Below are 72,089 nucleotides of genomic sequence, written 5' to 3'. Positions count from 1 at the left end.
TCAAGTTTAAAAGAGGTATTACAGATATTCAAAATGGCTACACACCAGAAGTTCTTATGGCTTGATATTGTTATGTGGGATGAATACTACATATAATTAATATGTGAGATATGAACACTTTTTATTAGGCCTTAATGGAGGTACCTAACCATTTTTTTAATCTTTAGGGATTCAAAGAATGTGAGATTCAGTACGAAGGTCAGTGACATGCTGAAATATTTGAATTCTCCCATTTCATGAAGCATCAGTTCTTTTCCCCTCTTCAATTCTTTTATGTGACTGACAGTTCCATCCATTTTTTCCTGAGGCTACTATTGAAATTCCTTTGTACCTGTAGAAGCAAGTTTGCTGGTTGAAGAATTTTGTTTTACCTCTGCCTCTAAGACTTGTCAACGGCAAATTAGGACAAGGAATTCTAATTTATGTTTCAAAGGCTTCAATAGTAGTGAGAAGTATTTTTGTTTACATTCCCCCCCAAAAGTGTCAAGTCAAGATGATGAACCACAACACACTACTGTACAATTATTAGAAAATTCCAGGAGGAGTTGTGAAATATGAGAAGTAAGGGCAAGTGGGGAGAATGTGGCTAATTCTATTAAGACTCCTAAAATGTGCAGCACAGCAGCCGAAATTGGACTGGAGGGAAGCAGAATGTGTATCTGACCTTTGTTTGTTCACATTCATTACATATAAACATATACATAACCTTCCCATAAACATATGTATATTTAAAGAGGTTAAAACCATTTCTAATGTTTCTACTACTACATAATAAGCCTAAACTAAATACAAGCTGGTCTTAGCACAAACAGTGGCTTTATCATGCTTGTTTTGTTGACATGCTGTGAATATTTTCAAATATACAGAAAAGTTGAAGCAACTTTGCAGTGAATGTTTATATATCCACTACTTAGAATCCATAATTAACATTTTCTGTATTTGCTTTATCACATATATATCCACTTCTCTCACCTGCTATCCAATCATCTTATTTTTTGAAGCACTCAAAGTAAGCTACAGACCTCAGTAACTCTAAATTTCAGTGTGGTTTTTATTTTCTCTTATCCTGATGCTAATCTAGTCACTGAATGATAACATTGGTGCTTTTAGCTAAGGACTTTTGGTTTTTTAGTAGTTTGTCTTTTTGCTTGTATGAAGGTATTTTACTTGTTAGATCATTCTAATGGCAATATTATGGGGAACATGCAAAGTGGGGACGAAGAGGAATAGATTTCCATCTCAAGCTCCATTCAGCACAGTGCAGAAAATATGATACAATTACATGGTGGTAAATTCAGCTGCCTTCCTGATTATGATTTCCCTCAGACATTTCAGATTTAAGCTCCATGACATTCAAGATTCACCTATCACTCTTCAATTCTAGGGCTGACACTAAGGAACTGAGGCATTGGTGATGGACGTATGTTCTTCACAATCTTGATCAGTATCTCTCCTGTTATGGAATCATATCAGATGTGTTAGGTCCTCTCTGGTCCACGGACACGTCCTCTTCTATGCCAGCACTGGTTGAAGTGTAACTAGAGTATCATTCACTCCTTAGAGGGTTGTTCCACTCTGTAGTCTTCAATGTGGCATTCCCTGCAAGGACAAAACTTCTACATGCCCATTGACATGTTTCATAGCTCATTTTCCTTCACACAGAGCAAGGGGCAGGGAATGAGGCACAAGAAATTTTGCATGTTCTCCAGTCCCTCTTTGTGGCTGCAGGAAACATGACAGTTTTTCTTTGGTCTTCTTACACCTAGACAGACCGCAACGGCATTTCCATTCTCTGGTGCCCATCCCAGGGTTGCTTGGGAGTTCTCTGCTTTTTATGGCTTCGCCCACAGGGAGAGGAAGACTGCTTTCTAATCTCAGATCCTCAAGCCTAAAAAAAATTCTATTCTGCCCCTCTCATCATACACACAGAACTTTCACACCTCATCTAATACTCTTACCTCCTTTCTAAAATCTCTAGCCTGTCTCTTCTAGCCTAGAAGGTTTTATATTCACTCACTGTGCCAGGTAAAACAGGATAGCTATGTATTCTTCCAAGTTTATTGTTTAATCTAGGCTCTAGATCTTGGGAGATCAGAAGCTGAGCATTACCTTATTTTGTTTTTCTTTGCATTTCAGCTGTGACTTCAATTTCCTTGGCACATAGAGTCCAAACATAGTTTGAACAGAGGAAAGGTGGTGGAATAACAGATTTTTTTAGAAAAGCAAAAAGCATCACAATACTACTTAGCTCATCTCTTCATATCTGCACTGTATGGGTTCATATGTTGCCTAGAATAGTAGTTCTCAACTGGGGGCAATTTTGACCCCCCCACCCACACACAGGGGACATTCAGCAGTATCTGGAGACGTTTTTGTTTTTTCACAATTAGAAGAGGTGGGTGCTACTGACATTTTTGTTTTTCACAATTAGAAGAGGCGAGTGCTACTTGCATTAGAGAGACATGTGATGTTGCTAATCAAACTACAATGCACAGGATAGTCCCCACAACAAAGAACTTTCCAGCTTTCCAGCCAAAAACAGCAAGAGTGTCAAAGTTGAGAAACTGTCATCCAAACCAATCCTTCTAAAACTATGTTTGAGGGAGCCCAAGGATTCTATGAAAGGGTTATCTCAGGAGCTGTGGGGAAGATCAGTAGCCTCCCTCATCTTGCTCCAACCAGAGAAATTTTACTTTGCACATAAGTTTCCATATAAAATTTCATTTTGTGGGAAAAATGGAGGGGTTATTCATTACATTTTTTAAATCACTATAATAGATTATCCCTAGTGAAATGTTTTCCTAATTTGTTTACAGATCATAATTTTTTAATATAGGGGGACTAAAATGATATTTTGCCAATTAATGACATTAATAACATTTTAAAAGACTCTCATTCATTTTTACTATTATTTACCATTGTCTCATAAAAGAAATAATCCTCTCCCAGCAAAAAGACAAGAAATTTATAATTTCAGAACAAAGAACAGCAATTCGAATTGAAATATTTTAGCCTCATGGAAAACTTACAGTTGTTATTTGTGCTTTTCTCATTTGCAGCAAGCCAGTACAAATTTTGTTACAGCCCAGCCTCTGTTGAGAGACTGATAAGAACCTCTGCTACAGAATCCTTCAACTCAGGGATTCAATAAAATCTTTCTGATTTTTCCCCAAAGTTCTATCTCATTAATTCAGTGGCTCTTGCAAAGGTTTCTGCCCAAAACTGTAATAGTAAAGAGGCCTACATTGACAAATACTTCTCAAATAAGCCACAGCAGTTAGAGTTCTGAATGTGGAAGCTTGTCCAATTAAGCCTAGGTTTTACAGATTCTAATACAGGGTAAGAGAAAAATACATTATAAGAAATCACAGTAATGTTTTTATTCATAATGAATAGTTGCCTCTATTTAGTTCTCCCTCCCTTCATCTCCAGTCCAAATTCCCAGGAATCAGCACCATAACAATTACCAGCAGGACTAGACTCACTAACACAGGGTACAAGATTGACAATCAAGAGTCAGTTAAAGAATGAACAAGAGTGAAGGTAGATGACATTATATCTGAATTTGTGACTGCTGACCAAATGATTTGAGTGAAAACTTACCATGTTTATATTCATAAGCCATGAAAACAAAGACAAAGATATTCTCAAGCATTGTTCTAAGCCATGAAAACATACACATTGACATTTTCAAGCATTTTTTTTTCTATCATGAGGAATACAACAAATTCCTGTCAGTAATGGTTGCCCAGGGCTCACAACCTGTGCAGGTAGTGGGATCTCCAATTGATTCTGTTCCATGTACACCCAGAATGAGAAGACAGGAAGGAAGCGTTAGATTTTATTTATTTTTTTTAGATGTATTAACTGGTAAAATCTACTTCTCTAGAGAGATCTCATTTGTAAATACTTAGACCATTTTATTCTCCCCCATTAGCCCTCAGCTCCATCCTCCCCCTCCCACCAGCTAACATTCACATAATGAAAATAATTTGTCAATGAATAGCTCTTAGAAGAGATAAAGTCATAAAACAAAAACAATTTCTTCTACATAAATTTCAGTGATGTCATTGTATTTTACACTGCTAAGAGAACTGACATCATTATTAGTCAATATTAATGAAACTTCAAACAAATGACAATGTAGACTACAAAAATATCACAAAATAGAAGATATGCTTTTAATTCCTAAGGGTTCAAAGTCTAAGAAAAATTCAATATAATCATGCATAACATAACCAGATCTTATCTGGCCCCTAGAACTCACAGGGTGAATCACACATAAGGCACACACACAGCGTTTTCCAATTCTATTGTGGGCTTTGATATATTATTGTTACTTTTCTTCATCTCGTTTTGTTTTGCATGGACATAATAATAGAGAAAAGGTGACTAAAAATGGAAGTGAAGCAATAAAAGAAAACAACTAAAATATATTGAACTTATATTCTGGGTCAGATGTTACGTGTAACTGTTTTATTTATTCTAAAGTAGTTCTAACAGTCCTTTGAGATTAGAAAAATAATCTATGTGTGATGAAATTGGAGTTTAGAGAGGTTAAGGACCCTTTGCAAGTCCATACCTTTAACCCCAAATAAGACCACCTTCAAAGTCCCTTATCTTACCACTCCATCATGCTGAAAGAGGGTGCATTGAGCAGGCTTTTATAGTGTGCCTATCATATGGTAGATGCTTAATTATGGAGTCATGGAACAGGAACTTGGAAAAAGAGGAACTTTTAAAAAAATTCATTCATTTCACAAATATTTATTGAGTACTTACCCTGTGCCAGACAGAAGAGAGGCTCCTACCTGGAAATGTTGACAAGGAATAAAAGATAAATATTAGTCAATTGCTGATAATTACTGAATCTCACCCAATCCCATTGGTCAGCTTTCCAAATAGCTTCTGCACTCCGGTTGGTAACATCACATTATTGGGGGCATGTGATTCCCAGCAGATCTGCCTCTCCCCAGAAGCCTGCTTTCTAGGCTCACTCTGATTTCCCTGACTTTTTTCAATCACATTTTGCATACAATCTGCAAATTACTAATTTTTGCAAGCTCAAATAATTTAGTCATTAAAAAATAAGCCTTTTTCTTTATCTTTTGTAACAGTTATATAGTGCCTAGTTCACAGAAGGTAGCCACAGAGGCCTTTTGTTTTTCTTCCTAGAAAGAAACAGAGAGCCTTAGCCCAGCCTCCTGATTTTACTGATAAAGAAACTAAAGCACAAGGAAAGGACTTGAATTTTTATACTTACAGGACTACTTCCTAACAAAACTAAGACAAAAACTCAAGTCTCCTAACTCCTGGGCTAGTACTATTTGCAATTCTATGACCATTCCCCCTGCCATTTGGAATTGAGTCAATTCCCCAAATAGAGAAATCTTTCCAATTTATAGCTTTAATTATGGGTATGAGAGTCACCAAATTTTCTGCCTATTCCCATGCCCATTTTCTAATTAAACAAGTGATAAAAGATGTGACTGACGTAATGAACATCAAAAAAGAAGAAATAATGAAATAAACATTATGAGGTTATGAGTTGGCCTGAGATCAATTCACTGGTCTTCATTATACTTATTCATACAAGCTTGGGTTTTATCCAGATGAGCTCCAACTCTGTATTCTAATTCAGCACTGTGGTAGCTTCACATATTTTATGTATTTAAAAAATAGTAAGACATCAAATCCAATCAAGAATATTTAAGATCCTATATGCATAAAACATTATCATAGGCAATACAGAAAAATAAACCTGTTTCAAAGATAGAGTCCCTGATATAAACAAGTTTTACAATTTTTTTTGCAAAAAAAATCAGCAGAATTTCTTTCAGGAGAGACGTGTCATTCATTCATTCATTCTCTAGTGAAATTGAGCATCTGTTATATACAAGCACTTTATTAGGGAGACCGTCAGTGAAAAGGATCCAACAAAAGAAGCACAGGTATAGATGTATTCATTATTCATTATACATTGTTGCATAACTAACTACCCCAAAACCTAGTGGTTTAAAACAACAAAATTGTATTATTCCATAGTTTCAATTGGTTTGGAATTGAGTCATGACTCAGCAGGTGCCTCTGGCTCAAATCCCTCATGAGTGGAAGTTATGCTGCAGGCCAGAGCTGCTATTTTATCTGAAAGCTCAACTGCACAGGAAGGGGGCTAGAAAAGGATCTGCTTCCTATTTCACTCACACGGTTATCGGCATACTTTAGTCCCTTACCATGTAGGCTTCTCCACAGGGCTGCCTTGGGACACAACTGACTTCCCAGTGTTCTCAGGGAGAACACTTCAAGAGAGAACACCCAAAACAGAAGCCATTGTCTTTTTATAGCCTAACCTCAGAAGTGACATCCCACCATCCCATCACATCTGCACTATTCTGTTCAGTAGAAGTCGGTCAATAGGTCTAGCCCACATTAAAAGGGAGAGAATTATAACATGGAAGGAGTCATCACTGGGGCCATGTGAGGGACTGTGTATCACCACAGACCTTGCCCTTAGGAAGCTTAAAGCCTTTTATATTATAATTTTTTTTACTATGTTGTTCCATGGGTATAAAATATAACTGGCCAATGGTAGGTTCTCAATAGACATTTGTAGAATACTAGGTGATAAATAAAAAAGGCAGACTGGGGCTAAATTGAGAAAGTCCTAGAATGCCTAGGTGAGTATTTTATAATTAATTTAGTGGACAAGGTAGAACCACTCATAGTTGGACCACTAAGGAGCATAATAGTTGGGGAGAACTTTTCTTCAATCTAATAATGTCATTTGCCACCAATTCTTCTGTTCTTTCACAAGTGATGAGAAGATGGCTTCCATCCTTGTTTCTACTTTAAGGTTATCACCTATCCCAGTTTGCCAAGACTATGGGAGTTTGCAGGACATGGCACTTCAGTGCTAAAACAAGGAAAGTTCTGGGAAACCTGGGATGAGCTGGTCGTCCTACTCTACCCCCATAACTCATTTTTCCCTTCAGGAGGAACAATGGCCAAACTGATTGGTTCACATGTCCATGGGTTACCTCAAAAACTAATAGTCTCTCTCTCACCATCCTGGGCCAGCTATGCTTAGCCATGGTGGGGGTCTCATCTCATACTTCCACTGCCTACTCAAGAAGGCTCAACCAATTTCTCTTATCTGGGTTTGCCAACAATGAAACAGATGGTGTACACTGTTTCATTGTTTCTATTTCTCAACTCAACGGAAATCAGAGGGAAAAGAACCAATTAAGATCTTCCATATATGTAACAATGATTGAAGCTGTATTTTCAGAGTATTTAGTGAGTAGTTATAAAGTGCTAACTATGTGCCACACAAAGTATTAGAGAAAGAGAAATAAGGCAATCCTTACCCTTATGACACTCACAGCTGAATGGGAGGACAGACGTATAAACCAATTTTTAAATACAGCACATTAAGTCATAGTCAATGTCTGTCAGAAGGGTAATAAAAGTTTTGAGTGTTTCTTCAGGAGGTGATGTTTGAATCGAATCATAAGAAATGAATACAAGTTTGTGAGGCAAATACGTTAGAAAGGGCATTCTAATAAATTGAACAGCATACAAAGACATCGAAGTATAGAAACATGAGGGTAATAACAGAAAATAATTTAAAATGTCTCCATCAGTAGGAGAATGCAGAGGCATTGCAAAAAAAATAAAGGTAAAGTTTATCTGGGTACTGGACATTCTGGAATACCAGATTACGACTAAAGACTAAGAAACTTAAGTTACAGATTGGAAGGTGGGAAGAACAGCTATTAACTCTGAAAATGGTTGGGGGCCATGTAAAAACTGGAAATAAAATGTGTATTCATTAGGGTTCTCTAGAGGAACAGAACTAATAGGATATATATATATATATGATATTATATTTTATATATATATATGATATTATATTTTATATATATAATATGATATTATATTTTACATATATAGGAGTTTATTAGTATTAACTCACAGGATCACAAGGTCCCACAATAGGCCATCTGCAAGCTGAGGAGCAAGGACAGCCAGTCTGAGTCCCAAAAGTGAAGAACTTGGAGTCTGATGTCTGAAGGCAGGAAGCATCTAGCACAGGAGAAAGATGTAGACTGGGAGGCTAGGCCAGTCTAGTGGTTTCACATTTTTCTGCCTGCTTTATATTCACTGGCAGCTGATTAACTGGTGCCCATCCAGATTAAGGGTGGGTCTGCCTTTCTCAGCCCACTGACCCAAATGTTAATCTCCTTTGGCAACATCCTCACAGACATACCCAGGATCAATACTTTGCATCCTTCAATCCAATCAAGTTGATATTCAATGTTAACCATCACAAGTCCACCTCTTGTCAACTTGAACCCATACACATCTCCTGAGATCATAAGTAATCTTCAAACAGAGACAATAATAAGGTCATAATTACACTAACATAATACAACTATCTTTTTTTTACAACCGGAACACACCAATCCTCAACCCAAATACTATTACATAAAGTTAACTATCGCAAGGACAAAAAACCAAACACCACATGTTCTCACTCATAGGTGGGAATTGAACAAGGAGAACACATGGACACAGGAAGGGGAACATCACACTCTGGGGACTGTTGTGTGGTGGGGGGAGGGGGAAGGGATAGCTTTAGGAGATACACCTAATGCTAAATGACGAGTTAATGGGTGCAGCACACCAGCATGGCACATGTATACATATATAACTAACCTGCACATTGTGCACATGTACCCTAAAACTTAAAGTATAAAAAAAAAAAAATCGTATGTGCTAGGAAAAAAAAAAAAGAGTCCTAATAGTATTTTGTATTTGTTCATTTCTTTTAGCAATTTTTTTCTATATTTAATATATATTTTGAAGCAATATTAGGTACTTGAAAGTCATTAGTATCATTTTCATTTTCAATGGATTTTTAAAAATTTTGTCAATATGAAATATCTTTATCTTTAACATTTTTGTCCTTAAAATTTTTAACTACATAAATATTTTTTGCATTTAAAAAAATACTTAAATGCTGATATCAAGTCAATAAATCTTATGTTACATGATAAAGGAAAAGGAAATAAATGAAGATACTTTGTTAGTACAAGTGTATACATGTACAAACGCGTTTTTAACACAAGAAGGAGGAAATACTCATGACCGTTACAGTACTCGTTTCTGCAGCTGGTCATGTGGTTGCAGTTGGTATTGATGACTACCTTCTTCTACTACCCATTCTATATTCCCTTTGCCTTCAGCAAGCACCTCAGCAGGTAGTGGTTTTTTTTTATAGTGGAGTGACCAAACCTTCATTTATGAAGGGTCTGGGCCATTTGTACTCCTGCCTGAATTGGGCTGTTGTAGTTTCCCATTACCTTAATCACAAGGCATGGTAATACTAAGAGATGCCCTAATGAATCTCTTGTCTTCCATGCATTCTCTTCCTTACCTCTCCTGTGGAGCAGTAGACTGATTTTGTCTTGATAGTCTGGGTCAATCACCCCAGCAAACACTGTAACTTCCTTCTTAGCCTGTTGACTTAAAAGTAGGAGGAATCCAAAGTGTCCAGGTGGCAATCTTAACTTTTAGTTTAATGGAATCATTGTTGTCTCCTGGTGGCAGAATTTCTCCCTCTGGATCTAAGACCTCTAGGCCAGCAGAACATAATGTCGTGGGAACCGGAAGCAAACACTTTGCTAGTGGATCACTAGGGGTGATGGTGAGTAGTTCCACTTCCACTTTCCCCACCTTGATTCCTGGACCATGAATCCTGGCTATGGGAGAAACAGTATCATATATTGGATGCTGATTCAGAGCATACACGGCCTTCTGGCCAGCCCTGCAAAGTACTGTCATTGTAATTGTGACTTCAAATGACCATTCCACAGTTCTACCAATCCAGCTGCTTCAGGATGAGGAACATGGTAAGACCAGTGAATTCTATGAGCATGAGCCCACTGTGACACATATTTAGCTGAAAAAGTGAGTGCCTTGGTCAGAGGCAATGTAGAATACCATGACAGTGCATAAAGCATTAGTCCACGGATGGTAGTCTTGGCAGAAGCATTGCACATAGGATAGGCAAACCCATATCTGGAGTAAGTGTCTATTCCAGTGAGGACAAAACTCTGCCCTTTCCATGTTGGAAGAGGTACAATATAATCAACCTACCATCACGTAGCTGGCTGATGACCCTGAGGAATGGTGCCATATAGAGGGCTCAGTGTTGGTTTCTGCTGCTGACAAATTGAGCACTTAGCAGTGGCCATAGCCAGGTCAGCCTTGGTGAGTGGAAGTCCATGTTGCTGAGCCCATGTGTAACCTCCATCCCTGCCACCATGGCCACTTTGTTCATAGGCCCATCAGATGATGACAGGGGTGACTGGGGAAAGAGGCTGAGTGGTGTCCACAGAACAGGTCATCCTATCCACTTGATTATTAAAATCCTCCTTTGCTGAGGTGACCCGTTGGTGGGTGCTCACATAGGATACAAACATCTTCACAGTTTTTGACCACTCAGAGAGGTCCATCCACATACTTCTTCCCCAAATTTCTTCATCACTGATTTTCCAATCATGCTTCTTCCAAGTACCTGACCATCCAGCCAAACAATTGATGACAGTCCATAAATCAGTATATAATTGCACATCTGGCCATTTCTCCTTCAAGGCAAATACACAACTAGGCACACTGCTCAAAGTTCTGCCCACTGGGAAGATTTCCTGACACTGCTGTCCTTCAGGGATGTCCTAGAAAGGGGCTGTAGTGCTGCAGCCGTCCACTTTCGGGTGGTGCCTGCATATTGTGCAGAACAATCTGTAAACCAGGCCCTAGTCTTCTCTTCCTCTGTCAGCTGTTCATAGGAAATTCCCCCTGAGGCCATCAGTGAAGGCTAGGGGAGAGAAGGCAGGGTGGCAGGAGTGGAGACCATGGGCATTTGAGACACTTCATCATGTAACTTACTTATGCCTTCAGGACCTGCTAGAGCCCAATCACGTATATACCACTTCCATTTGATGATGGAATGCTGCTGTGCATGACCCACTTTATGACTACATGGGTCAGAAAGCACCCAGTTCATGATAGGCAGTTCAGGTCACATGGTGACTTGATGACTCATAGTCTAACATTCACCAAAACTCAGTAAAAGGCCAAGAACTGTTTCTCAAAAGGAGAGTAGTTATCTGCAGAAGATGGCAGGGTCTTGCTCAAAAACCCTAGAGGCCTTCACTGTGATTCACCTATGGGGGCCCGCCAAAGGCTCCAAACAGAATCCCTGTCTGCCACTGACAACTCAACCACCATTGGATCTCTTGGGTCATATGGCCCAAGTGGCACAGTAGCTTGCACAGCAGCCTGGATCTGTTGCAGAGCATTCTCCTGTTCTGGACCCCACTCAAAACTGGCAGCCTTTCAGGTCACTCAATAAATGGGCTGGAGTAACACACCCAAATGAGGAATATGTTGCCTCCAAAATCCAAATAGGTCCAGTAGGCACTGTGCCCCTTTCTTGGTTGTAGGAGGGGCCAAGTGCAACAACTTATCCTTCACCTTAGAAGGAATATCTCGACAGGTCCCACACCACTAGACCTTTAGAAATTTTACTGAGGTAGAAGGTCCCTGAATTTTAATCAGGTTTATTTCCCAAACTCTGGCAAGCAAATGTATCACCAATAGTCCAGTGTGTTTGCTGACTGGATCCAATCAGCATAATGTCATCAATGTAATGGACCAACGTGATATCTTGTGGAAGCAAAAAGCAATCAAGTTATCTCCCAATAAGATTATGACACAAAGCCAGAGAGTCGACATGCCCCTGAGGTAGGACAGTAAATGTATATTGCTGGCCTTGCCAGCTGAAAGTAAATTGCTTCTGGTGGGCCTTATGGACAGGAATGTAGAAAAAGGCATGTGCCAAGTCAATGGGTGCATACCAGGTACCAGGAGATGTGTTAATTTGCTCAAGCAATAAAACCACATCTTGTACAGCAGCTGCAATTGGAGTCACCACTTTGTTAAGCTTACAGTATCATTCTCCAAGATCCATCTGTCTTCTGCACAGGCCAATTAAGAGAGTTGAATGGGAATGTGGTGGGAATCACCACCCCTGCATCTTTCAAGTCCTTGATGGTGGCACTAATCTTCACGATCTCTCCAGGGATGCAACATTGTTTCTGATTTACTATTTTTCTAGGTAGAGGCAGCTCTAATGGCTTCCATTTGGCCTTTTCCACCCTAATATCCCTCACCCTACCAGTCAGGGAGCCAATGTGGGGGTTTTGCCAGCTGCTAAGTATGTCTATGCCAATTATGCATTCTGGCACTGGGGAAATGACCACAGGATGAGTGCGAGGACCCACTGTAAGTCGTACCTGAGCTAAAACTCTACTAATTACCTGACCTTCATAAAACCCTACTTTAACTAGAGGACCACAATGACATTTTGGGTCCCCTGGAATCCATGTCAGCTCAGAGCCAGTGTCCAGTAGTCCCCGAAATGTCTGATCATTTCCCTTTCCCCAGTGAACAGTTACCCTGGTAAAAGGCTGGAGATCTTCTTGGGGGAGGATGGGAGAAAGATTAACAGCATAAATTGTCGATAGTGTAGTAGGATCCCCTTCACAAGGGGACCCAGCCTCCCCTTCATTCAAGGGGTTCTGGGTCTGTAAACTGGCTTAAGTCTAGAAATTGATTGAGGGGCCTTGATTCTGTTTTCATAATTCAAATTAGTCTTTTGTCCATAAAACCTAGAAATTTTTCTGTGTATATAAATTAAGTAGGAATGCAGTAAGCTTCCTCTCAATTTCATGGTGTTCTAGAAACACCCTGATTAATTAGCCAATGCTAGAGCACTATAGGAGTCAGACTATTATAAATGCTGCTTTGCCTCTGCTGTTCATTACAGTAGGTATGCCCACCTTGCCTTTGATGGTTGAGTGCTGCCACTTGGCCCCTGCCACCTCAGGATCCAATTATTCCCATTGTATTTAAATTTTGTAGTTGAGTGACTGCAGTTCCCACTGTTAGATCTGACGTACAGAGAAGAGCAATTACAGTGCTCTTCAAAGACGCAGGTGCTGCCCTCACAAATCTATTTCACAAGGCATTGGTCAAGGGTATATTTTCTGGACCCTCCCAGCTGGGATGAGTAGGTCTAAAGTGACTAATCCACTCCACCCATCCCAATCTCCCTAAGCCTTTGGATCCCTTCCTCTGCATTAAACCAAGGGAGATCAGGCATTTCCAACTCACTCACAGTGGGCCATCTTTTAATGCATATTTCAGCCAACCAGGCAAATAAACTATCAGAATCTTTTTTAATTCCCCAAGCTGCAATATTAAATGCAGAGTTTCTACTTAGTGGGCCCAAATCAATAAATTCAGCCTGATCCAACTTTTATGTTCCTTCCACCGTTATTCCACACCCTTAATATCCATTTCCATGCCTGTTCTCCAAATTTCTGCTTGTATAAATTAGAAAACTCAAGCAATTCTTTTCTAATGTAGCTCACCTACTCATGGGTCACACTCTCAACTTCACCTCTAGGGGCCTTCTGGGAATTTAGTCTAGTTATAGGTCTAGAAGCAAACAGGGGTGTTGGGGGGTGGCTCCTGAAGAGAATCAACATTATCTTGCCTGGCAACTGCCTCAGGGGAGGCCATCACTGTTGCCTCAGGCAGCACAGGGTTTATCTCCTCAGACAAAGGTGGAAAGGCTGATGGCAGCATGGGTCTGGGAGGGGATGTTGCCACTACTGGGGATGGGGAAACTGTTTCTTTGGGCAATAAAGTTTCATCAGAGCTTACAAACCCAGTGTCCCCAGCTTCATCAGGGTCCTCCCACATATCCCATTCTCTTCCAATCAATGTCCTCACTTTAACAGTAGACACCGGGCGAGGCTGTGGATGCATCTTTTGTTGCAGGTCAGCCACTCGCATGATAAGAATTTGTGTCTGTTTTTCCACAATTTCAGCTCTTTCTCTTTAGGAGATAAGACTCTCACTCAGGGTAATCTTAGTAGATTTGAGGCTCTGTATCTGCTTCTGAAGCCATGAATTAGAATCCCTGAGCTTATTTTCTTTTATCACTTTGTCCATTGAACTTAGGAGCAACCAACCAGCTTCATTATGTTCCTTGGTTCTCCACATATGGTCAAAGCCATTATGTATAGAATCACTAAACTCCTTGTCTCTCATGAGCAGTGAATCAGGAGTGTTAAATGCATTTATTTTGCATAACTCTCTAAACAGTTCATGCCAAGGAGCATCAGTCTTCTCCATACTATTAGAATTAGAATCCTTAGCATTTTGGGGTCTAATCATATTAAGCAGCCAACTCCAGAAACCCCAAAACCAAGAAAAGAACTCTGTCCTTAATATACTGTTCCTCTAGAACCACCCCTGGTCCCAAGATCTGTATTAGTCAGGGTTCTGTAGAGGTACAGAACTAATCAGATAGATATATATTTAAAGGGGAGTTTATTAAGTATTAATTCACACTATCACAAGGTCCCACAATAGGCCATCTGCAAGCTGAGGAGGAAGGAAAGCCAGTCCAAGTCTCAAAACTGAAGAACTTGGAGTTTGATGTTCAAGGGCAGGAAGCATCCAGCACAGAAGAAAGATACAGGTTTGGAGGCTAGGCCAGTCTAGTCCTTTCACATTTTTCTGCCTGCTTTATATTCTAGCTGTACTGGCAGCTGATTAAATGGTGCCCATCCAGATTAAGGGTGGGTCTGCCTTTCCTGGTCCACTGACTCAAGTTAATCTCCTTTGGCAACACCCTCACAGATACACCCAGGATCAATATTTTGCATCCTTCAATCCAATCCAGTTGACACTCAGTGTTAACCATCACAAAGTGGTTGTCACTGTATGAAATGAGGAGAACAAATTGGACAGATACAGGTCCCTACCTGTATCTTCAGGTACAGAATCTTCAGGACTCTCCCACCAGAGATGGAGAAATAAAAGCACAAGAATCAAAGGTGACACCAAGGCATTTATCCTGGGATACCAAGAAAGGAGAAGTGCTCTCAACAGAATTAAGAAAATGAGAAAAAGCCAGCCTTCTGAAAACTCATTCAGTAAAATAAATGTTTATGTTGGTCGGGGGTTGGTAGAGCACCTAAGTTGGGATGTGGAACAAGCAATTGAAAATGTAGGCATAGGTCACAGAAGAGACAGCAGGGCAACAGATACAGGTGTGCCTAGAGATGATAGGTGATCAATGATCCCCAAACAAGAGAGATGATATTTTTTAAAAAGGCAGACACTGAATATTTAGAAAAGCCAACATTTTCTAAACAGAAAAAAACACAGCCCTTTGAAATAAGCAGTGAAGAGAAGCAGTTCAGCGGTGTAATTTACAAGAAGGAAGGGAGACTTTCAAGAAAGCAGAGATGGTCAGTAGGACTGAGATATTGAAGATGTTGGGGATTACATGGTGGCTATGAGAGTGTGGCCATTCATGAACAGTCTTGGCAGAGAGGCAAATAAAGGTAGCACATGTGTGATAAATGAGGAGAAACTGGTGGAGTTGCAGGATAGCTAAAACTTATCACAAGTACATTTTTTTTTTTAGCTTAGCAAGATTTATGAAGAAAACTCCTTCAGATTATTTGGCTATCTATGCAAAACATCATTTGTGAACAACATCAAATATTAAACCTAAATTTCATCTAATTATTTGTCTATCTATCCAAATAAGCACAATGCCAGGTATTAGGAATACAAAAACAAGAGTTGATTGGTGATGTTTACCTTCAGGAGGGCCTTCCTCCTGCTAGTCACAGACTGAAATACAAATAAAGATGCCCAAAGTATGGCAGTTACTATAGCAAATCATAGAGGACAAAAGAAGTTCAAAGAACAAACTGGAGTTTCCTTCAGGGCTTAGGGCTTACCAACATTTCCCCCTCAAAAAAAGAAAAAAAAAAAAAAGACCGCAAATGTTGATTCACCCACAGTAGAGTGAAAACCAGAATAGGTTCCAGTGACACAAAGTTGTTAGACCCCCATAAATATGCCAAATAGCAATGAACAATCTCAGACAATAGAAGATAAAGAACTTGAATTTTAAAAGCTGCAGCAACAAGTGACTCAAAAAACTGAGGGACTAAACAAGCAATCTTTTGTTCTTTTCATCAAAAACACTCTTTTTGCTTTTAACTGCAATTGGTGACTACTGACTAATAGAAAATGTGTAGGAATACAGTTTAAGGGTTGTATGTTACTGTAGATAACACTCATAGGATCTTGCTACTTAGAGGTCTTACAAAGGTGTTGTCAAATAGATAAGGTCTGATACAGTTCAAGCATGAAAACCATATGATTTATCTGTATAGCCACAGCACAAGCTAAGAATAGAAGCTGCGATTCTTCCTTCTGCAAAGCAGAAACAAGGCAAGATTGCTAATGTCATCCTGACTCACCAAGTGCAGCCAAGACTGTTCCTTTCAGCAAAATTGCTGAACTGTGTGGTTGAGGCTGGATGATTTTCACACAAAGGGACTCTTCCACACACAGGGCTCTCCAACAGCAGAAGAATCTGTGAGGCTACAACAGATGTGCCCTATTGAAGAATCCCCTCCACATGGGCAGGTGCCAGAGGAACAAGTGGAAGAACAGATCAGCCCAGCAGGGGCCACTTGTGGTGGAAGAAAATGGCAAATGAACTTACAGGCCTCAGCTTAAATCTGCCAGATCTGGTGTTCACAAAGCTGTGAAACAGAAAGGAGAAATATTCAATTATCCATTATCATGTAGACAGTACACCTTTCTCAGCACTCCTCAGGCTTCACGTCATCTGCAATTATTACTGTCATGGCCAATTAGCACTAAAGACAAGTCACAACACACCTGCACTATACTACCCAATAGAGCTTACAGGCACCCAAACCCTGCTAGGCAGTAACTACTGTAGTTTAGAGACAGTTAGGCTGCCCAGGTACCTCCTCTTCCTAGGGTGGGGAGAAGGAAGATAAAAACAAATGAATCACACCTGGGAAGGCCTTCCTCCTTAGGAGAGGGTCTGGGCTTCCCACGTCATCAGCTGAAGAGGGTTTACAGAGGAGACTAGGCAGAAAAATTACCCCATCCCCCCACACCCTTCAAACATGGAGTATGAGCAGGTAAACATATATAGCTAAATGTTTTGTGAGGCTTCAGGTAAAGAACTCTAAGACATTGTCTATGTCCAAGATAAGAAGCACCATTTCGGCAACTACATGAGGCTATGATTCCCATCATGCCCTGGAATCTACAGAATTTTACAGTTGAAAGGGCTTTGTAGGACTTATCTGCTTGAACTTCTTAATTCTATGGGTTAAAAAACTGAGACCCAGAGAAATAATATATTTAATATGACACAGAGATGACTCAAATATCTAAGATGATGTTTACCTAGTTTTATTTACTCTGGACAACAAAAATCTTGGCACTGCTAATTACTAAGCTTATAAAGTCAAGTGGAGGATTTGTGGGAAATGGCTGGCCCCATATTCTTTAATAAGGAGAATATAAACTTCCTAAAGAAATTTAATATAATGGTGTAACAATAAATTCTAATGTCAGTCTCCAGACCCTTCACACCAGGAAGAAGTGATACCTGGATCTAGTTCTTCGGGTCTCCCTCATGTTCCTCATAACCACACCCCATGCGATGGGGCATGAACTGGGATGTCCATTACTTGCTGCAGGGTCTCCAGTACCAGATTCAGGTAATGAGTCATCTTTATATTTTAGCTTCAAAATGGCATTCTAACTTAAGCATAATTTGAGGATTGAAGCTTCTCTGGAGACATATCTTTTGGTGCTGTGGTTATAGGAAGGCTCCTTTGTTAAGCAGAGTAGGCGTAGGTAGTACAGTGACACTTGTCTCTTTTTCTGTAAGAGAGTTTGATGATAACAGTAGCATCTTGTAGAGATGCAAATATTAAATAAAATAATACAGAGAAGAGTGTTTCAAAAACAGTTTGAGCTCTCTAAATGTTAGCTATTTATTTTGTCTTAAAGTGAAAATAACCTGTCTTTATACATATACCTTAAGATAAAATTTCCTGTATCAACATCTCCCAGAAAATGGTACCTTGGGTACTACTTCTTAGTCATTACATGATTGATATAATAGGTGCTCCAAATAATTACTTGGCAAATTGGGAAGAGTCCATACTATCTTCCTTTAATCTAGGTGTTTTTAGGGAGTCATCCTTTCTACAACCGACTCCCAGTTTTGTAAGATGTCAGTTCCAGTGTTCTCTTGCCAAGGGATACAAATCTACATCCACAATCATAACTCCAGGTTTCTCTTTCCTGTTGCCCACAAATATAATGAATTTGGAAGAGCCTAGATTGTAGTTTTCTATGACTGAGTGGGCCTGTATTCCACTTCCACTTTGAGGCCAACTGCCACTTAACTGTGATACAAATCTGTGATTCTGATATTGTTATAAGTGAGGCCCACAGCTTTTGGACAGTAAGTATGTTTTAAATTTTTTTTTTTTTTTTTTTGAGGCAGAGTTTCACTCTGTTGCCCAGGCTGGAGTGCAGTGGTGCAATCTCGGCTTACTGCAACCTCAGCCTCCCAGGTTCCAGCAATTCTCCCGCCTCAACCTCCCGAGTAGCTGGGACTACAGGCACACACTGCCACACCCGGCTAAATTTTTTGTATTTCAGTAGAGACGGGGTTTCACCGTGTTGCACAGGCTGGTGGCAAACTCCTGAGTTCAGGCAATCTGCCCGCCTCGGCCTCCCAGAGTGCTGGGATTACAGGCATGAGCCACGGCAACTGGCCTGTTTTAAATTTTTTAAGTAAGCAAGACAGAGAGGAAGAGAGAGAACCTTACTATATTATCCAAGGGCAGTGATGAGCATGTGGTTATGAAGTGAGCTCAGTGTGCTTGTCCTTGCATCTAGCAAATACTATACATGCTCTATTTCTCCACTAAACTCATGACTAAATGGGGACTGTCAAATAAGTGAGGATATTGGGACAGTACCTGTCACCTACCACAGGACACACTCAGGTCAAAAACTGCATTCAAAGAAACATGTCCAGCCTCTAGCCATTTATTTCAGTCTTTTTGTTCTAACAGATACTTTCTTATATACCATATAAGAAACCAATTTAAAAAGGAAGAGATCAATAAGAAATATGTACTCTCAAAAGCTTACCTAAATTTTCATTTACTAGCTGATTTACACCAGAACACTTCAAGTATTCCACCAACTTGAACACCAAGTTCTATCAAGTTTTTAGTTCAAGTATTTGAAGGATTATTTTTGAAGGCTATTTATTTAGTTGCACTATTCACTAAAGAAACAAACATAATTATTACAACAAGCAACTTTTATATATTCCAAACCAGCTTAGTTTGGTTTACTATAAGCCAACATCTTTGACTTGTTATTGCTTTTATATTTCATTCCAATAGTTTAAAAAATACATAAAATAATCTTTTACATTTTAACATGCCAAAAGTTTATATTCTGAACGTACTTGGCCAGGCACAGTGGCTCATGCCTGTAATCCCAGCTGTTTAGAAGGCTAGTGTGGAAGGCCAGACTCCTGGTGCTTGAGCCCAGGAGTTCAAGACCAGCCTGGGTAATGTGGCAAAACTCCGTCTCTACCCCCACAAAAAAAACAAACAAAAAAAAAACCAGAAGTTGGCCAGGTGTGGTGGTGCTTGCCTGTAGTTCCAGCTACTTGGGAGGCTGAAGTGGGAGGACCACTTGAGCCTGGGAGGTTGAGGTTGCAGTGAACAAACATGGCACCACTGCACCTGGGCAACAGAGTAGACCTTATCTCAAAAAAAAAAAAAAAAAAAAAAACTAAAGAAATTTGAAAAATGCATTTGAATATTAATCTATTGTTTTGTGCATAGTTATATGAATTACAATCACTTATGTAAATTAAGTATATAGATTCATTGCCTTAAATCACACACAGGAAAATATTAACATGTATAGAGTAGCTTTTACAGAACAGTGGAAGTATGACAGATTAATCATATCAGAAAAATTATTCACTGGAGAAATTAAAGACTTTTTTTTCTCTTTTCCTTCCTCTTCTGGACCTAAAGAATATCCATTTCTATATCTCCTTTGTTCTGCCCCCATCCTGTGGCCACAGTTCTCTTATAAATCCAGAACTTCTTGGCATCTTCCTCCCCATGTGAAAAAGGATTCTATGGGCTGGAAGTGATCCCAAAGTGATTTTGCAAAAATGAAGTTGGGCTCAGTAGTGGTAGATCCTGGATCAGCACCTCTCACATTCCTCTCAGTAGTGTATGCCCTGACTTAGATAGGGTAATACTACAATTAATAAAACCTTTGGTCCTTTTGCATTTTCTATCTCTTTGTTTCAAATCGGATTAAAAAAAAGAAATATATAATACAATCAAGAACACTTAAGAAGAAACACTTTCAAGCTATACATATGACAGATCTTAATGGCCCCATTGGTTAGTGATCAGTCACTTTGATGTGAGCAAAGGAAAAGAAGGAAAAGAGAAAACAATCTATAATTGTGAACGTATAGATAAAAATAAGCCTGAGTTTCACTTTTACCATTTTCTCTCCCCTTTAATGACTCCATCATTTTTGCATTAAAATATATATAACATAAAATTTAATATTTTAAATAATTTTAAATGTACAGTTCAGTGGCATTAAGTACATTCACATTGTTGTGCAACCATCCTACCATTCATCTCTAGAACTTTTTTATCTTGCAAAACATAAACTCTGTGCCCTTTAAACAATAACTCCATCTTTTTGTTTTAATTTTCTTAATGGCCAACATGTGTCAGTCAGCCAAACTTTTTAGCATTTGCTGTCTACTTATCTAGTAAGGAAGGAAATTGGAGATGATGTGTCTGCCCCCAGGGAGTTGACATGTTACAACAGAAAGTTGGACAAAAACACCATCTCATAAAGCCAGTCATTGAGCACACACCTGACACTTAGGCAGGTGCTACATTAAGTGAGTTTCAAAGTAGAATAGCTGATAGTTTAGTTTCAAATTTCCCACTCGCAATTCAAAATACATAGCTCTAATTCACAGGAATATGCTGTTTTTAAAAACGATGACTCCTTTCAATAAGAAGGAATGGTGCTGCTATTTTAACCACACTTCTCAGTATGTTATTTTTGAGGGTTAATTGGTCTTTATTTTACAAATCCTGTGGGGTGGTTTTAGGTCAACTGAGACAGGCATTGACAATTCCTGAAAATCCCAAAGCATCTCCACATGTTTCTTAAACTATTGTTGGCTGCTGTGAGCAGAAGTGAGGCTAAGCGGGAATCCCTGTATTCTTGGGCCTATATGTAGGCCACAAGTCATTCTGATTTCTAAATCTGTCATATCAGAATGTGACAAATAGCACTTCAAAATTTCCAGGCCCAGCCTAAGAGGTTAAAATACAATTTGCCCTCATTAATAAACATTGCGTTTGTCTGAAAATTGGCTGTACCACTCAAAAACAAACAAACACCTCTTATTCACCTTTCTGTCTCAGGAGGTCAGCATTGAAAAGCTATAGTTTAATTTCTCTTTTTTAAATGGGAACCAGGTGTTGTATGCGTGTGTGTGTGTTTTTTTTAAAATTATTGTTATTACATGACACCAAACAGAAATGGACATGCTGATATATTCCAAGTTGACTATTTGTGTTCTCTTTGCTAGTGATCATTAATTTCATTTGGACAGTTATTCATGCAAGCAATTTGCCACTATGATGACTGAGAAAAAATACTGAAGCAATAGGTTTTTAAAATGTTAATACATGGAAAGAGATATAAATCTCTTGCAAAACATATTTCTTCAAGTTTTATATTTAGTCTCTGGTGATATAAACCATAAAATTGTGCTAGCTAGTCCAAACTGTTTTTATTGTAATCTTGGTTTGGGAAAACAAGGATTGAATCTCTTAAAAGCTCATTTGGAGTACAAATATTTGAGCTCTAGCTATAGTACATCTATAAAGATATCTAGAATTCAGGAAGATAACACCAATGGAAAAGCAAATTTCTTTGGTTCAATTTTCTCATGGAAAATAACATACATGCTGCTTTAAATAGCCGCTGCTGCTTCTTGAAATTCTTCAAGAAAGGATCTATTTGAAAGGTTTTTGTTCAGCATGCTATACTTCTGCTGGTGCCTCGAGACTGTTACTGAATTTATATGGAAATGAAAGATGGAGACAGCAATGCAAACCTAGTGTTTTACAAACTCACCTTTGTCTGGCCTCACATAAAGCTGTGCAATTGACCTCATTAGATCTGTCACTTGCTGGTTTATTTCTGGGCCTCTCTCTAGTTTAAAATAACATCAGAACTACCCCCAGACACCTTTCTAATAGAAAATATATCACTGGAACAGGATAATCTGGACCCCATGGCATAAAGCAATAGTGCAAAGGAGTTATGGTCACCTAACAGGACCAAAGGGACATCTTCTGATTGGGTTGAACTTACTTAGACATTGCTACCTTTCAACTTCTTCATCTAGTCTAGCTCTCAGGATTTTTGTTAACTGCAATTATCCTGCCTTTGAAAAAATTATGTGTCTCTGCTGGACAAAACATACTGTATTCTTAATGTTGAGAAATGGCTTGGAAAAGAGATCCAGTCCAACATCTTATATTATAAATGAAGAAACTGAGACCTAACATGTTTAATGACATAATGAGCCAAAAACTAGCCCTAGTATGCTGATTATCTGTCTATTATCTTTTCTTATAAGTCATTTACAGAATTGTAGCATTTATTTGGTATGTCTCCATGGAATAGTAATTCTTTAAAATATAGTAGGGACTAGAAAATCTTTCTATACATAAGGGTATAAATTATATCCCTGAAAGGGTTCTTGTTTTCTTTAATTCTTTAAAACTATCTTTTACTATCTGTAAACATTAACTTCTCCTCAACAAGCAAATCTAGAAAAATAAATTTTTCTATCACATTTTGTCAAATTGAATCATACATTAATTGAAAGCTTAAAGAATTATTGTAATCACTTACTATTTTCCTTTAATGAGTTTCAAATTTTGAGATGGAGCCAAATACCTTTCTGAGTAAAAAAAAATAGAGCAATTTACAGAAGTGATAGGTATTTGGCAAGATTTGCAGGTAAAATCGGTTTTCAAAATGTACGTGTTTGAGTAGATTCTCTTATGGGATATATTTAAAGACATCACGTTTAAAAGGAAGCTTGAAGCAATATCATGTTCATAAAAATTAACTGCTCTCTTACCTAATGTACAGGACCTGAATTCATGTTTAAAATGCTTCTCTCATAGCTGCTTTCAGAGTTGGCTAAAATTTTACAATAAATTTTTGTAATGATACAATCATAAGATTTAAAGAATCATCAAAGGGCCTAATTTTTACTTCTTTATATAATTTCTGTACTCCAAAGGTGGTTTTTCACTTAAGAGATAGCACTATCTATAAAAGCAAGCTATGGCCCTGGTATGATTTATTCTTTTCATTTATCCAGTCATTTTAGAGTCAGGGATTCAGTAGGGAGGAGATGACACACTCAGCAGGTGTAATTAAGAAGAATGCAATAAAGGGACTATTCACTAAGATGCAGGCAGAGTTAAGGGTAACTAGCAAGGAATGGTGCTTTCCATTGGCCAAACTCAAGCAGAAGCAACGGAGAGCAAGAGAAGCCTGCTGTAAAGTCCATAGAAGTCTGCTTCGGTTTACAAGTGCACAAAGCAAGGCAGAGGGGTGGAGAAGGGGAGGATGAAGAGTGGATCTGAAAGGGGCAAAGTGTGAATATCCAGCACATTGTTCCATTTGGGGTCATTAATTTCTGTGCATTCTCTTAGCACTTTATACATCTGCATAGCATTTATCACATCTTACAATATTTCGTTATTTACATACTTACGTCTCTCAGTCATCTATGAGCATCTCACCCTGAAACTAAGGAGAAAGTTACATGCAATTTTAACAATTTCAAGGCTGTCATTTGGGCAAAGAAGGCAAAACACAGCCTACCCAAACCTGACTGCTGGCATCAAAGGAGAAAAACAAAGAGAGGGAGATGGAGTTGCTTTTCTTCCTTTCTTGGGATCAGGGTATGGTTTGCTTGGTATAATTCCCACAACAAGAACAGTAAGATAAGAGAAGACAAGGTATAGGGCGTGGAGAGACAAGCTCACCTCCTTGCATCAGAGCTTAGATAAAGGTTTCCCACCTCATGGCCACTTCCCTGGGAGGCTCATTTGAGAGAGATTGTGTGGTCACAACCACAGTAGCACAAATCCATTCTCTTGCATCTGTTGGCTCAGGTCTATGTTTAACAGATTGTTCTTTTTTTCACAGGTTTATTTATTCACAAACTTATTCCACAGAATTTTCTTTTGCCATTGAGTCTCTCATAGTATGCGTGTCCCATAGAGCAGACGAAACAGTGATAAAAGAAATGAGTCTAAATGCTTTCTTGAAAACTTCAAAGTATTTTAAAATCACTTCAGGCTCCTTAACTGCTAAGTAGATGCAAAGATCTGTTACACATTGGAGAAATTACAGTCTCAACTTCCTCTTGAAAAAGCATCATTTGTCTTGTACAGCAGAACTCCAGGGACACAGTGATATGGTATTTGTTCGTTAACTACTGTCCAAGTCCTCCTAACTAGGTTGTAGCAGATGACCTTCTCATCACGTAAGCTGACCAGACCTTCTACATGAATGAAATCTGATTGCTGAATAGTAAGCAAAGCTTTCTAAAGGAATTAAACACATTTAATTTTATCAAACATGTAACATTTGCTATCACAATATATTGCTTGATTGGAAAGTTAAAGGTAAGCATTAATATACATTAGTTTGCACAATTTTTCCTCCTCCCTCTCACACATTTAACACAACTCTGGCTTTAATGTTTATTTAGATTTCATATTGGAATTTTCTTGGATCTTTCTTTGTCCCTTCTAGGGTAATTTTATGGAGCTATATTCTTTTTCTCATTGTACTCAGGACCCTAAAGTCAATAAACAGGAATGTTGATTCAATGTTTTTTTATTCTTTGTTTTATAATTATAGTTATAAAACATCATGGTTATCTGGAAGTTTAACACTTGAAACCCAAGTCAAATGTAAGCTAAAATACACAACACCATGATCAACAATAACAAAAAGTTTTCTGTGTGTCTCTGCAATAGCCTGATATAAAACAAATAAACAAAAAACTTACATGCTTAACTCCATAAGTCTTCAAAGGGAGCTACAAATAGTATTTTTGAATTTCTCTAACAAATAGGCTATATGATTTCTTAGCACACAATGTATTTATGATAACAGTATAGTATAGCCATCAAGAATTGAGACTCTAGAGTCAGACCCACCTTTTGTGTAATTCAGCTAAAAGTTACTTCTCTCTGTGTGTTTCAGTTTTCTCATGGTAGTAGACAGCCCAGAAGATGAGCTACAATAATTCGTGGTTCATTAGTATTCATGTCCTTGTGGAGTCCCCATCCCCTTGAATGTGAGGTGGATTTAATTACTCACTTTCAACAAATAGAATACATCAGAAGCAGTGAGATGTCACCTCTGAAATTAGGTTATAATGTCCATTCTTTCTCTATCAGAAACCTTATTCTGGGGGAAGCAAGCTGCACATGTTGTGAGCAGCCTCATGGAGAGGCCAATGTGGCAAGGAACTGATGTCTCTAGCCAACAAGCAACAAGGACATAAGGCCTGACAACAACCAAGTAAGAGAACTTAGAAGTGGATCTTTGGAGTCCTAACAACAATTGTGTGAGTGACCTTGAAAGTGGACCCTCCCATCACTTGAGGTCAAGAGTTTGAGACTAGCCTAGCCAATATGGTGAAACCCTGGCTCTACTAAAAAATACAAAAATTAGCCAGTCGTGGTGGTGCATGCCTGTAGTCCCAGCTACTTGGGAGGTTGAGGCAGGAGAATGGCTAGAACCCTGGAGGTGGAGGTTGCAGTGAGCCGAGATCATGCCACTGGGCTCCAGCCTGGGTGACAGAGTGAGAGTTCATCTCAAAAAAAAAAAAAAAAAGAGAGAGAGAGAGAAAGTGGATCCTCCCAATTGAGACGAGATGACTGCATTTTGGCCAACATGTTAATTGAGGCTTTGTGAGAGACCCTGAGTTAAAATGACCCAGCTAAGCTACTCCCAGATTCCTGATAATAAGAAACTCTGAGACAAATGTGTGCTATTTTTCAACCACTAAGCCATGGGGTAATTTTTTATACAGCAATAGATCACTAATACAGATTTTGGTAATGAAAGTGTGGTGCTGTTTTAACAGACACCTAAAATGTAAAAGTGGCTTTGGAACCAGACAGTGAGTGGGCTTTGGGTAAAATATTAGCTAACACTTAACATGCTTTGAACATATTGTGGAGAATTTTGTACTTTGAGGATACAGCAGGTGTGGGCTTGTAGGAAAGCAAGAAAAGTCTTACTGGAAACTGATTACAAAGCAATAAATGACAAATACAGCCATCTATGACACAGAGATTCTCTGAAGATTAAATGACTTCATGCATGAAAACGTTCAGCATAATGCCTAGTACATAGTGATCCACTCAATAAATAATATAAAATATGGTGCCTCCCGCATGTTCTCATTCATAGGCGGGAATTGAACAATGAGAACACTTGGACACAGGGTGGGGAACATCACACACCAGGGCCTGTCATGGGGTGGGGGGATGGGGGAAGGATAGCATTAGGAGGAATACCTAATGTAAATGACAAGTTAATGGGTGCAGCAAACCAACTTGGCACATGTATACATATGTAACAAACCTGCACATTGTGCACATGTACCCTAGAGCTTAAAGTATTAAAAAAAAATGGTGCTTCATGCCTGTAGTCTCAGCACTTTGGGAGGCCGAAGCAGGGGGACTGCTTGAGCCCAGGAGTTTGAGACCAGCCTGGGCAACATAGTGAGAGTTTTTTTCTACAAAAAACCAAAAACGTTACCCAGGCATGGTGATGTGCCCCTGTAATCCCAGCTACTCAGGAGGCTAAGATGGGAGGACTGCTTGAGCCTGGGAGTTTGAGGTTGCAGTGGGCCATGATCACAACATTGTACTCTACCCTGGGCAACACAGCAAGACCCTGTCTCAAAAATAAATAAATAAAATTTTTAAAAATATTGAATATAAAAAAATAATTCATTGATAGAATCTGGCAATAGAAAAAGTAACTGACAATATTGAATAGTTGCACTAAGATTATAAAACTAGACATGAAAACAAAAAACAAGGTATTTGAGGTGCATTTAGTTAGAAGAAAACATCTCAGCAGCCCATACATGAATACCGTCCTCTCTAGGGATCAGTAGGGGATTGGTTCCAGGAACCTCATAGATATCAAATCCTCATATGTTCAAGTCCTGCAGTCAGCCCTGTGGAACCTGTGGATACAAAATGTCAGCCCTCCTTATCTGTGGGTTCCATATCCTATGGATACTATATTTTCAATCTGTAGTTAAATTTGAGAATGCAGAATCCGCCGATATAGAGGGCTGACTGTAATTGTATTTCTGCTCTGTACAATAATGACTTTTTATAATTACTCTTGTAATCTAACACATAAAAAACAGAATTTCATCAACATTTTCTGAAAATTAGTAACTTACGATTTTTCTGTTTCTCTTAACATACCTCTACTTCTCTGGTTACCTTACCTAAAAACTTCATTCTTCTCTTTTCCTTGCCTTCCAACCTCTAATACCATATCTTGTTGGTTCTTCCAAATGTCTGCTCTACCTACCACTTCATTCATATATATATATATACACACACACACACACACACACATTTTAAGCACCTCTGTCCAGGCTCTGTTCACACTGTGCATAGCCTACTTTAATAGTCACACAACTCACACCCTGCATATAACTGAAATCCCTCTGTCTGTGATTGCCAGTACCAGCCCCTGTACACCCAGACAACAGGACTGGAAGCTGAGAACCCTTCTTGAGTTCTCATCTTCACTTCTCACATTTAACTGGCAATATAGTTCTGCTCAAGGCTGCAAGTTAGGATGAAAAAAGATGAGAGTCAAAGATACACTTCATGAGAGTACAAAGACTTAGAAAATGGACAATTAACACAAAGCATTATAGAAGTTCTAAAGTAAACATGCTGCCCCAAAAGGCAAGAAAACAGAGTTTCAAGGAGGCAATGCTAAACAATAGTGAGTGCAAAAATAAAAAGTTTAGGTGGACAAACACTAGCAGAAATTAAGCATCTTATTTTTTATTATTTATTTATTTATTTTGAGATGGAGTCTTGCCCTGTCACCCAGGCTGGAGTGCATTGGCATGATCTCGGCTCACTGCAACCTCTGCCTCCTGGATTTAAGCAATTATCCTGCCTCAGCCTCCTGAGTAGCTGGGATTACAGGCACACACCACCATGCCTGGCTAACTTTTTCTATCTTTAGTAGAGACAGGGTTTCACCATGTTGGCAAGGCTGGTCTCGAACTCCTGACCTTGTGATCTGCCCACCTTGGCTTCCCAAATTGCTGAGATTATGGGAGTGAGCCACTGAGCCCTGCCTGAAACTGAGCATCTTCTATATGTAAGGTGTTATGTAAGCTAATTCATTTATTCAACAGATGGTTACTGAGGACTATGTTCACAGTACTGTGTGAGGTACTGGCTACGTCACAGGACATATGACAGTGAAAAATAAATATGCTGCCCCACTCATAGATTTACAATCTAAAATGATCTTATTTGATTTTCATAAAAGCCCTAGGGTTGGTATTATATCCTTATGTTTCAGATGAAAACACGGAGGTTCCACCATATAATGTAGTTTATCAAAGATGACACAGCTATAAAATTATGGGGTGGGTATTAGAGCCCAGGTTAGACTGACTCTAAAGTCATGTTCTTTCTACAATATGATCCTACCTTCGTAAGATGAACATTAAAAAATGGTCATTGGAATTGGCATCCAGACATAAAAACCTTCCATTTCTATAGGGTGGTAGAAGCAGACTACTATATTTCATTACGCTAAAGTCCTGATAATTCAGACATTTGAAAGAGTCTCATATCCACGGGCCAAAAACTTTCCCCAGGCTTAAAAAAAAAAAGGTAATACCATCATCTGTTGTAATAAAGAATTTAAGAGCCAAGATGGCCAAATAGGAACAGCTCCAGTCTACAGCTCCCAGCAAGAGCGATGCAGAAGACAAATGATTTCTGCATTTCCAACTGAAGTACCAGGTGTATCTCACTGGGGATTGTCGGACACTGGGTGCAGGACAGTGGGTGCAGTGCATCAAGCCTGAGCCAAAGCAGGGTGAGGCATCCCTTTCCTAGCCAAGGAAAGGGGTGATGGACGGCACCTGGAAAATCAGGTCACTCCCACCCTAATACTGTGCTTTTCCAACAGTCTTAGCAAACGGCACACCAGGAGATTATATCCCGCACATGGCTTGGAGGGTCCTACGTCCACAGAGCCTCACTCATCGCTAGCACAGTAGTCTGAGATCTAACTGCAAGGCTGCAGCGAGGCTGGGGGAGGGGCGCCTGCCATTGCTGAGGCTTGAGTAGGTAAACAAAGCGGCCCAGAAGCTCGAACTGGGTGGAGCCCACTGCAGCTCAAGGAGGCCTGCCTGCCTGTGTAGACTCCACCTCTGGGGGCAGGGCATAGCCAAACAAAAGGCAGCAGAAACCTCTGCAGACTTAAATGTCCCTGTCTGACAGCTTTGAAGAGAGTAGTGGTTCTCCCAGCATGCAGCTTGAGATCTGAGAATGGACAGACTGCCTCCTCAAGTGGGTCCCTGACCCCCGAGTAGCCTAACTCGGAGGCATCCCCCAGTAGGGGCAGACTGACACCTCACATGGCCGGGTACTCCTCTGAGACAAAACTTCCAGAGGAATGATCAGGCAGCAACATTTGCTGTTCACCAATATCCGCTGTTCTGCAGCCTCTGCTGCAGATACCCAGGCAAACAGGGTCTGGAGTGGACCTCAGGCAAACTCCAACAGACCTGCAGCTGAGGGTCCTGACTGTTAGAAGGAAAACTAACAAACAGAAAGGACATCCACACCAAAACCCCATCTGTACGTCACCATCATCAAAGACCAAAGGTAGATAAAATCAAAAAGATGGGGAAAAAACAGAGCAGAAAATCTGAAAATTCTAAAAATCAGAGTGCCTCTCCTCCTCCAAAGGAATGCAGCTCCTCACCAGCCACGGAACAAAGCTGGACAGAGAATGACTTTGATGAGTTGAGAGAAGAAGGCTTCAGATGATCAAACTACTCCAAGCTAAAGGAGGAAGTTCAAATCCATGGCAAAGAAGTTAAAAACCTTGAAAAAAGATTAGATGAATGGCTAACTAGAATAGCCAATGCAGAGAAGTCCTTAAAGGACCTGATGGAGCTGAAAACCATGGCATGAGAACTATGTGATGAATGCAAAAGCCTCAGTAGCCAATTTGATCAACTGGAAGAAAGGGTATCAGCGAAGGAAGATCAAATGAATGAAATGAAGTGAGAAGAGAAGTTTAGAGAAAAATGAATAAAAAGAAATGAACAAAGCCTCCAAGAAATATGGGACTATGTGAAAAGACCAAATCTATGTCTGATTGGTGTACCTGAAAGTGATGGGGAGATTGGAACTAAGTTGGAAAACACTCTGCAGGATATTATCCAGGAGAACTTCCCCAATCTAGCAAGGCAGGCCAACATTCAAATTCAGGAAATACAGAGAACGCCGCAAAGATACTCCTCGAGAAGAGCAACTCCAAGACACATAATTGTCAGATTCACCAAAGTTGAAATGAAGGAAAAAATGTTAAGGGCAGCCAGAGAGAAAGGTCAGGTTACCCACAAAGGGAAGCCCATCAGACTAACAGTGGATCTCTTGGCAGAAACTCTACAAGCCAGAAGAGAGTGGGGGCCAATATTCAACATTCTTAAAGAAAAGAATTTTCAACCCAGAATTTCATATCCAGCCAAATTAAGCTTCATAAGTGAAGGAGAAATAAAATCCTTTACAGACAAGCAAATGCTGAGAGATTTTGTCACCACCAGGCCTGCCCTACAAGAGCTCTTGAAGGAAGCACTAAACATGGAAAGAAAAAACCGGTACCAGCCACTGCAAAAACATGCCAAATTGTAAAGACCTTCGAGGCTAGGAAGAAACTGCATCGACTAATGAGCAAAATAACCAGCTAACATCATAATGACAGGATCAAATTCACACATAACAATATTAACCTTAAATGTAAATGGGCTAAATGCTCCAATTAAAAGACACAGACTGGCAAATTGGATAAAGAGTCAAGACCCATCAGTGTGCTGTATTCAGGAAAACCATCTCACATGCAGAGACACACATAGGCTCAAAATAAAGGGATGGAGGAAGATCTACCAAGCAAATGGAAAACAAAAAAAGGCAGGGGTTGCAATTCTAGTCTCTGATAAAACAGACTTTAAACCAACAAAGATCAAAAGAGACAAAGAAGGCCATTACATAATGGTAAAGGGATCAATTCAACAAGAAGAGCTTATTATCCTGAATATATATGTACCCAATACTGGAGCACCCAGATTAATAAAGCAAGTCCTTAGAGACCTACAAAAAGACTTAGACTCCCACACAATAATAATGGGAGACTTTAACACCCCACTGTCAACATTAGACAGGTCAACGAGACAGAAAGTTAACAAGGATATCCAAGAATTGAACTCAGCTCTGCACCAAGTGGACCTAATAGACATCTACAGAACTCTCCACCCCAAATCAACAGAATATACGTTCTTTTCAGCACCACACCACACCTATTCCAAAATTGACCACATAGTTGGAAGTAAGGCACTCCTCAGCAAATGTAAAAGAACAGAAATTATAACAAACTGTCTCTCAGACCACAGTGCAATCAAACTAGAACTCAGGATTAAGAAACTCACTCAAAACCACTCAACTACATGGAAACTAAACAAACCTACATGGAATGACTACTGGTTACATAACAAAATGAATGCAGAAATAAAGATGTTCTTCAAAACCAATGAGAACAAAGACACAACATACCAGAATCTCTGGGACACATTCAAAGCACTGTGTAGAGGGAAATTTATAGCACTAAATGCCCACAAAAGAAAGCAGTAAAGATCTAAAATTGACACCCTAACATCACAATTAAAAGAACTAGAGAAGCAAGAGCAAACACATTCAAAAGCTAGCAGAAGGCAAGAAATAAGTAAGATCAGAACAGAACTGAAGGAAATAGAGACAAAAAATTAAACCCTTCAAAAAATCAATGAATCCAGGCACTGGTTTTTTTGAAAAGATCAACAAAATTGATAGACCGCTAGCAAGACTAATAAAGAAGAAAAGTGAGAAGAATCAAATAGATGCAATAAAAAAATGATAAGTGGGATATCACCACTGATCCCACAGAAATACAAACTACCATCAGAATACTATAAACACCTCTACACAAATAAACTAGAAAATCTGGAAGCAACGGATAAATTACTCGACACATACACTCTCCCAAGGCTAAACCAGGAAGAAGTTGAATCTCTGAGTAGACCAAGAACAGGCTCTGAAATTTAGGCAATAATCAATAGCTTACCAACCAAAAAAAGTCCCGGACCAGATGGATTCACAGCCAAATTCTACCAGACGTACAAGGAGGAGCTGGTACCATTCCTTCTGAAATTATTCCATCAATAGAAAAAGAAGGAATCCTTCATAACTCATTTTATGAGGCCAGCATCATCCTGATACCAAAGCCTGGCAGAGACACAACAAAAAAAGAGAATTTTAGACCAATATCCCTGATGAACATCGATGCAAAAATCCTCAATAAAATATTGGCAAACTGAATCCAGAAGCACATCAAAAAGCTTATCCACCATGATCAAGTGGGCTTCATCCCTGGGATGCAAGGCTGGTTCAATGTATGCAAATCAATAAACATAATCCAGCATATAAACAGAACCAACAACAAAAAGCACATGATTATCTCAATAGATGCAGAAAAGGCCATTGACAAAATTCAGCAACGCTTCATGCTAAGAACTCTCAATAAATTAGGTATTGATGGGACTTATCTCAAAATAATAAGAGCTATCTATGACAAACCCACAGCCAATACTGAAAGGGCAAAAACTGGAAGGATTCCCTTTGAAAAGTGGCACAAGACAGGGATGCCTTCTCTCACCACTCCTATTCAATATAGTGTTGGAAGTTCTGGCCAGGGCAATCAGGCAGGAGAAGGAAATAAAGGGCATTCAATTAGGAAAAGAGGAAGCCAAATTGTCCCTGTTTGCAGAAGACATGATTGTATATCTAGAAAACCTAATTGTCTCAGCCCAAAACCTCCTTAAGCTGATAGGCAACTTCAGCAAAGTCTCAGGATACAAAATCAGTGTGCAAAAATCACAAGCATTCTTATACACCAATAACAGACAAACAGAGAGTCAAATCATGAGTGAACTCCCATTCACAATTGCTTCAAAGAGAATAAAATTCCTAGGAATCCAACTTACAAAGGATGTGAAGGACCTCTTCAAGAAGAACTACAAACCACTGCTCAATGAAATAAAAGAGGATACAAAAAAATGGAAGAACATTCCATGCTCATGGGTAGGAAGAATCGATATCATGAAAATGGCCATACTGCCCAAGGTAATTTATAAATTCAATGCCATCCCCATCAAGCTACCAATAACTTTCTTCACAGAATTGGAAAAAACTACTTTAAAGTTCATATGGAACCAAAAAAGAGCCCGCATTGCTAAGTCAATCCTAAGCCAAAAGAACAAAGCTGGAGGCATCACGCTACCTGACTTCAAACTATACTACAAGGCTACAGTAACCAAAACAGCATGGTACTGGTACCAAAACGGAGATATAGACCAATGGAACAGAACACAGCCCTCAGAAATAATGCCACATATCTATAACTGTCTGGTGTTTGAGAAACCTGAGAAAAACAAGAAATGGGGAAAGGATTTCCTATTTAATAAATGGTGCTGGGAAAACTGGCTAGCCATATGTAGAAAGCTGAAACTGGATCCCTTCCTTACACCTTATACTAAAATTAATTCAAGATGGATTAAAGATTTAAATGTTAGACCTAAAACCATAAAATCCCTAGAAGAAAACCTAGGCAATACCATTCAGGACATAGGCATGGGCAAGGGCTTCATGTCTAAAACAACAAAAGCAATGGCAACAAAAGCCAAAATTGACAAATGGGATCTAATTAAACTAAAGAGCTTCTGCACAGCAAAATAAACTACCATCAGAGTGAACAGGCAACCTAAAAAATGGGAGAAAATTTTTGCAACCTACTCATCTGACAAAGGGCTAGTATCCAGAATCTACAAAGAACTTAAACAAATTTACAAGAAAAAAACAAACAACCCCATCAACAAGTGGGCGAAGGATATGAACAGACACTTCTCAAAAGAAGACATTTATGCAGCCAAAAAACACATGAAAAAATGCTCATCATTACTGGCCATCAGAGAAATGCAAATCAAAACCACAATGAGATACCATCTCACACCAGTTAGAATGGCAATCACTAAAAAGTCACGAAACAACAGGTGCTGGAGAGGATGTGGAGAAATAGGAACACTTTTACACTGTTGGTGGGACTGTAAACTAGTTCAACCATTGTGGAAGTCAGTGTGGCAATTCCTCAGGGATCTAGAACTAGAAATACCATTTGACCCAGCCATCCCATTACTGGGTATATACCCAAAGGATTATAAATCATGCTGCTATAAGGACACTTGCACACGTATGTTTATTGCAGCAGTATTCACAATAGCAAAGACTTGGAACCAACCCAAATGTCCAACAATGATAGACTGGGTTAAGAAAATGTGACACATATACACCATGGAATACTACACAGCCATAAAAAATGATGAGTTCATGTCCTTTGTAGGGACATGGATGAAGCTGGAAACCATCATTCTCAGCAAACTATCGCAAGGACAAAAAACCAAACACCGCATATTCTCACTCATAGGTGGGAATTGAACAATGAGAACACATGGACACAGGAAAGGGAACATCACACCCAGGGGCCTGTTGTGGGGTGGGGGGAGGGGGGAGGGATAGCATTAGGAGATATACCTAATGTTAAAAGACAAGTTAATGGGTGCAGCACACCAACATGGCACATGTATACATATGTAACAAACCTGCACATTGTGCATATGTACCCTAAAACTTAAAGTATAATAAAAAAAAAAAAAGAAAAAAAAATAAGAAATCCTGAAAGTGCCAAGAAGACAGTGGAAAGTGTCCGGCTCATGTTAATTAAAGAATCAACAGAGAAAAAAAATTAAAAAATACAAAGAATTTAAGCTCGGAGTCAGACAGATCCGATTTGAATTCCAGCTCTGCCGCAAAATAACTGTGCATCCCTGGGCAGGTTACTTAACCTCCTCAAGTCTTAACTTCCTCATCAGTAAACTGGAGAGAATAGTAACTATTTAATGGAGTTGTTGTATGGATTAAATGATGTAAAGCATGTGAAATGGTACTCCTGCCATTTGTGATGCATCCTCTGAATGTTAGTTTATTAGAAGTTTCGTGGAATGAAATATTAACTGAGGCTTTCCTACTAAGAGCTTTCATTCTAAAAGGGAGAATGAGGAATACAAAAATTAAACAATACGTACAATGAGGTAGCATGAAATAAATAAAGTTTATGCAAAATGCTTTTGGAGAATAGAGGAAGGAGCAATAAATTCTCTCATGAGGAAACATTTCAGTGATTATATGATTTTGGGAAGACTTATTTCAGTTAGTTTGTTAAAACAATGTCTTAATAATAAACAATAAAACAATAAGTCTTAATAGTTTGTTAAAAAATAAGTTTTAGAAAGTTTAATAAGTTTAGAAAGTTTGTTAAAAAATAAGTTTTAGAAAACTTATTTTAGAAGTAGTTCTAGCTGTGGGATTAATTTTATTTTTTAAAAAAAAAGAAATTCCAGGAAAATCCCTGATAGAATTTTCAAAAAGAACAATCCAAAACTTTCCCTTCCTTAATTCTTCTCCAGTGCTTTTTCACTCTCAAGAGAAAAGGTGAAAATTACCTTCCAGGTGCCAGAACAAATGAGCCAACATCTCTCTGAAAGAAGGCAGCATGTGTCTCAGTGAATGAGGCTCAGATGCCCACTTGGAATTCTCAGTCTTGCCTGCCCTTACTTCAAAGGGAGCTAACCTGCTGACATGTTCTTATTTGGTCCCAGAATTGTAAATATGCATGGAGGAGAATGAGATTCCATTATATAACCTCTACGTGACCTTCTGATTTCTGTTATTGTTTTCCTAGGGTAAAAAGATGATAAACAAATAATGCTAAATAAAGTTATCTACAATGTTCATGCATTCTACCTGCTGTTACAGAATGAACCTGTTGCTTTGTCATGGTGTTATGAAATTAAAAAGGAATAGCTACTTGACTTTGAGGAGACAAATTACTTCTTTAAAACCTCAAAGTAAATATTCCTACAATGAAAGGGAAAAAATATGTATTCCTAGTTGATTAACAATTGAGTCAATACACTGATATTGATTTTGATTTAATTAGATGTATGTTTTTCTTCTTACTTTAGAACATATATCAATGGAAAATATCCATCTTTGTTAACAATTAATTACAAGCTAAAGAAACCTTACAGTATTTTAAAAAAATGTAACAGATGAGAAAACCTTATATAATGCCCAACATTCAGTGCTGGTGAGGTTAAGCTGAATTTGGAATTCTCATTTTCTTTTGGTGGCATGGTGCCACAGTTTTGGAAAAGAAAATAGCCAAATACAGGACGTGAGATAAAGATTATTATCTCCCTTAGCTCTGTAAACTCTTTCTCAAGAATTTACACTCTGGAAAAGTTTCAACATAACCAAAATGTTTTAAGAGTGAGCATAGCAGAATATTTATAATAGCACAAAGGAATTGGAAACAATATGAAAGTTCATGATAGGAAAATAATATGACAAAATTTTGAACTATTGTGATATCAAAAAGTCATTAAAAAGATATTCAAACTATGTGGACATGTGGAAAATCAAACAATAAAGTGGTATGCACACATTAGTTACAATTACATAAAATACACATATATGTACTCAAGGGCTAATAAGTTATATGGAAAAATGAAAATAAATGTTATGATTATGAGATCATAGACATTTTTTCTTTTTTTGAATTTTTTAGTGCTACAACATAATTTTTCAAAAGTAAGTGATCCATGTACGAACCAAGAGAAAACTTTACTCTTAAATATCTTCTAACATATTCTTATGGGAACTTTATTCTAATCAACTTACCCATTTCTTATTTTTATTTATTGTGTTTATTTTTATTCTCCCCATTTTAGTTGTTTGAGAAAATGAGTCATTGATTAAACATGCAAGAATTTTATTAAGGAAAATACATGTGCAAAAGGAAATGGGGAAAGAGTTGGAAAGGGTCAGGGAAATCATCAGAACTTGAGGGGAGGAACAGCAGAGATGGCTGGTGGAAGCAATGTAGACCCTCCTGCCCATGGTCTCAGAAAGATTGGCCAAAACCCTAGGCAAGTGATTCAGGCAGTTATTTGACAAAGAAATCCCAGTGTCTTCCTGAAACCTTAGCATCCTGCAGCATGCAGTCTTTGGCAGGGAGCAGCCTGTGCAAGGTGAGGCCTCACAGCACACATGGCACAGAAATTTAAAATTCAGCTTCAGCAGCCATTGGTCAATTACCACCTTCTATTAGGAGGTCTGACAGGTATATTCTCCAAGCTGCCATGGTACCCAAATATGATAGAAAGAAAGTCACCCATACAACAATACTTGAATATCAGTCTGTCTGTCCTGAATGTTTCATAATAACTAGAGTGACAATAAACTGCTAGAAGAAAAAATTTAAAAGCATTTAATGTCAAGAGATGATAGTGCAAATTAAAAACAATTTGGGACCATTTAAAGGGCCATCCTTCTTTTCCTTGACCTTAATGAGCCACAGCTACATTAATACTGGCAAGCAGATGCTATGTGGCCCATACTAAGTTATTAGTTAAATCAAATATCTGCCTGTATGTTCTAACTGAAATGTTGTACAAATTAGTGAGCCATAATATTTAAACTATGAGTCACACATTCCTTCCATAAGGTTTACCCAAAGACCTTGGACACTGGTCCCAAGTAGTCCATTATTCAGCTTCTGGTTCTAAAACTTACTTGTTGAATGGTTTTAGAGGAGGAATATGAGTCTTTCAGCCTCAACATTTACATAAAAACTGGAATGATTATACTTCCTTCATATTCATCATTACGATAATTAATAAGATAACATATGTGAAACACTTATGTATTCATCTATTTTGCATTGTTATAAAGGAACACTTGAGACTGGGTAATTTATAAAGAAAAAAATATTTATTTTGGCTCACAGTTCTGCAGACTGTATAAGAGGTATAGTGCTGGTATCTGCTTCTGGTGAGGGCCCCAGGAAGCTTACAATCTGGGTGGAGGGTGAAGGGGGAGCAAGTGTGTCACATGAGGAGAAAGGGAGCAATAGAGAGGAAAGGATGTGCCAGGCTCTTTTAAACAACCAGCTCTCTAAATAATGAGAACACATGGACAGAAAGAGGGGAACACTTGACACTAGGGCCTACTTGAAGGAGAGTGGGAAGAAGGAGAGGTTCAGAAAAAGAAAACTCAGATACTATGCTTAGTACCTGGATGATGAAATAATTTATATACCACTCCGCTGAGTCACGAGTTCACCCATATAACAAACTGCGCATGTGCCCCTGACCCTAAAATAAAAGTTAAACTATTCTTTTAAACAAAAAAATGAATAAACAACCAGCTCTTGTGTGAATTAATGGAGCCAGAACTCACTCATTACCCCCTGGGAAGGCACCAAGGCATTCATGAGGGATCTGCCCCCAGTATTCAAACACCTCCCACCAGGCCCCATCTCCAACACTGGGGATCACATTTCAACATGAGAATTGGAGGGGACAAACATGAAAAAATATCAACTTAGAACCATACTTAACATATATTGGTAATCAACAAATTTTAATTCTCTTCCCCTACACAGACACACATACACACACACACACACACGCACACACACACATACACACACACACACACAGAGAGAGAGAGAGAGAGAGAGAGAGAGAGAGGCTTTTATCAGGGCAAGTGGCTCTTGGGTTTATCATGTTTTCCAGGACAAATCCAGCCTCCTCAGATTTTTTTCTATGGTCATACATCTTCAAAAACCACTTTTCTCCCATTTTACCCAGCCCAACTTTCCTATCCAATCAAACTCGTCCCCCCAGGGTCTCCCAAACATACCATGTTTAGTCTCAACAGCAAATATTGCATCTTCTGACCCTCTTCTCCCTTCCTCTCTATTTTTTAAACTTGTATTCACATCTTACCTTTTCACAGACCCACTCATCTCCCATTTCAGTGAGCTTCTACAGTACTTATTAACATACTGTTCATCTTGGGAGTAAAAAATATATGCTTATCTTACCACCTTCTGCCATTCTTTATCCTCCCAGGTAACTAGGAAGATATACATTAAACCCATAGTAAATTATGAATTAATTTTTGCTTAATAAATAGATAATCCCTATATGTCAGCTGACTATTGACATAGCGCTTTATGTTGTGATATATTTGTAAATCTATACACATTACAACGATTTAAATGTAAGAAAAAAATTAATTTGTACTTTATATAATCAGCTTACCTGGTTCAGAGGCACATGTATGAACAGTGACAATCAGAAGTGATCTCCAAAATAATAGTATTATTAGCTACAGTATGACTACAATGTCATCGTAAATTTAGAAATTAATACAACACTTATAAATGCACAAATGAATAAATTTGCTTCCACATGTGTTCAGTGGGACATAAGAAATACAGATCTGATGACCACTGATCTAAGGCATCTCATACTAGAGCTTTATCCCAGAACCCAGTAAGGGTCCGTTTAACCTTTAGACACTTTAAAAATAATATCTGAAAATCATCAAACGTTACTTTAGCACACACTCATATCCAATTAGGACCCATCAAGATCCCACATAAAAACACATAGTCTAGACCCAGCACCAGTTTATATGCTTCTAAGTTCAAATGGGCACTATCTAAAAGTCCTGTACATTTAGAATAACATAATTCCCAGGATAATCTATATTAATGTACAGAGAATAAATAATACAGCAGGAGAAAAAGTCCACTGGCAAAATTTCTATCAATCAATAAATATGTGTTGAAATGGAGACATGATGAGATACGATGTGGCATGACATGGCAGGACATTTTGTTTCAGGTGTCCATTGCAAGGGTCCTATAGCTGAGGGAGAATGTGGAACACGAGGCAAACCCCAGAGAGAAGAGACTTTACCTTTTTAACTTAGGATTTACACTATGTGTCTTACATAACCTGGTATGATAAAGGAAAATGTGTTTCCATCAATCAGAGAAGGCAGCAATGAAGAAGAAAGAGGAGGTGAATAATTGGCAAGCTGGGGTGTAATGATGGCACTGGAAAGCTATGAAGTCAAGAATGGAGTACGTCTGCCTAAGACAAGTACCTCTGGGGGAAGGGGGAATCATGGTCCTAGGAAAAGAGCTGGACACGAGAGCTTGGGGCTACATTTTGGAAAATCTTCAAACTGCTAGTAAAAAGAATATTACATTTACCAGTGGGGCCTTTATAAACATGAAAAGTAGTGTTTGTATAATGCTTTAAATTCCTTAGGGAAAGGTGTTATGTAGACACAAATAGGCAAACTATGAAATCAAAATCCAACATTTCTGAGGGAGTTGTCTTTGTGGAAGCAGAAATACTTTCCCTGCCCCGCTAGTTTTCTTTCAGAATCAATTTCACTTGCCCTAAAATTTCAAAAAGAGAACAGCCCACGATATTGAACGCCCCTGCAGGTCAGCCGTCTTTTCTCCAACAGTCATATCTGGCAAAGTGAAGGAGAAGTGGGAAACGCAGGAGCTGTTTTATAAGGATGAGTTTTTAGCAGTACAGCGTGGAGGATCAGTACAGGAAAGTCTCTCCTTTGGCCATTCTGTTTCACTTTCCGCAGGGGAACTATTTTCTTCATCATTTATCCCAACTGACAAGTACAAGCATTTTGGGCCCTAACTGAATGTGAACATTGTCAAAAGGAATTGGGCTAACAGGAGGCATCTGCAGCTCCATCCCCATTGCATTCTGGTGGGGGCCAGGTCTGCCGACGTGGCATAGAGGCTGGTGGGCAGACACCCCCGCAGATGGATCCTCACATACTGTATGCGTCATGACCAGCCATAAAAACAGTCACAATGAATCAGCTGTGCTGCGGAGAGGCTCCTTGGAACCTTCACATTCAATTTCCATCCGGCTGACATCCGCAGGTTGTAGTCAGAGGCTCGATTAAACAGGTTCGAAACTAACCCACAAGTCCCTGACTGGTGGTGACTCACTCGCTGACTGGGCCACTGGTTTGAAAGCTTTTGCTGGTTTGAGAGAACTCACGGTAGACTTGACTGTGTTTGCAAATGGCTAAGGGTTTCATTTTTTGAAAATATACATCTATCAGTGAAAGCTTCCTGACCTCTTGAATGAATAGTTGCTAGAAGGGGCCTAAGAGCTTCGAGAGGAGAAAAATTCATTCAATCAGGAATTCCAATACAAATACCAATTTAGAAAATGAGCTAATCCACCTTGACAACATGTTGTCACTGCAAAGTTGCAAAAAGGAATTACACACAAATACGACTTTAAAAATTAGAGGCCCCATAATTTAACAGCTTAAGTTTGCTTCAAAGGACTGCAGGGAAGCAGCAGTAGGTTTCAGGTGACAGCTTGGAATTCACTGGTTCCCTACTCAGCTCAGGTACAGGTCTGACAGTAACACGAGCTTTCCAACTTGTTTCAAACTGAAGTATTATGAAAAGGTAAATTATGTTTTGTATTCATGACTGAAAGCATTTTACTTTAAAGCCAGCGCGGCTGACTCTGTCAAGGTAGAGATTCAAGTTTTATGTACAGTGCCTCCAGCCCAGCCGATGTGAGTGAGGCAACATGACAGCTTGTAATAAGTAATTTTTATACAGTTACATTTATCACTCAAGTAGGCTTGGCAATATTAAACACAGACTTTAAAATACTACTGAAGGGGAGGACAGGGGCTGGAGGCCATGGAGGCATTTCTCCCGTCTCAGTGCAAATGTGGGTTTGTGCATTTTTTTTTCCACCATGTATTCCTGTTAATAAGGCACTTTTTAAGATATGCGTCCAAATGCTTTCCGACTGTTAATATATCACTAAGAGGTTAAGAATGGAATGACCCCATTTGGCCCAAAGGATGTTATTTCAGGATTTAATGAATTAGATATTGCTACCACTTTCAGGTGAAAATCAATTGCTTCAATTAACAAATTTCTACCAATCCAAATATTTACAAAATGGAAGGCCTCTAGTCTTCAATTTCTGCTGCATTATACCTTTGTTTCCCCTACAGCTGTTCCCTTTGCATCCTTCATTAGCATCTCATTTTTGCTAAAGCCACAAGGCCAGCTATGTCTCTGCAATGACATGAGGCTTTCCTGCCTTCAAAAGCTGACAATTTGGATATTCTTTTCCTAAGAATTTCAATGGAGTGGAGTTTTGCTTTTTTATCATTTATTCAAATATGTTTAAAGTTGGGGAAGTATGAGAATTAATCTAGGCTGGGTGCAGCGGCTCAAGCCTGTAATCCCAGCGCTTTGGGAGGCCGAGGCGGGTGAATCACTTGAGGTCAGGAGTTTAAGAGCAGCCTGGCCAACATGGTGAAACCCCGTCTCTACTAAAAATACAAAAAATGTTAGCCGCCTAAAAATTAGCATGGTGGTGCATGCCTGTAATCCCAGCTACTAGGGATGCTGAGGCAGGAGAATCGATTGAACCCAGGAGGTGAGGTTGCAGTGAGCTGAGATTGCGCCACTGAACTCCAGCCTGGATGACAGAACAAGACTCCGACTCAAAAAAAAAAAAAAAAAAGAATTAATCTAATTTTTTAACTGAAATGAATATAGACAGAGAAATATAGATATATAGAGATCCCCATCTAAAAAATAAAGTCCTATCTGACATGGCATACCCTTTAAGAGTTTTAAGCAACTTACTCATTCATCCATGTAATCCCATTAATATCTTTATGAGGTGGGTACCATTTTTAAACTTGTGTATCTATTAGATAAGAAAATTAAAGTACAGCAAGGTTAAGCAATTTTTGAAAGGTCACACATCCAATAAATAGTGTAATATGAACTTGATCAGTCTGACTATAGAATCTGCTCTCTTAACCCACTATGCTAACCTGCCTTTTAAAGCAAACTGTAGGGGAAAAGAGACTCTAATGAAAGAAAGTGTTCATTTCTTTCAGCTGGAGTAGATATAGGAACCTGGGTTCATGAGAAGAAAGCTGTGGTCACACCAATTTGCACTTATTCATTAGATGTCAAGTGCTTTTGTGAGCATTTAGTTGGACTTCCCACATCTTTCTTTTGGGTTGCCTATAAATAAAGCAAATCAAAAAAAGGAGGCAGAGTACTTTTCCCCCAAACTCTAGCTGAAACAAGTAAAATTGAGTTAACTTGGATTCATTTGAACTATGAAGTCAAAATCCATTTAAGCTGTGCACCCAGAATTTAATTCCGGTTTTCCAATGTAGCTCCCAATCATTTATTTATTCCATAAACATGCATTGAGTGCCCATTATCTGCCAGGCAAATGCTAAGTCCTGTGGAAACAATGGTGAACTAGATATAGTTCCTTTCTCATGGAATATATAGTTTAGTGATTTTGGCCCCATATGTTCCAACTGCTGTACTAGATAATGAAGACAAACATAAAACAGACATTGTTCCTACTGTTAAGAAATTGATATCTATAAGTGAGAGGTAGCTATATAAATAAATAAGCACCATTAGGGTTAAAATTACTGTCAGGTATATATATGGTGGGCTGTGTGATTAAAGAAGCTTACAAATAGATTATTAGGACCAAGTGTCCTTTGTCCCCCAACTATAAAATAATCTATCATTCAAAATAGCAAACATATGTTTAAGAGATAGATATAAATGATTATATTTTTCTTTGAACCCATTCAGGCATGATGATGGAAGCCACTATAGTTGGAATATTTGTGTACCCCTAAAATTCATATGTTGAAATGCTAACCCCCAAGGTGATGGTATTAGAAGGTGGTGCCTTTGAGGAGGTGATTAGGTAATAAGGTTAGTGCCCTCATGAATGGGATTAATGCCCTTATAAAGGGCTTCAGAGAGCTTACTTGTCTCTTCCACTATGTGAGGACACAGTGAAAAGGCCCTATACTATGAAGCAGAAAGTGGGTCCTATGAAGCAGAAAGTGGATACCAAATCTGCTGGTATCTTGATCTTGGACTTCCCAGACTTTAGAACTATGAGAAACGAATTTCTGTTGTTTATAAGCTTTCAATCTATGATATTTTGTCATAGCAACCAAACAGACCAAGACAGCCAAGACAGAAGCTAAAGAATAGGTTACTTCTAATTCTTATCAATATCAAAATGAATTTCACTGTCATTCCAGGAAATTACACTTACTGTCCTGAGGTCACCAACCTCATTTTTTGGAAAGAAACTAGACCTGGACTCTGGAGACTGCTAAATAAAAGCTAGAACTACTGCTGTTAAAAACAATGGATCAGAGAAGTCAAACCTCTGTTCTGATTCCACCAAACCAGAGAGAAATTTGGGGAAAGAAGCTAATGTGTGAACCAGTTTCCTTCTGACATTTGTGTAGAGACAGGGAAGAAATTCATCCAAATGATTGCATTTTAACATTGCCAGTGAGCTCACCCACATTTGGATACTTAATATAATTTCAATTTCTCTACATCAGTAGTTCTCAAACAGGAGTGATTTTTGTCCCCGAGGGGATCTTCAGCAATGTCTGGAGACATTTATGGTTGTCAAAACATTACTGGCATCTAGTGGGTAGAGGCCAAGGAGGCTGCTAGACATCCTACACTGCATGGGACAGTCCCACAGCAAAGAATTTTCTGGTCCAAAATATCAATATTGCCAAGGCTGAGAAACCCTGCTCTACAGACAGCACAAATCTGGAAATAATTTGGATTCCTACCATCTCCAAACACCGCACATAGACAAGTTCTACTGACCACCAAGGACTTCAGCTCGAATGAAATCACGTGACATCTCTTGGACCTCCAGGGAGTGCTGCTAGTAAGTGGTCAGAGAGCAGGAAATGGCTTCTAATTAGTAGTGTCCTCACAGGATACAACTGCAGAAGATAATTTCCTGTCCCCTTATTTGATGGGAAGATTAATCTGTTACTAAATTCCAGATGAGGAAGATTTTCAAAAGTTTCAAATAGCAAGATTGTAGCCATACAGAAGGCAATTATGTGCAATTTGTACAGTGTTCGACAATCAAAATGTAAATACGATGAGTTGGTTGCAGTAAATGCATATGGCATGTTTACCTTAAAGAACATCAAGCTGCAGAAATTCTAGTGGGGTCTGACAGTTGGGAAGAATTATCTTTTCAAATTGCAATTTTTATCTGTGAGATAAAAAAGGAAAAATAAGACAAGATATTTACTCCTGGGGAACTATTATCTCTGTGTGTGTGTATATGTGTGTGTGTGTGTGTGTGTGTGTGTCCCCTGATAAGGAGCAACATAGGTATGGGGCTTTGAAGAGATGGAGATTTGATAACTTCAGTGTTCTGGCAGGATTTATCTGCACAGAGACAATTAATTTTGTTGCATTCACAGTTTTCTACACAACATCTAAAACACGATCAGCTTCTCAATAATATTCTCTTCCTGTCATATAATAATCTATACACCTAGTGTAGTGTTCAATTTTGGTCCTCATTTCCTGATTCTGAAAGCCTACTATGAACTTTGGCAGCAAAAAGAGTTTGCTAATTCCAGGGGGAAACAAAACCTAGCTTCCAATTTTGCTTACATGTAAAGCAGCCAGTTCAGTTTGGCAGAAAGTAGACATTCAACAAACAGCATTCTCTCTGCATCCCTTCCCTTTTTCTATTTGCCACAAAAGATTTTTATTCTCTATTGCTAAAACTTACAGAGGCAGGAAAAAAAAAGACTGGGATATTTACACACATAATGGGATAGCCCACAACAAATATATTTTTATTCAGATATCAACCTACTGAAAATGTTAGGTGGTTGAAGTTTTGCAATAAGATGGCAAAATATAAAATTTAGAGTACCAAAAAATACTGGACTTTTTGCTGCCTTCTCTCCAAAACCATAATGCATACCCACGCAGACTTCAAACCAGAACACGCAGCAAGATCCAGCCTACTCCTAATATTATGAAGCCTCCTCCTGCATTTGCCAACTAGATGTCTTTTAGCATCCTTACTGGAGACCCCACCACAATGCATGTGCAACAGACGGGCTCTTCATGGCTGGCTGACAGTGCCTGCCTGTCGAAACACTGGGCTGGGAGCACCTGACATGGATCGCATCACAGTCATGTAGCTATTTATCTGACGAAGCTTAGTCCAGCTGCTAACCATGCCATAAGCCTCTAGCACACACTGCAGCTGCAGTGAAATGTGATGCTTGAGAGCTGTTCAAACCAACGAGCAGCCAAAGTCTACTCTAGGTAGCACCTAAGTTTCATTTCATTTCAGCAAAGTAACTAACAGTAGTTATCATTCTTAGACAACTTGTTCTGGGTGAAACAGCTATTGAAAGGTTTTGCTTTACTTTTGAATATTGGAAAAGATCACAGAATTGGGGTAATGTTAAACATGAAGTACACAGTATTGATAACTATAGGAAATATAAAAGCTTATTATTTTTGTTTTGCTTTGTTTTGTTTTTTTGACATGGAGTCTCGCTCTGTCACCCAGGCTGGAGTGCAGTGGCACAATCTCAGCTCACTGCAACCTCTACCCTCTAAGTTCAAATGATTCTCCTGCCTCAGATTCCTGAGTAGCTGGGATTACTGGCGCTTGCCACCACGCCCTGCTAATTTTTGTATTTTTCGTAGAGACGAGGTTTCACCACGTTGGTCAGGCTGGTCTCAAACTCCTGACCTCGTGATCTGCCTGCGTTGGCCTCCCAAAAAAGCTTATTATTTTAAAAAGCTTTTGGAGGAAGAAACCCTATAAACGATTACACTCTACTCTTTCTCATTATGGATTGGGTTAATGAGGCCCAGAGTGCTACAGTAACCCAGCACAATTCCCTGATTTGAAATCCCTTGTGCTTGCCAACATGCCATCTCCTCTCATAAGAATTAGTCAACATTTATAAACAGAAAATCAAAGTTTATCCATAGAATTTATTATATTGATACAAGTGCTGTGCAGTACAATTTGGCAATATCTATCAATTACAAATATAAATACTGTTTCTTACAGCAACTTAATTTTTAGTCATGTATCTTATGGCAACTCTTGCTCACATACAAAATGACATTTGTACAGGGTTATTTGTTTGCAGAATTGGAAACAACCCCGGTGCCCATAAATAGGGAAGTGATGGATTAAACTATAGTATATCACACAATGTAATTGAATACTATGCAGCTGTATAAAAGGAAAGACCACTTTCTGTGTTGATATGAAAAGATCTCCAAACATCCAGGATATATTGTTAGGAGAAAAAAGCAAGGTATTAAAGAAATATCTCTTGTATGCTACCTTTGTGTAAAAAGCGGACTCATAAGAATAGATATTCATGTTTGCTTTTATATATTAGAAGTATATAGGAGAATTTAAGCAAGTAATTATCTAGAGGAAGCAGTGGGGACAAGAACTGTTCTGTGAACAAACCTTTTCCATGCATAATTGATTATAACACTTTTTCTGCTTAGACCACATAAGTGTATTACTCACTTAGAAATAATACAACATTTTGAAGAATTACAGATACAAAACTAAACTCCATGAATAGACTTACCATTTGCTTTTGAAAAGTCCTCTGTTACCCATAAAAATGATTCATACTGATGTCCAGAGATTGCTTAAGTGCATACTATTCTCAGATTGTATTTATGATTTAAAAGGAAACTTCTGCCTTAATCTCTGCTTCACAATTGCTCAGCCATGTGCATGCACACATGCATATGATCCTTCCTACTAATATAATTTCAGCCATGTTGGTAAATTGGCTCTGGGTTTGTCAGATGGCTTACCCACTCCATCTCTTTACAAGCTTAGCTCTCATAGGCAGCCATGGAAAATAATGGAGAAATCATTTGGAAAACATGTAACTTCCAGAGAGTCAGATTATATATAAATATTGGTTTTGGGTCTGTACCCTATAAACTCACTTTCTATTTTCCTCTCTTGTGCGCTCTCTCTCTCTCTTTTTTTTTTTTCTTTACTTTACTTTAACATACAGGAAAGCTATTGGCCGGGCGCGGTGGCTCACGCCTGTAATCCCAGCACTTTCGGAGGCCGAGGTGGGCGGATCACAAAGTCAGGAGATCGAGACCATCCTGGCTAACACGGTGAAACCCCGTCTCTACTAAAAATACAAAAAAATTAGCCGGGCGTGGTGGCGGGTGCCTGTAGTCCCAGCTACTCGGGAGGCTGAGGCAGGAGAATGGTGTGAACCCAGGAGGCAGAGCTTGCAGTGAGCGGAGATTGCGCCACTGCACTCCAGCCTGGGCGACAGAGCGAGACTCCGTCTCAAAAAAAAAAAAAAGAAAAAAAAGAAAACTATTAGGCATAAAATATAGCTAGGTTTGCAATCCAGTGTGTGACTTTCACATTGGATATAAACCTGATCCTTTCTATGGTTTGAGAACAGTCTCCTAGTCTGTAAAATGGGAATAATAACAGTGTCTCCTTCACAGGAAGGTATGAGGACTAAATGAGATAATGCAGGCTAAGGTTAGTGCAGTACTTTACACATCATAAGCACTGGATCAATGTTAAATTGACCAGCTCTCTCCTCCTTTTCATTTCTTCTCCCATGAATGCTTAGTTAAGAAGAAGATACCAAAATTAGGACCTATTAAAATATATTGCTGTTTTTTCGATTTCTAAACAATCACTGTATATAAACTCCCATGTTTCCTGTGATCTACCTGATGCCTTTCAAATCAGATCACATTGGTTCCCAGTCTTTCACTGTCCACCACTGTTAGGTATATTCATCGCTTCTCCCCCTTAAAGCTCTGGACTTCTAGCATATCCCCATTAAATCCACTTGGGATCAAACATGAAACGCAGCTTAGGGTTACCTAAGAGTCTTAATTTAACCCCCCCCCCCCCACACACACACACAGAGTACATGTGTTAAAGGCTTCCATAGAGGTAGGGATTAATAGTTAAGGCCAGAGGCTCTAAAACTCTACCACTGTAGCTCATGATCATCTATTGAAAGGAAGGCTTAAAAGTTAGTTTTACCAGGTCTACATGGAGGAGGCAGAATCATGCAATCTTTTATGTTTCCTACACCATCCCAAGCAATTTTGAACCCTCGCCTTAGCGTCTAAGGCAAATCATTTTCAAGACTGCCTCAGTCCTTTTCCCACATTCCTATCGTCTGTCCCAGCTCTTATGAATGTCCTGGGATCTCTCAGAGTCACTGTAGCCCTCAAGAAGCAGATAAGGTTATGTAATTATAAAACAGCCACTAAGTGCTCGAACCAGAATAAGAAATAACTTGAGGACATTTTCTGTTGTCAGACAGAAAGTGGCACTAAGTTTCTCCTAAGCTAAAACAATTCAGTCAGAGATATACCCAAAGTAACTGCAGCTACCATCTTAATTCATTTACTTCAATCAAAGAATCAAATTATCTCCGTTGTGGTAAAATCTAATTGATGTTATGACAATTAAGCCTTAAACACCCTTCTCAATCAGTCATAGAAACTGGGACTTGGTATTCCCCTTGGTGGTTAAACTTTTAAAACCTGATTGTTTGCTTTAAACCACACCAGAATAAGAGACTGGTGATAAACTGTATCTCATTTCTGGTTTAGCACCAACTACATGCCTAACCAGGTAAATTGCTTGACACCAGTCTTCCTAACTCAAAAAAAAAAAAAAAAGTTGTTAAAACATTAAGGACAGAGTAATTATGATAATTGAGATAATAGCAATGAACCTGACTCCCCCTTTGCTTTGAGGAATAGCTATACATCAATCCCTACTTTCCTACCCCTGGAGGCAATGGGTAACTTGTAAACTTGGCCACACCGGCTTCAGTTATCAGACCTCAATGTCTGCTTTAAGAATAGACAAAAATCAGGTCCAATAATAAGTACAAGTGTTATGGAAGAAATCAATGTTTGCTAATGCTTTCAGATCTTGATTGAAAACTGCCTGGGGGAGAACATTTTTTAATAATTATGTTTGCATTCTGTTCACATAAATACACTCAATTTTCAGTGTGGTCGAGGTGCAGCTCGCCCTAGAGTTTTTCTATTAAGTTCTACCTTGAGAAAATCTTGTGGAAGCTTCTGTAAGATGTTGTTATTATTACTTTTTTTTTTTTGCAAAGTAGATTGTGAGAGATTTCTTTTTCCTAGAAGATAAAAATGTGCAACTGAACAGTAGTTGACAGCATCTTGTTCAGGCTAAATTCCTTGTCTCCAGACAAGGTAGATTTAGGCAACTGCAATTGACATCCCTGAAAACAGGAATAGACTAAATAATGGAAGCACAGATAGATGTGGGGAAGGACTGTTATAATAAACTCAGCCAACTGTTCAATTAATAATTTTTTTAAAGAACTAAGTCTTACTAAATGCCATGAAGCTTTCATTCCAAATCATTTGTTTAATTTCATGTGTAAATTATGGAAACGCACCAGTTTTCCAACTATTGAAACAGATTTTGGAGCTATGTTGTTTGAAGTGATTGTAGTTCAGAAACATCTCTTTTCAATTAGCTCTGAAACCTCTTTCAACAGCCTTTCATAAATAGGCCAACATCAATGGCATGCTCAGATCCAGTGTGGGTCTCTAATGGAAATGCACAATGGGCCTCGCGCCATGCCTGCAGGGGCAAACATCTTCCATTTCAGACAGATCCAATGAGAAATGGTGCCAGCTACTCTGGGTCTCCCACTTTTTGGTCTCAGGTTTAGCTCATCGCTAATCAATGCTTGTGTTGTTTAATTACATTGTACAGTCAGTAATGATTTGTCACTCGTTGAACCTGGGCGGTCTTCTGAGCCATCACCAATGTAAACTGCAAAGGCAAGGTAACCTTAACTGCCAGGACTCCACATTGGAAAACAGAAACATCTTCCTGATAAAAGGAAATGCTGAGTTTGGGGGGAAAAGGAAAAGGAAGATAATGTTCTTATATTTAAATTGTACAAAATACTAGAGGCCTGTCCCTTCCCTATCCAGAATTCTGGACCAGAAACGTCTGCCCACCAAAGGGTTTATACAACTCTTATCTATTCGATAGCACTTAATGACCTGAATGATACTGGAAACTCAGTAGATATTGATTGATATATTGACTAAGAACAAGTTTTAGCATATATATCTATATCTATATCTATATATATCATATATATCATATATATCTATATATATCATATATCTATATATATAGCATATATATATATCACACACACACACACACACAGAGATAGAGACAGACAGAGAAAGAGAGAGATATATCCCTCTAGTATATCAAAATTCTGAAATTGATTTCATGTTCCATTAACTAGGAATGCGATGTTGCATGGCACTAGAGAATGAAAATATTTTTTTAAATAAAGGATTAATTATCTTACAATAGCCAAAATGTTTATGGTCATATAAATATATTTATTACTGGTATAGTATAGTCAACAATCAATAAGAAGAAATATTTAACCAATCAGAATGGACACAGACTTGTGTGCCATTATATCTTAAACTTAATCATAAAGTGTTAAGTTTAAGAAATTAAGTTTATGTAAATTAACAAAAGCTTAAATTCCAATATATTCATAGCCAAAATGGTACGTTTTGTCAGCATAGGTAGACAAACAGACTTCTGTCAAAATGTACTGCAACATGGATGGTGGAGTACAGCTAGAAAAGTAAGTAACTGGGAAATTAAAGTGCTGTGTTCAGTTTCAATGCTGTACCTCAAATAGATTTAATCCCAGTGCTCCTGTTGTTAGCAATAAGAAGATATTCTAGTTATATATTGATAGAACTGGTTTTAAAAAAAGCAGATACTGGTATGTTTTTCCTAAAGTAAACAATAAGTACAGGGATGATTTGTTTTATAAGAGATAAATTAATTGATAATTATTCCATTTGCAAAATCAAATCAAGTATGCTCTTAGAATCTCTTTGAATAAGAAAAATCTGTGTTGCCTTTAAAATATGTTCTTTCAATTAAACATTACAGGCATTTTTATTAAAAGTAGGAAGAAAGACAAAATAATCTACTAGTTCCACTCATCTGAAAGTTCCAACCAACAGAATAAGTAAAAGAAAGGAATATACAATTAAGAAAGGAGCTATCAATGCATCATTATTTGAATATGATATAATTGTCTATGAAAGACAACTTAAAATCTAATAAAAGGTCATACTATGTGTTAGAATGTAACTATTAATTGCTCCCCCACATATAAGAAATTAACTTTTTAGAAAATGTAATTGAAAATGTACAGCATACATCAAAAATTCACAATGCCGAAAAATATGCAAGTATCTAGAAATAAATAAACTTAATAAAATATATGCAAGTTTCAAATGAAGAAAACTGAACAATTAAAAAACTTCATTCAAATTCATGAAGAGGTATATCATGATTAGGTAAAGAAAGACACAATATTGTAAAGATATGAATTCTTCCTTAATTTAGCTTGTAAACTTAGTTCTGTTCTGAATTGCAATGTGGTTTTCATAATAAAGAAAACAAATCTAAAACTGATTCAAAAGAAAGACTTGAGGAAAAATATAAAGAATTTTAATGAAGAAGAATAAAGAGGTCATTATATAATTTAATATTTTAGTTTAATATTTAAATATATAATATAATATTAAATTATATAATAAAACTACAATATTTTAAATACTTTGGGAGTGGCATAAGAATTAAATAACAGAAAAATTGAGCCTTAGAAAGCTGAGAAACAGACCATCCCATGCACATCAACTTAGTTATGTTAGGGTATTTCAACTCAAATTCAATGAAAAGAATCCTTCCAATAAATATACAAAATTTGTTAACTATTTGGAGGGAAAGTTAGATCTCTATTCCAAACCATACACCAAAATAAATACCAAATTGACTAAAGAGTTAATTGTAAAAACTGAAATCATAAAAGAATTAGGTAAAATAAAGGATAAATCCAAAAGAACAATTAGTAACTCTACACAACAACATTGATGCATCCATCTTAAGTGCATGTTGCTAAGTGAAAGAAGACAGTCCGAGAAGCCTGCATACTGTATTATTCCACTTATGTGACATTCTGGAAAAGGTAAAACTATAGAGATGGCAAAGCTTGTGGTTGCCAGGGGTTTGGAGATGAAGGAGGGTTAAAAAGGTGAAGCACTGGGGATTTTTGATGGCTATAAAATTATTCCATGTATATTCCTGGGGAACCTGGTGCTAAACCATTCTTGGACAACCTGCTTCTGGGTCAGGGTTTTGTACATAGCAGAGTGGCTCTCTTGCCGTGATTATTGAGTCAGCCCTTGACATAAGGGTGTGTAAGATATAATAAAGAGAAAACACCAACAATAATTTTAACAAGCAAAAAATATAAAAATAAATAAAATTATTTTACATGGTACTACAGTGGTGGATACATGACACTGCATTTGTCAAAATCCATATAGCACCTTAAAAATACCAACCAGGAGGGGAGGGGATGCCAGAATAAGATGGAACTGTGAGAAAACAATCTAGCTGTGTTACAAATGTTTGATATAACTTGTGTAAAGTACAACAATGTAGGGGCAAGGAAAAAGACTTACTGACCTAAGTAACTCTGGAAATGACTGGAACCATAAAACTAAAAACAAATAAAACTGTATATAGCACTGAACTCTACCTGGAAAGTTGTTTTCTATGGGGTCTTGGGTGACCAACTCTGAAACCAGTACATATGTAGGCTGAGATTGGAAAAATAAGTAAAAGGATGATAGTTGCTGGAGCCAGGATTGTTACTAGAGGAGTGAAAATTTACAGATAAGAAAAGGCTAAGGCTAAAATGAAGCATGTGGTTGTAGATTAGAGTGAGAGACATGAGTAGGACCTCAAGTTTAGCTTAATAAAGATGTTAATGGATATATATAATCATTGGTGTTAAAATCAACATATATAATCATTGATATGCATATATACACAGATTATACATATACTTTCTTGCTCTGTCAGCTGAGAGGATCTAGAAACAAGGATTCTCCAGTAGCAATGTGCAAACCCAGGACTCAAATTTTCATTTCTAATAACACCCTACAATAAAAGGAACTAAGGCTCCTTGGAGAAATTACTGATTGTAGAGTTGGAAAAGGAATATATAAGATTAGCCTGGAGCTCCTTGTAGTGTCAGGAAGTAAGGAGGTGCCCCAAAACCAAATGATTGGGGAATGTCAACCCTTTGACAAAAGCCAACTGAAAGAGCTCCCACCTGAGCAACAGGACGAAACCCCATCTCTACTAAAAATACAACAATTATCCAGGAATGGTGGCATGCGCCTGTAGTCCCAGCTACTAAGGAGGCTGAGGCACAAGAATCACTTGAACCCAGGAGGCGGAGGCTGCAGAGCCGAGATCATGACACTGCACTCCAGCCTGGGTGACAGAGCGAGACACTTTCTCACAAAAAAAAAAAAAAAAAAAAAAAAAAAAAAAAAGAAAGCTCCCAATGGCCAAAACTGGAACAATTTGAGCAATGAAATTTATAACATTGTATTGGACTATAACTTAAAAAAAATCTCCATGAGTTTATACAGATATAAATAAATCATTGAAAAAGTAAATAGGAGAGAAGAGACAAATCTCCTGTAATGAATTCCAAACAACTTGTATAGATACTCCACTGTCAAGGAGTTTCAAGCATTAACTCCCTATGATTTAAATTTGAGCCATGCATATGGGAAAGTAGGTGAGAGGATGAGTAACTTTACAGTGGAAACCTGATGAGCACTATCTTTCTCAGATGATCAAGGTTAATATAAATGTGGCTTATCATTGATGGTGTGTATTTTTGATATGATATAATGACGTAGAACTTTACCTCTATGTTCTGTCTCCCAAAAACCCATAATCCCAATCCAATAATGAGAACAATATTAGACAAATCCTACCTGAGAGACTTTCTACAAATATTTGGCCAGTACACCTCAAAATGCAAAGGTTATCAAGAACAAGAACGGTCTGAAAAACTGTCACACCCACAGGAGCCTGCAGAGGCATAATGATTGAATGCAATGTGGTGGTATCCTGGATGAGATCTCAGAACAGAAAAAGGACATTAGGTAAAAACAAAGGAAATCTCAATAAAATATGGCCTTCAGTTGATAATAATATATCAATAGTGGTGTATTAGCTGTGACAATGCATTGTACCATTGTGACACATGCACTGTACTAATGTAAGGTGTTTATAATGAGTGAAATTGAGTGCAGAGTATATGAGAAATCTCTGTACTATCTTTGCAACTTTTCTGTAAAACTATTCTAAAATAAAAAATTAATTTTTTTAAATAGAAGAATTTTTTTTGATCTCTGTATTGAGAATACCTTTCTAAGCATAATGCCAAAAGGTGAAATCACTATAAACTAAAAGATTAACAGATTTGACCTCATAAAAATTAATGATTCCTGAATGGTATTGCCTAGGTTTTCTTCTAGAGTTTTATGGTTTTATGTCTTACATTTAAGTCTTTAATCCATCTTGAAGTAATTTTTGTATAAGGTGTAAGGAAGGGGTCTAGTTTTAGTTTTCTGCACATGACTAGCCAGTTTTTCCCAACACCATTTAGTAAATAGGGAATCCCTTCCCCATTGCTTGTTTTTGTCAGGTTTATCAAAGATCAGATGGTTGTAGATGTGTGATGTGATTTCTGAGGTCTCTGTTCTGTTCCATCGGTCTATGTATCTGTTTTGGTACCAGTAGCATGCTGTTTTGGTTACTGTAGCCTTCTAGTATACTTTGAAGTCAGGCAGCATAATGCCTCCAGCTTTGTTCTTTTTGCTTAAGATTGTCTTGGCTATGCAGGCTCTTTTTTGGTTCCACATGAAATTTAAAGTAGTTTTTTTTTTTAATTCTGTGAAGAAAGTCAGTGGTAGCTTGATGGGGATAGCATTGAATCTATAAATTACTTTGGGCAGTATGGCCATTTTCATGATATTGATTCTTCTTACTCATGAGCATGGAATGTTTTTCCATTTGTTTGTGTCCTCTCTTATTTCCTTGAGCAGTGGTTTCTACTCCTTGAAAAGGTCCTTCACATCCCTTGTAATTTGTATTCCTAGGTATTTTATTCTCTTTGTAGCAATTGTGAATGGGAGTTCACTCATGATTTGGCTCTCTGTCTATTAATGGTGTATAGGAATACTTGTGATTTTTGCACATTGATTTTGTATCTGAGACTTTGCTGAAGTTGCTTATCAGCTTAAGGAGATTTGGGGCTGAGACAATGGAGGTTTCTAAATATATAATCATGTTATCTGCAAACAGAAACAATTTGACTTCCTCTTTTCCTAATTGAATACCCTTTATTTCTTTCTGTTGCCTGATTGCCCTGGCCAGAACTTCCAATACTATGTTGAATAGGAGTGGTGAGAGAGGGCATCCTTGTCTTGTCAAAGGGAATGCTTGTCAAAGGGAATGCTTGTCAAAGGGAATGCTTCCAGCTTTTGCCCATTCAGTATGACATTGGCTGTGGGTTTGTCATAAATAGTTGTTATTATTGTGAGATATGTTCCATCAATACCTAGTTTATTGAGAGTTTTTATGGGCAAAGGCTTCATGACTAAAACACCAAAAGCAATGGAAACAAAATCCAAAATTGACAAATGGGATCTAATTAAACTAAAGAGCTTCTGCATAGCAAAAGAAACTATCATCAGAGTGAACAGGCAACCTACAGAATGGGAGAAAACTTTTGCAATCTATCCATCTGACAAAGGGCTAATATGCAGAATCTAAAAGGAACTTAAACAAATTTACAAGAAAAAAAAACAACCCTATCAAAATGTGGGCAAAGGATATGAACAGACTCTTCTCAAAAGAAGACATTTATATGGCCAACAAACATATGGAAAAAAGCTCATCATCACTGGTCTTTAGAGAAATGCAAATCAAAACCACAATGAGATACCATCTCAAGCTAGTTAGAATGGTGATCATTAAAAAGCAAGGAAACAACAGATGCTGGAGAAGATGTGGAGAAACAGGAATACTTTTACACTGTTGGTGGGAGTGTAAATTAGTTCAACCATTGTGGAAGACAGTGTGGTGATTCCTCAAGTATTTAGAACCAGAAATGCCATTTGACCCAGCAATCCCATTACTGGGTATATACCCAAAGGATTATAAATCATTCTACTATAAAGACACATGCACATGTATGTTTATTGCATCTCTATTCACAATAACAAAGACTTGGAACTGACCCAAATGCCCATCAATGATAGACTGGATAAAGAAAATGTGGCACATATACCCCATGGAATATTATGCAGCCATAAAAAAGGATGAGTTCATGTCCTTTGCAGGGATGACATGGATGAAGCTGGAAACTATCATTCTCAGCAAACTAACACAGGAATAGAAAATGAAACACTGCATGTTCTCACTAATAAGTGGGAGTTGGACAATGAGAACACATGGACACAGGGAGGGGGAGATCACACACTGAGGCCTGTCAGGGGTCGGAGATAGGGGAGGGATAGCATTAGGAGAAATATCTAATGTAGATGACGGGTTGATAGGTGCAACAAACCACCATGGCACATCTATACCTATACCTATATAACGAACCTGAACGTTCTGCACATGTATCCCAGAACTTAAAGTATAATTTTAAAAAGTAATAACTCATAACATAATGTAAAGGTGTATTAATTGAGGAGAAATTTTTTGCAACATATACTTTAGCAAAAAAAGATATATTTAACCTGTAAATAATGCTTTTTATAAACCAATAGTATCAAATTTTAAAGCCAACCTCATGAACTAGCAATTCTCTAAAGAAATGCATAAGTTCAATAAATATAGGAAAAGTATTCAACCTTGCTAAGTAAAGATATGAAAATACAATCAAATAAGCTAGTACTGAGCAAAATTATTTTAAATTATGATGTCCCTTATAGAGTGAAAAGAAACAGGAACAGTGGAAGGTACAATTCTACTTGAGAGTGAAATTTTACTGTGTTTCCAGAAACAAAGTTTATCCAAACATATGCACACAAAACACACACACACACACACACACACACACACACACACACACACGTACACATAAAGGCATTAATGTAGAAAGTCCACTTCTAAGGATTCATCATAAGGGAGCAATGGACATACAAAAACATGCTTCAATAAAGATCTCCAATGGTAGGAATTTAGTAAAAATCAGTTATAATAATATATGAAACATAAAACCTGGCAACTAATGAAAATCACTTATTGATGATTCTTTAAAGTAATGTGGTAATATTTATAATGTATGAGAAATAAAAACAGTTAACTTTTATTTTTTAAAATATGCATACGAAGCAAAAGACTGAAAACAGACACACAAAATAGTGGTTTCCCTGTGAGAGGTAGGATTGGACATAGGAGAGGATAGAAAAACTTCTATTTTTTGTAATTTAAAACATATATTATTTGTGTTTTTATAACATCCATGTGTTATTTTATAAGTTAAAAACTAATGAAGATGTTATTTTTACAGTCTTCCTCCAAAAAATTACTGCCTAAAAATTTCAGTTTATATTTTAGTTGTATAGATATGCAGAAAAATCTGGGAAAATATATACCAAAATGTTAATAATATTTGCTACTGGTCATAAGATTACTGGGTGTTTTTGTTTGTTTTCTGCTTTTCTGATTTTTTTTTAAATTCAAGGTTTATTCTTTTTTATTTTCCTTCCAGCTTTTAACTTAGGTTCAGGGAGTACCTGTGCAGACTTGTTACATGAGTAAATTGTGTGTCACTGGGGTTTGATGTACAAACTATTTTGTCACCCAGGTAGTGAGCATAGTACCCAATAGGTAGTTTAATTCTCACCCTCCTCCCATCCTTCACCCTCATGTAGGCCCTAGTGTCCATTCTTCCCCTCTTTGTGTCCAAGTGTACTCAGTGTTTAGCTCCCACTTATAAGTGAGAACACTTGGTGTTTGGTTTTCTGTTCCTGTGCTAATTTGCTTTGTATAATGGCCTTCAGCTGCATTCATGTTGCTGCAAAGGACATGATTTAATTCTTTTTTATAGCTGCATAGTATTCTATGGTGTATACGTACCACATTTTCTTTATCCAATCCACTGTTGATGGGCATCTAGGTTGATTCCTTGTCCTTGCTATTGTGAAAAGTAATGCGCGATGAACATGTTTGTGCATGGGTCTGTATGCTGAAATTATTTATATTCCCTTATATGTCCAGTAACGGGATGCTGGGTCAAATGGTTTAAATTATGTTTTAAGTTATTTGAGAAATCTCCAAATTGCTTTCCACAGTAGCCGAACAAATTTACATTCCTACCAGGTGTGTATAAGCATTTTCTTTTCTCCACAATGAATTTTCTAATTTAACAAAATTACTGCAATAAAAATAGTCATTTGTAAGAAAAAAAACAGAAAATATAAGATAATTTTAAAAGATTTTTTAAAATTCAGAAACAATGCATACACACAGTTATGTTTTTACCTTTATTTCAATTTTTATTTTAGATATTGAGAGAACTCCAGAAAAGTGCATTTATATATAGTTATTCACCTAGCTCCCAATGTCTTTCTTTTAGTCACTAAATACTAATTTTTTGAATGGTTACTTACTTTGTACCACAAACTAAGATGACTATTTTTCCATAACTCACCATCTTTCAAAAAAACTGTAGGATATAATCAATTTGCCTTCTTTAGAAAAGAAATTAGACATATTGTCAACATATTGTGTAACTGGATTTGAATTGCTACAGTTAAAAAACTTACAGAAATTCTAAGACAATTAAATATGACATTTGGGCAAAATGGCCATCAGGCTAAAATAGCTGGGGGAAGGAGGTATGGGCAGAGAGGCACTTGCTGATACAGATGCCTCTGTAGGTTACAACCCTAATATATCTTGATATAAAGGTATAAAATTTTTAAAGTGTCTCCAAATTTATAGTGTAAAGGGATTTCTGAGGACAGTGGCTTCTCCTAAATTAGGAAACCCAGAAGTATATAAGGATCCTTAACTAAGTTAAATAATGCCTAAAGAGTGTCTAATGTGATTGTTTTCAAAGGAAAATGCCTATGTGTTTATAAAACAGGTATCAGTGAAAGTGATTTGGAGTTAACTGCTATACCCAAGTTTAACTTGAAGAAATTTTCTAATTAAATGTCACCTATTCCTTTAATCACATCAAAATTTAGGTCCTGTAGGTCAGCTGAGATCAAAACCTAAGGTTTGTCTAATCAGCATATCAGTGTTAGCTAAAATTATGCTTCTGAATGATGGCAGTTAATAGGTTTACATGGCAGTTTCCTCCCAAAGGATATTTAAAAATATGTTCTGCCATTGTTGGCTTTTATTGAGCTTCTTGCTCTCTGCATCTTTCAAAGAAAGTTATAAAATGAACTGATTTCCACACACAATTTGGTTTCCTTATCATCACATTCTCCCATTAGGGCCTTGGAGGCATTGCTTCAGGAGCTCTGGACTTCAGTCCTCACTCGAGAATGAATTAGTTATACAAGCTTGAGCACACCTGGACATCAATTTCCTTATCTGCAAAATGAAAGCCGCAAACTGAATGATCTCTAATATTCCATCCAGTTTTATAATTTTAAATCTCTTAAGTCACAAAATGAGTTAGTGCTCAGTACATTTAACTGATGGAAATCAGTTTCTTAAATAATCTCATTAAACAAGGTGTATAACTTCCTAGATGTGTAGGAGTGTTACTGCTTTAGAAATGTGTACTAGTCCACTATTGCCTTTCAAATGCTGCATAACACACCAAACCAAAAAATCACTGGCTTACACAATTATTTAACCTCTTGCTCACAGGCCTGCAGTTGTCTTGGACTGCTCTGTCACAGCCTTTAAAATGTAGGATGGCTAGAGCAACTCTGCTCCATGTGTCTCACTCAGTGGTCCAAGGTAGAGGGGCAGCAGATACCTAGAGGCTGTTTTATTAATGAAGGAGTTTGGAAGCTCCAAAAGGGGCCAGTGGAAAAACCAATGCTTCCTAATACCTTGGTTCAAACTGGCAGATTATCACTTCCACCTACTCCCATTGGCCAAAGCCAGTCTTATCACCAAGCCTAACATGAATGAGCGAGGGAAACAGACCCTTCCACTGAGGTAGGCAGTGGACAAGGGAGTAAGTACTTCTGAAAAAATTCCAGTCTATCACATTGACAGACAGCCCAAAGAGCAGAGCTCATGAATGCAATTTTCTTTTTTTCTTTTTCTTTTCTAAGATAGGATTTTGCTCTTGTTGCCCAGGCTGGGGTGCAACGGTGTGAAGACTCACTGCAACCTCTGCCTCCTGGGTTCAAGCAATTCTCCTGCCTCAGCCTCCTGAATAGCTGGAATTACATGTGCCTGCCACCACACCTGGCTAATTTTTGTATTTTTAGTAGAGACGGGATTTCACTATGTTGGCCAGGCTGGTCTCAAACTCCTGACCTCAAGTGATCCACCCACCTCGGCCTCTCAAAGTGCTAGGATTACAGGCATGAGCCACCGTGCCTGGCAAATGGATGCAATTTTCTAAATGACTTAATTCAGTGGATAATTAGCTATCATTCATTGAATCAACACGTTTTGAAGAACCTTCTAAGTGTCAGGCAGTGTTCTAGGAGCTGACAGGGCTTGCTGGCAGAATAAGATATGCAGGGTGAGAGTAAAAAAGATAAAGATGATGACTCCTGGGTTTTAGGCTTGTAGAAGCTGGATGATGGTACCATTTACTGAAACAGGGAAGAGCGGGAGAAGTAGGTTTGGGTGGGAAGTTAAGGAATTTGCTTTAGACTTTCACCATGTGCACTGGTCTTTATATTTTATAAAGTGCTTTCACTCACATTATGTCCTGTTACTTTTCATCTGACAAGAAAATGTGGTGAATAGCCTGTTTTTGTTTTCCGTTGCTGCCTTTTTTTTTTTTTAAAAAAAGGCACAGATTTGGCAACTCGAACAATACACATTTATTATCTCATAATTGCCTTGGGAAAGGACTTCAGGTCGGAATTGACTGGGTCTTCAGCTCAGGTCTCAGGCTGAAATCAAGCCAACTGTACTTTCTCACCTGGGGTTCTAGGTGAGCTGTTCTAAGCTCACTGGTTGTTGGCAAAATTCTCTTCTTTGCAAGTGCGGGACTGAGATCTTTATTTTCTCTCTCCCATTGGTCAGGGTTGGTCTCAGCTTTTAGAGGCTCCTTGCCCCCATAGGAAGACCACAACATAGGTGTTTTCTTACTATAGGTCAGCAGGAACTTCTCTGACTTATTCTGAGACCAGCTGAAGAAAACTTTCTTTTTTTAATGGACTGGTAATTAGATTAGGATCGCCCAGATATTTTGAGATCAACTGAGTTGGGACTTTTAATTCCATCTGCAAAATCCTTTCACAGAAGTACCTATATTAGTGTTTGACTGAATAAGTAAGGGCTAGGAAAGTTAGGAGGGGACCATCTTTGGAATTCTACCTACCACATAAGCCCAATTTGCAGATGACTCAACTGAACCATGGTTGAATTGACTACCATCAGAAAGCACATCTAGTGGTGAGGCTTATACCTGACCTTCATCTTTTGATTCAGTCTAGAGCTCCTTCCACCATGCCATGCCTCCTCTCTTTCTCCAGGAACACTTCCTACAATACAGTGACCACTTTCTCACTTCCTTCTTATGAGCCCTGAACTGTAAACAATACAGCACCCTACAAAATTATAATTGCATTATTATTTACATATTCATGTGTCAAATCTCACATAGCACTTAATAAGCACCGTAGGAATTAACCAAAGTGGGGAGTTTCTAGCTGTACATTTAGAGAATCATGGCTATGCACATTTGATGTTAGCATTTCCTATGAAACATTTTCACAGCCATAAAAGTGACCAGCATGCTATTAACCAACATGTTAAAGTGGTGCTAATACTATTAACAATACCTTTTTTTTTTTTTTTTGTGATGGAGTCTCACTCTGTCACCCAGGCTGGAGTGCATTGGCATGATCTCAGCTCACTGCAACCTCCGCCTCCTGAGTACAAGTGATTCTCCTGCCTCAGCCTCCCGAGTAGCTGGGATTACAGGTGCCCGCCACCACACCTGGTTACTTTTCTTGCATTTTAGTAAAGACAGGGTTTCACCATATTGGCCAGGCTGGTTTCGAACTCCTGACCTCAAGTGATCTGCCCACCTTGGCCTCCCAATGTGCTAGGATTACAGATGTAAGCCACAGCACCCAGCCCAATGTCATTTTTAAAAGTACCATTATCAAGTATTTATCAGAAACAATAAGTTAAACAAAATTAATCTGGCAATATAGGGCCTTTTAAAGCTTGTAATATGCTAATATGTGTTATAGAGCAACAAGAGGGAGATATAATATATGAAACTTGATGTAAAGCCTTTTTTCTATCAAGCATTTCAAAGTGCTAGCATGCCACAAAACACTTACTTTAGTTTTATGTAAGACCAAGTCCCTTTCACTCATCACAGTCAAGGAGTATCCCTTACATCTGTAGCTTTCAAGGCCATGGGTAGTGGTAGGATGGATAAGCCCATTCAACCTTAAGAAACTCTGTGTCCTCAAAGCTACCAGTGGAAAGGTGTTGTGGTCAGTCTGTTGCTATTCAGTGACAAGTGTATCTTAAAGAATGGAAATAAAAACACATCAAAACTGGAACTTTTTTTTTAGGCCTTGTAAAATATATTCCAGAAATGAACCTGGAGAAAACAGAAGGTCTAAGGAAATACTATATTGGGGAAAAGAGAGGGGGAAAAAGGCCTCTAGCACAGACATAAATTTTTATGTCAGGGGACCTAAGATGGATATCAAAGTGAATATTAAATTTACCTAGGATAACTAATCTAAATGACCTAAAAACCAAATCTGCCATTAATCCCATTGTTGGTGATAAATCTATGGCTGGACATTAAAAAAAAAGATGACATGCATAACTTATACTATGTACATCAGTTTCCAAAGCACATGAAGAAAACTTGGGAATGTATTACATGTGACCTCAACTGTACACTAAATTCTGAGCAGTTCTTGCTTTGGATTTTTTAGTTAAGAGAAATATTCATAGCATCATTTTTTCTTGATCAGCATAGATGAACTGTACATAAAAATGACATTTTATTCTTTCAATGAGCACTATTTCTTCAAGTATGTTCATCTTTTTCCAGTGCTCTTTCAGCTTCTCTTTCGCATCATCGGGAGACATTATGGGTGGCCTATTGCTAAGCTTTGCAGAGAAGAAACCCAGCAAACCTACATGAGGCTTGTTGGAGCTCATAGCAAGAGCTCAACTAAGAAATCATTGGAAAATGATCGCTAAATGACGAAGTCACTGCTGCTGCCAGTGGACAGAGCAGCATATCCTGTTTACATGCCCATCCTGAGAGCTTCAATAAGACCAGCTCAGAGATTGTAAACCTCTTAATTACTGACACCTAACATCTGAGGACTTCATAGTTGGGTGGAGTAGGGTTCTAAGTTTTCTTGGACCAGCCCACTTCTTTTTTCACATGCTTTCTCCACTCTTCAGTGCCTGCTCCAAGGGATCATCAAGTTTTTCCTGGAAACTAAGCTGTTTCATTGCTCAGGGGAGACTTTGACACCAACAGCTTAAACAAACACCTTTTGTGTTCTCGCCACTCTTTTTACCAAACACTCTGCTATCAACCTAGAAACAGTGGCTTGAAAATATCAGCTGTAGTAATAGGCAAAGAAAAATTGTCTCCTCATATTTTCTAAGAGTGTGGTCAAGGAAACAGCATATTAATATTCAGAAAGATAACCATATTCTCATACAAGCTTAATAGTAGAGCTTTTCTCATAAGAAGCTCTGTATTCTTTAGTTTGTGCAATTATTTATCTATTTATTCAATTAACAATTTATCAAGTTTTCAACATGTGCAAACACTGTCTTAGAAGCTGGAAATGCAGTGATAAAGACCGGCATCCCCAGTGAAAAAAAAAAAGTACAGTTTAGTGGAAAAATAGCCAAATATTTGCAATGCAGTGTGATTGAAGTTACAATAGCCATTATCTTGAGGCGAGATAGGATCATAGAGGCCAGAGAGTTAGCCAAACCTGGAAGAAGGAAGCATGATACAAGAGAGCAAAGGAGGACATATTTAGGCTGGATTTGAAAAGATAAGTAGTAGATTATTTATTTATTTACTTACTTTCTTATAGTTAGGTAGTTGATTAGTACTACCCGTATTGTTCCAGAAAAGTGTACGGAAACTTTCAAAAATGCCTATAATATCAAAAGGTAACAGAAATGCAAAATAAGGTTTTTGTTTAAAGTGGAGAAGGAGGGACAAAGGAAAAATAGTGGGGAAAACCAGTTGACCTAAGAGTGAAATTCAATGCATGCTAGTAAATGTCTATGTGTTTGTAAGATGAGAACCAAAAATTTGGTTTCAAGCCTTGCAGCAGCCATCATAAAAAAAGGAATTATGAATTAGTCCTCAAACAGAGAGATGAATTCAAAATAAGAGCTGGTATTCATCCAGTTAAGCATTTGCAAAACAGAGATAAAGAGAAAAATCAGTAACCTACAGAAGTTTTCATGTCGTAACGTAGTCCACGAGTGAGAAATGAGGATGGGTGAAGCTACAGAGGTAAGAGGTCACATTAAACGGAGCTATCAGAGGATTTTAAGAGTGAGTTGACATGGTCAAACTTTTTATTTTAGGAGGCTGAGTGGGGCAGTGACCCAGTTAAGAGCTTATGAGGACTTGCAGGTTATGGCAGTAGAACTGTGGAAAATAGAATGAATTCAAAGGATATTAAGGAGTTGGAATTGACAGGACTATAGATAGAGAGAGGAGCAGGTGCCATACAGGTGAATTGTACTTCAAAGCCTTTGGGTTTTGTGTTTTTAATCTTTATGATAGAAATTCAGTCTAGCCAGACCGTCTACAAAAGATACAAAAGGAAAGTCTAATGTGAACTAATTTATCTGATTACTTTTCTCCAATAAAACAAGAAGGGAGAAAAAATTTTAGAACAATTGCATTTCTTGGGGTAAAACATTGTCCTGGTTTGGGGAGGATTCACAGCTATGGGCAGCTGGAAAGGCAAGCTGAGCAGCCCTACAATAGAGTTGGGTGAAAAGATTGGGGAGGGGATGCAGAAAAAGAGAGAAGGATGGATCACAAGATGTATTTTACATGGTTCAGAATTTTGCCTAACACTTGCTCAATGGAGGTGAGATGACAGTGACATGCACCAGATTTAAGAATTCAGTAGCATACACTTTGACCAAAAGTAATTTTGTTAATATGGTTATTTGCTTTGAGAATAATATACCTGGTTACTGGTTTCTTCATTTTGTTTGTTTTTTTGACTCACTAATTTTGGTTCATTTTTCAGCCCTTTCTTTTTACCATTTTTATATCTTTTTAGGGCTATTTCTCTGTTTATTTGAATTAATTTTTAATAAATGATTCCATAACCTCAAACTCAAAGAATAAATAAGTTAAAGAAATTAGAGGTAATTGGGTATAACAATAATGATGATGATGGCTGATATTTATTGAGTACTTATTATGTGCCAGAGATTCTATACATTACTAATTTAACATTTACAATAACTCTGTGATGTAGTTACTATTAATATCACCATTTTACAATAACATATAGCAAAATAAAATGGCTTCTCCTAGGAACAACCCTCTTCACTTTTTAACCCAAATCATATCTATACTGGAGGAATTTCACCAGAAGAATCAGTGTGCTGGTACTCTAAATATTAATGTTGACTGAATGAATGTCACTAATATTTGACCCTCTAGAATAAAATCTTACCCTTATTAATAACAAATGATCATCTTAATAATATATTCCATTTGCTTTCTTATTCTGCCCTCACAGGAACCCTGTGAGGTAAACGGGCAGAGGACATTGAAGAACCACAGAAGAGACAAAAAGAGAACAAAACAGCCTGCTTACTTCTGTTCTGTATTCTTCTTAATGTGTAAATCATTTTTCCTAAAAGTATAAACTTCTACTTCTGGTGTCTTACTAATTTATTCTAATACCTTAGTAGCTACAAGTGGCCCCTATCAACATAACTGCTTGTTATTTCCTGTTGATGATACAGAATGTTCAACAAGGTTCTCAAACTTCCAGTAGTAATATTAACTTCCTGGACTGTTCGCAAAACCTCAGTGAAAAGTCTCCAGGGAAAGTAACCATGAAAATAAACAAAGATCAGGCACTTTATTGAAGTCCAAGCCACTAGAGAAGATCTTAGTGATATTATGTCTATTCTATATTTTTATGTTGGGAAATGGTGTTGCCGTTATACTTGATGCTATTGCTGCCATACATGCCTTGAAGTAGAAATTGGTGCATTCTCTAAGGAGGGAAATTTAACAATATGTATTAAAATCACAACACTCATACCAATTGATCCAACAATGCTACATCTGGGGTTTGTTCATAAAGATATACTCTCACATGGGTGTAAAAATATTTAGTTATGGATCAGCCCTGCTTTGAGTAGAAAATGTTGGAAATAAACTGATAATAGAGAATTGGTTAGATTAATTATAATACACTAAACAATTTAATACTATACAGTACCCCCCATCCATATTTGCACTTTTAGTGGTTTCAGTTACCCTCAGTCAACCACAGTCTGAAAATATTACATACAATAAGATATTTTAAGGGCAGGGGTGGGGACGGGGGGAGAGATCACATTTATACAACTTGTATTACAATGTGTTGCTATAATTGTTCTATTTTATTATTGGTTATTGTTGTTAGCCTCTTTCTGTGCCTGACTTATAAGTCAAACTTCATCGTATATATATTTATATATGAAAAATATTGTGTATATATAGGATTTTGTGCTATTTGTGGTTTCAAGCACCTACTGAGGGTCTTGGAACATCTTCCTTATGGATAAGGTGGGTGGGGGAGACTACAGTAAAGACAAAATTAAAAATAGAAATAAGGTAATTCTACATATACTACTGATAAAGTAAGACTGCCCCCAAGATATATTAAATAAAAAAGCAACATGCAGGACAATTTGCATTGTATGCTACCATTCTTGTTAAGAAAGAGAAGAAAGAAGAGAAGATGAAGAAATATTAAGAGGAAAGGAAACAGAAGGAGAAATATATGAAATGCTTCCATATGAATGAAGACTCTGGAAGGATATATAAAGCAATAGTGGGAACTGCCTTTGAGGAAGGGTATTGAGAGGCTAAGAAGCAGGAGTGGGAGGGAGACTTATACACGTGTATCTATTTGGATCCTCCAGGGAGATGCTGCCAAAATGAAATTATAAGTACAAGAGATCTATTGGGGAAAACATTTGTAAGATAAAAGGGAGAGGAATTAGGAGTAGGAAAGGAGAGTCTTCCAGCTGCAATGTGGGTTTGACACCTGAGAAAGGAGAGAAGAAAGGAAGAAAGATAGGACAGGAGGAGCCTCAGAGTGCAGTGCAGTTCTGAGGGAAGTTCCAGCCAGGCCAATGGAGAACCAAACATCCAGCAAGTGCCCAATAGAGGAGTCCCGCATCAGGCAGAAGTGCCCTGGTGCCAAAACCCTCTTCATGTTCAGTGCCAATACATTGCAGCCTCAGCACAAACACTCTGGCAGATCCTGAAGTGTGGCAGCTGGAGGCTGTCAGCTAACAGATACTGCTGTATGTCGAATAATTTTATAGGGATGGTTTTGAATAATGCTTAATGACTTAATGAATAATAATTAATGATGAATTATACATGTAATATTGTTAAGCTGAAGAAAGATTTAAAACATAATTTAGATAGCATAATCCCAGTCTTTTTAAAAAGAATACATGACAGGTAGAGAGAGAGAGAGAGAGATGATAGTTAGATTGATCGATCTATCTCATGGTACATATCAATGCATAGTCCCAAAAAGATTGGGAGTACATGCAAAAAATATTAACAATGATATAGCTAAATATTGAGAATAAAAGTTATAGTTATCTTTCTCGTTGTGCTTTCCAACTGTTTAAAATTTACATTGAAGCTGTAGCACTTTTTTTTTCAAGGAAACTCCATCAAATAGGAGTTGAACAATAAGAACACATGGACACACATCTAGGCCTGTAGGAGGCTGGGGGGCTAGGGGAGGGAGAGCATTAGGACAAATACCTAATGCATGTGGGGCTTAAAACCTAGATGACAGGTTGATGGGTGCAACAAACCACCATGGCACATGTATACCTATGTAACAAACCTGCACATTCTGCACATGTATTCCAGAACTTAAAGTACATTAAAAAAAAAAAAAAATTTGTCTAAGATCTGAAAGCTGGTAAGTGACCAAGCTGAGAATGCAAACCTCAGACTATCTATTTATATCTATCTGTATAAAAAAATCATCTGATTAAATTTTAAAAGCTTTTTTTCCACTCTCATTTTTTAGTGATTTATGGAACTCTGAAAATATGAGCCAATTGTATTCTAAGGACATGCTCTGTGTTCACTCCCTTGATAGTTGACAATGATTAGACATGTGAATCAATCAGATGAGACTATGTTGTCCAGAGCTACAGATCCTATTGAAGTTGTTCAGTGTCTAGCAGATCTCTTAAAACTGATATGCTTCATAATACAAGATCAACATGCATGTGTTTCCAAAGGAAGGGTGGAAACATGGGAATGCAAAACAGGATTGCAGACCTGCCTCCCTAAAACCAAATAAGAAGAGCCCTCAACACCCTTGTCAATGTCTACAGACATAGTTTTTGTGTAATATTAGCCCCAGTGGAATTTATATTCTATAATAAAATAACTGTTTGCATACAAGTCTTATCCTGCTGGTTAGTGTGTAACTTCTTTTAAGGCTAAGGAATTGGCTTTATCCATATTTTCAATCTCTGGAGTTTGCAGTTCTTTGTAATAATATAAATGTTGACACTTACTGAGTACTTGAAACTACGAGGCACTATACTATGCTAGAAACCTACATGTAAAATTTTATTTAATCTTTACAACAACCCAGGAAATATGAACCAGATTATCCCATTTACAGATACCAGAGGCCCAGAGAGGTTAATTAATTTGCCCAAGATCAGAGGAGTGTGAGGCGGTGAAGCTGGGATTCCAGCCCATATTCTATCTAAGCTATATTGGTCAGAATTTAGTTGATGTTTGCAGTTAAGTACCCAAGTACATATTATAGATCAAGGTCTGGCAGACTATAGCCTGTGGGCCAAATACAATGCACTGCCTATACTTGTCTGGCCCACAAGCTAAGAATAGTTTTAACAAGTTTAAATAGTTAAGGGAAAAAAATAATATCTTGTGACACATAAGAATTTTATGTAATTCAAATTTCAGTGTATTTTATGAGAACCCAGCTCACTCAGTCATTTACACATTGTCTATGACAGTTTTCCCATCATAGTGGCAAAGTAGTTGCAGTAGGGACTGTATGGCATACGAGGCCTGAAATATTTACTGAAGGAAACAAAACAAAAAAATCTTGCAGACTGCTGCTACAGATGAAAGCTTTATTCTTGTATTTCCTTGGAATCAGCCAGAGTGCTTTCTATAAAACAGGCTCTAGATCTGCTAAGTTAGACTTCCCAAAAGGGAGGTCCAATAATCTATGTTTTTAAAAACTCCCCCAGGTAATTCAGATAATAAACCAAATTTGAGAGCCACAGCCAAGAAGCACTTTGGCCTTGGGCAGTTACTCCTTGGGGACCCTTTTATTTCTAAATAAACAAGAGGTAGTTGGGACAGCTAAAACCCCTCCATGCTCCAGAACAAACCACCTACCAATCCCTGACATGACAGAAGCTGGGAAAAAATGAAAGCATTCAAAACTGAAGAGGATTAAGGAGAGACAGGCTCTTTTCACTGTTTGCACATAGTTCATTAGAAATGACACTTCCGAAGAGCGGGAAATGACTCTGTGGAAGGATCTACTTATCAAATTCAAGAGTCATGTTTGCAACCAGCTTGTCTCTTTCTGCAGAAGAGCTGCTTCCGCTTAGGACAGGGCAGCTGACAGACAGCCCTGGTACTCAATCGTCTCCTACCATTAAAAGCACAAGTTTGAGAAGGCACATGAGCCTGCTTCAAGCCCAGCGTCTTGAATGAATATTCAGTCCTAGGCTCTAATGCCCATTCCTCAGACCTTGCTAACTAGCTTTTACTTCTATTCCCACTCTGAATTTAAACCCACAAAGCTCACCAATTGGGATCCCAATGCCATGTCTCACTTTACAAGAAGGGGAATGTTTAAACACAGAACTCCAAGAATGGAATGAATAACCTGAGTTCAACATGCCCTCATGGGAGTTGGAACCTTTCCCAAAAAGGAACAGCAGCAGCCCAAAATGATAAATTATGCTCATATTGCAATTTTACCTAGGGCCTTTGTGGCAGAAACCATCCATGTGCCTCTGAGGATGGGGCTAGTCCAGGAAGCAAGGAGTTAAGAGACTAGAACCCAGTCTCATGGGTAACCCAGTGTATCTCCAACCCTATATCTGGGAACTATGCTAAAGATGCTATTTCTATTTCTTCGTTCCCATAGCCATCTTCTGTACAAGATTTGCTGTGACTTGTTTTTTCAACAGAGATGATGATTAGTTTTGCTAATTGGTTACCTATCTTCTCTTGCCTAGGCCTCACTCAGCTAAAGAACGCAAGGGAGAA

At 38.1% G+C, this 72,089-nt stretch overlaps 2 annotated features.

Moving 5' to 3' along the window:
• Window positions 40,681-41,880: an enhancer, noted in NCBI's record as "P300/CBP strongly-dependent group 1 enhancer chr6:50992467-50993666 (GRCh37/hg19 assembly coordinates)". NCBI's record gives its function as "activates an origin of replication core promoter dependent on BRD2, BRD4, P300/CBP, MED14 and CDK7 cofactors, with strong dependence on P300/CBP, by STARR-seq in HCT116 cells {active_cell/tissue: HCT116}" and the evidence as "EXISTENCE:reporter gene assay evidence [ECO:0000049][PMID:35650434]".
• Window positions 41,304-41,598: an enhancer, noted in NCBI's record as "tiled region #1320; K562 Activating DNase unmatched - State 5:Enh". NCBI's record gives its function as "activates a minimal TATA promoter and a strong SV40 promoter by Sharpr-MPRA in K562 cells {active_cell/tissue: K562}" and the evidence as "EXISTENCE:reporter gene assay evidence [ECO:0000049][PMID:27701403]".

The sequence above is a fragment of the Homo sapiens genome, chromosome 6 (assembly GCF_000001405.40).
Source record: "Homo sapiens chromosome 6, GRCh38.p14 Primary Assembly".
In the NCBI taxonomy this organism is placed as follows: Eukaryota; Metazoa; Chordata; class Mammalia; order Primates; family Hominidae; genus Homo; species Homo sapiens.
This window is presented reverse-complemented; position numbering and strand designations above follow the sequence as displayed.